General features: G+C 41.0%; 2 protein-coding genes across 3 annotated transcripts; one reads left to right on the forward strand and one right to left on the reverse strand.

Annotated features, from left to right (window-relative positions):
* Positions 1 to 5,126: 5,126 nt before the first annotated feature.
* LOC134568236 (histone-lysine N-methyltransferase SETMAR) lies at positions 5,127 to 15,625 on the forward strand. 2 transcript variants are annotated; one of them, XM_063426660.1, is made up of 3 exons: positions 5,127 to 5,218; positions 8,142 to 8,827; positions 15,553 to 15,625. In XM_063426660.1, the coding sequence occupies exons 1-3, from the start codon at positions 5,135 to 5,137 to the stop codon at positions 15,557 to 15,559; spliced, it is 777 nt and encodes a 258-aa protein (XP_063282730.1). In that variant the 5' UTR covers positions 5,127 to 5,134; the 3' UTR covers positions 15,560 to 15,625. The 2 variants fall into 2 exon arrangements, with proteins under 2 accessions (XP_063282730.1, XP_063282729.1); XM_063426659.1 differs by lacking the exon at positions 15,553 to 15,625 and having other exon boundaries at positions 8,142 to 9,416.
* Positions 11,745 to 55,371, reverse strand: SUMF1 (sulfatase modifying factor 1). Its single transcript, XM_063426658.1, has 9 exons — positions 55,121 to 55,371; positions 52,253 to 52,426; positions 46,886 to 46,960; positions 41,188 to 41,270; positions 40,370 to 40,492; positions 33,870 to 33,984; positions 26,770 to 26,883; positions 23,457 to 23,516; positions 11,745 to 12,269 (listed from the first exon to the last, which is right to left on the reverse strand). Exons 1-9 carry the CDS (start codon positions 55,337 to 55,339, stop codon positions 12,174 to 12,176), a joined length of 1,059 nt encoding a protein of 352 aa, XP_063282728.1. The 5' UTR covers positions 55,340 to 55,371; the 3' UTR covers positions 11,745 to 12,173.
* Between the last annotated feature and the right edge of the window lie 16,718 nt (positions 55,372 to 72,089).

Genomic DNA, 72,089 nt, shown 5'->3' on the forward strand with positions numbered 1-72,089 from the left:
CGGAGGAGGTTAGACTTTCAGACGGCCGTCCTCTCAGGGGGGCTGACTCACCCGATCCTCACAGCTCTCCTGGCCGTTTACACGCCGGCCGCGATAGCTCCGCCTCCTTTTATGACACGGCGCTCAGGAGCCGACGTCATGACGGCAATCACGTCCCGACCTGTCAATCTAATCCCGAACAACGAATCAGGGCTCGTCAGGGGCGGAGTCATCAATTAAAGAGCCAAGGTATAAAATAGGGATGTGTGTAATGGTTCATTGCCCTGTCGTGGTTCTAGCTTGTCTGGTCACTCAGTGCTCTTATTACTGTTTGTCTTTTTGGTTCTGATTCGGCTTGTATTTTCGTTTCTGCTTACCTCTCGTATCCTTTGACCTCGGCTCGTCTCTCGCTTACCTGTTCTCTCGTTCCCTCGACCTCGGCTTGTCTCTGACCATTCTTTGCTTTCTCCTTACGTTAGTCCGGCCATTCTAAGGTCCGGTATACGTACCTAGCTCCTGTTTGTATTCTGCGTGTTGGATCCCTGTCCCGATCCTGACACACATATTATATAACCCCAACAAACACACACACACACACAGACACATATTATATATCCCCAACACACACACACACTTAGGAACAGTAGTAGAGGTTGCATAGTTACATAGTTGTGTAGGTTGAAAAAAACTGCCATTATGGGCTTTAGGGTTGATGGAATTAGATTTATCCTTGGATACACAGCCTGTTTACATACATATCAATTATATCCTCGAATATTCTGTTTATGCAAATAAAAACATTTAAGCATCTTTTTAAAATTATCTATAGAATCTGATAACACAACCTCTTCAGGCAGATAATTCCAAATCTTTATTGTTCTCTGTTATGTTTTTACCCTTTTCTCTGCTGTAAGCAAAAACACCTTTCTTACGGTCTCAATGGGTGATCTCTTGTCTATTTTATATTCCTGCTAATAAACAGGTTAGCACAAAATGGTTACTCTGTATATACCGTATTTGTATAGTGCTACCATATCCGCCTGTGACACCTTTTTTCTAACGAAAACAAATCCAGTTTTACAAATCCCTACTCATTGTGTAGCTCGCCTCTGCACTATTTCTAGTTCTGCAATATCGTTCTTTAAAACCTGTGTCCAAAATTGCACTGCATATTCAAGATGGAGTCTTACCATTGATTTGTAAAGAAGCTAAATTCTATTTTGATCACATGAATAAATACCCATTTTCTTATACACAAAAGCACCTTACTAGCTTCGACAAAAGCAAAATGGCATTGCATACAGTTGCCTAGTTTGTGGTCTATAATTGTTCCCAATTTAATGTTATCCCTAACTCAACCCCATTTAATTTATAGATGGCTTGTGGGTTCCAGGGGATGTGGAGGGAGAATAGGATCTGTAGTGTGGAGTTATTATTGGGGGTTAGGAGCTGTAGAGGGGGGGGGGCTAGGGGCAGTATTGGGAGTCAGGACATGTATTGAGGGGGCTAAAGGCAGTATTGGGGGGTTAGGTGTTGCATTAGAGGATTGTGAGCTTTAGGGGATTAGAGGATGGAGTAGGGTAGATACAGGGCGGATGGGAAAAGTAAAATCAAAATATAGTTTCTTCCCCCTCCCTTAGGCTTACCTAGTTCTTGGTAGGGGGGAATACAGTTCCCTGGTGGTCCAGATTGTCGGCACCCCTGGTTGATGCAGGAAAATGTATCAGAGTGTTGTCATGGTAAAGAGCAAATTGTCCCTCCTTCCCCTTGGCATCAGGGGCTGGCAGGGGACCATGGCCATTGCGGGCATGGCTTGGCTTCTCAGGGGTGGAGGGCACTTGCAGTGATGCTCCACCTGGAGCCATACCTGGGGGGCACTTGCTGTGGTGTCCCATGTGAGTAAAATCCCTGAGGATCTTGCTAACTTATTGTTTTTATCCATGCCATTAGCAAAGCTTAAGTAAACATAATTGATGGCTGAGAGTTATTGCAGACCTCACAACAGTTCCAATTTCGGTGGGACAGTATATATTTCAGAGTCCAGAAAGCATAGTGCAGGTGCATCATTAGACCTAAAGGCAATAGCATCATGCAGAAATATGGTCCACTCTCATACGACAGGCCTGTGTGATTGGCAGGCAGCCTGTCGTGCATGTAGTCCCAGGGAGATCTGCTTATTATTTGGATGGCACGAGTGATGTGATTCACGTCACAGGCCTGTCCCCAATTACCTCACCCACTGGTGTCCTGCTTAACATGGTATCAAGGTTATGAGGGTATGTTATCACTCTATGAAAACATTCTTCTACGCTTGTTTTAGCAGAGTCCTTATTAACCTCTTGTTCCTGTCAACATTTGTAATTGTGTGTCTCATTTACAGTTAAATCTCCCCTTTTTAAAACTGTAAAGCACTGCGTAATAAGTTGGTGCTATATAAAGCCAATAATAATAATCATAATCCGGTTATATGTTTATATTTTATATTTCACATTAACTGTTCCTGGCAAACAGAAAATAACATTTGATGTATTTAGCCCTTTGTGAGTTCTCTGTTCCAAAGTTATTTATAGTTAATTCTATTTTCCAGAGAAAAAATGAACACTCAGCAGAAAATACTTGCCTTGAAGGATGTGAGTGGGAGAGAAAAGGATGAAAGGAAGAGAGTCTGTGAATATGTCAAATGGTAAGATTTCAAGCAGGAGAGACAATACAGTATTAACATGAGAGAATCTTCCTACCCAGCATGATATTGGCAACATGAGTCTAATCATAGTCTGAAAACAATGTCCTTGCAATTAACTTTAAAGGGACACTATAAAGACGTGTAATGAATATTTTTAAAAAGTGTAAAGTGTATTTTAATTTGATGGCTATGCTGTACTCTTTATTTAGATAGGATTGTTTGTCTCCCATATTTCAAATGGACAAAGAGAGACAATTTAATTTTAGGGGTATAAGTGGGTGGCCAGGTGCGGGTTTATTACAATTTTTGAAACTAAAATGTAATCTAGAACAAAAACAATGTATCTTATTTATAGAGACTGATTCTTAAACATGTTTATTGTGGTTTAAAGGCACATAGAACACCAAGAAAAGAGGGACATTAGGGCAGAAAAGACGGGCAGAAGGATTTGGGCCCAAAATAGAGGCTGTCCTGCCTAAATAAGGACACCTGGGTGGTATTGGAGTGCTTGGCTAGTCTTTACTGTGAATACCAACAACTTTGGCCAGTTGCTTGTGATCTCAGTCCTCTGTACCAGAAGACGTATTAACTCCGATAGCAAAATGGCTCAAGTTAGTATTTTGTTCTTTTCAATACTCTCCTACAGTCCTACAGTCTCTGACTCTCTCTTTTTTTTTTTTCTTAAAAAAGCAAATGTGGAAAAAACAGAGCACTTATTATTATGCGCAAAAATTGCACATACTTTTTTGTATAAGGTCAAGGCCTCAGTGCTGGAACAGGGGCTTCCTGCATCTAGACTAGAAAAGGACAGTGGGCTTTATTATAAAATTGGAATTTGTGATTTTTTTGTTTAACTTTCTTCTGGATCCCCTTGAAAGAGAAATATGCCTATGTCTGCCTTTATCCCTGGGAGTGCCATCTTGTTAACTTTTATTTTGGCTTTGTCCTTTACTCTTAGTAAGGGTAGTAGCAGAAGTTGGAAAAAGTGGGACAAATGGCACAGAGTGATAAAGGCAGAAGCTGACACAAATGGACAAGATGCCAATCTCGTCCTCTTTCTCTTGCAATCTGTTACTGAGGTTGTGATCATTCTTCCACTTTCTATCAAAATAGATCAGTACTCACAAACCCAGGCCGCTATAGTGCTAGCTCACCCCACCACTATTTTAAAATGTTATGTATGCAGTAGTGTGTTTCTCCTTCTGAAACCTTGAACCTCCAGAAACCATGGAAAAGTTCCAGGAACCAATACCATTAAAGTGCCATTTCTCACAGGTCCCTCACTGCTTTACCTGCTGTGTAGGGTGGGCGGTGCTGGGCCCCTTTTTTTCTATGGCCCTGGTGCCAGTGAATCGGCATGCCGAGGGGGAAGGGTAAAATTAGGCAGGCAAGTGACACAGAATGTGTCATTGGTGCTGCAAAAGTGGAGCAGGAATAGGTGCGGGAATGCCTAAATCCTGCCAGGTCAACCAGGAGTGAATGCACGCCAGGCTGCCTGACAATCACTCAGACCGGCCCACCGAGGGAAGACCATGCAGTGAGCATTGTTTCAGTGCAAGCTCCCTGAGACGTCACTGTGGCGCATGCGTGTCTAATGATGAGCTTGCTCTACACTTTTTAGAGACAGTTACCTGTTGCCCGAAAAGCTGATTATTATTTTTTGGGTCCTGTGCCACCTAAATCCTAAAAATTCTGGTAGAAAGAGAAACAGCTAACAAAGAGGCCTGATTGTGGGACTGGTTCTGGGATCTGTTTTTGCCAGAACTAAAGCCAAAAACATGAGACTGTCCTGGGACAAATTAGACATATGGCAACTATACCCATAGACTTGTGATGTAGATAGCCCAGGTGGTGATCCTCGGGCAGAGATAAGCTCCTTCTATGTACATTTGACCAACGGCACATTTGGGGCCATCAACTTCTTATTCATGAAATGGATAAGATACAGATTAGCATCTTTGGAACTTTCGATGTAATGGACAGTGTTTCTTATAATTCGCAGTACTATTGTAAATGGTGCTCTATGGCACCACTTTATTTTGAAGCTTAACGCTGAGCAGGTCACTAACTAATGTGTGAATTGTCAGGAACTGAAAGTGAATTCAAAGAGCAGTAAAAAAACATAGGGCAAAATCGCAGAATTTGAAAACGATCTCTTAGTCAGTGCTATTTTTAATTCAGCTATTTTGGCCTCATATTTGAAATTCACTTTGAATTCCTGACAATTGACACTAGTGAGCAACCCTGTAAGACATTTTCTAATCCAAATATTTACCCATCTAACTAAATAGTCATGCTTCCTATTAAAACTACATTGTAGGAAGGCATATGTTTGCTCAGGTCAATTAGTAATTTATTCATCAGATTGGTCACTAGAGGGCAGCAGACACCGTGTTCTGAGGCGGCACCGCCCCCTTTTCATTGATTGATTTGCTCAATAGCCAATCAGAAGCGGTGGCGGCTCTGCCTGTCATGGCGGCGGTAGATGTGACCCATGGTCTGGAGACGCTCCCGGTCCCGGTTTGTGGCCCGTGGGAGGAGCTGACTGCGTTTCAGGTTAGACCTTAATTCCCCGTAGTAGTAAGAAGCGAAATCACTTAGCTAGAGGACACGATTGTTGGACACACGTATCATTGAAGGCCTTGTAGGCGGATGTTTAGTATTGGCCCGCAATGCATTCCGGGAGTTGTAGTCACATGGCATGTACAAGCTCAGTATTGGTATGGTTTCATTTGCACACACTTCCTGTGTTTGTGATGCTGAGCATTGCATGAAGAGTGCTGCCCATGCTGAATGGAGCATTCACATGACTCAGGGAGGGCAATCAGTTAAATGGAGCCACATTGATTATTTCCCTTTTACAACTTGTCAATACTATATTGTGCAGGGCAACACTTTTTATGTAAGGCCTTTCAATATAAACAATTATTTTGTGCTCAGGAAAGCAAGCTGGTGCATGTACTAATATTTTGTGTGATACAAGCTCCGTATTAGGATACATGTCTCATAGCACACAAAATCATTTTTCAGGTATGATGGCACACAGGGATGCTATCAGAAATTCTGGGGCGAATGTGGGGCCCAGAGTCAGGGCCCTGTACATCCATATCTGCTTTACCCACTGATGGCACATACAGGTTTTGGGTTAGTTGTAGTTATGGAGCAAGTCTTGTAAGGTTCATGTAGTAATTATAGCATATATTCTGTGGCTTGCCATACCGTTAAATTTCTTAGTGACCTATAGCAATTATTTTGCCTATAGTATTTATGTAGAATTCAAATGGTTTAGCGTGAAAAAAATCATGGGTGGTGTGCCAAAGAAACCACTTTAACTATTTAATTTCATATCAGGACTCTAGCATATTAATTCTACATTCTGGCTCCCAACACTGCCACTTTTAAAAAATTTTTTTTTTTTAAGAGTTACTCTTTATGAAAACCTTATACTGACTGCCTTCGATGTTCACTGAAATTCCAGTACAATTAGATGATAGAAGACAAAGATGGAACTACTTTATCTTCTGGACGCAACACTTTTTGACAAAATGTGGCAAAAGAGAGCTTCAAGCAGCTTTCACCTCCACATCTCGCCATTTTCCATCCGCTCTTGCGTATGACATTAACCTGGCTCCTGGGAGTTACGGCTCCAGGGGACGAAGACCAGACTGAAGACGTTGATGCCTCTTGCTTCTGTAAAGGACCACCATGTAAGCAGCCATGCCCTCAAATGGAGTGGATGCCACGTTTATGGTTGGGCAGGCATATATGTAATCTATCCACTGTGCTGGTGACAACTTCAGCAAATGTAGGAGTTGGAAGTGGGCTAGTCATAAAAAGATTGCCAGCACTTGTGTGAAGATGTGTTTACCTGTAGGTAATTTTTTTTTTTTACCTGCAGTGTAACACCTAAGAATAAATATACAGCTGCTACACGCTAAGTAAAGAGGACCCAGCCCAACAGTCTTGCATCCCACAATTCTTAGAGTGAGAATATTTGCTAGAAGTTGTGGGATGCCGCTGCTTCATTTGGGGATGTGAATCTGCACACCTGCTTTTGTCCTTCATGTTTGTAATCTTTACCACTATACTGAAGGAAAGCAGATCAAAATTGATTATATACGTTTCTGTCCTGAAATTTAAAGAACCACTACAGGAATACGAACGTGTATTCAGCATATGCAAAATACTTAATTGCCGCAATGGATTTATTTGAAATAATAGGAAATCTCAGACTCTAAATCCATGTCTCTCTCTGCACAAAACCTAGATAATGAATCCTATTTTTAATTGTTATTTAGGTGCCTGACTGCATTTATGTGATCGGATTAGGAAGACGTCCACCAGCTGCTAGTTTAGGAGGCAATCCTAGACGGGGATCTATGCAATGTGTTTTCCTGAATGTCTCCATTTCCCAGATATGGTGATGTTTTCGGGATGGAATGCAGATCCTTGCTCCTTCAGGCAGAACGTTATAATCACCATTGTTTCGTGTAGCACAGAACGTGTTGCAGCTCTTATGTAGTTTGTGATTGCGCAATATGTGAACTCCAAGAAATACCTTGGCACCAAACTGCACGTATTGCTCTCATTTTAGATATGAGTTACACCGGAGTACTTAAAGCAATACTACACCAACCCAAAGCACTTTAGCTTGCTGCAGTGCATGAGTTAATATTGTCTTTTTTTTTTATTTTTCTTACAAAAAGTGTAGATTTCAATAGAAATTAGAACTTTTATATATTAACCTTCTAACGTCCCTTAGTTGCCAATCAGACAGGTCCTGTTACTTCCTGGTTTGGTTAGCTCTGTGGAGCTGAACTCAAGAGACGGCAATTGCTCATAGCACCTGCCTTGCAAAGACTTATCATTGAGCAGCTTTGGGAAGTCTGTGATTGGACAGCCACAGAAAATCTGGTTGAGGTTAGAAGAGGAGGGCTTGCAAAGACTGCAGACAAGAGATCTGCTGCTCTTGCAAGCTGTTTTTAGATATACCCCCATGAAAAAAATGCATAATTAAATGCAAGCAAGTTTGAATTTGGGATATATCTACTAAATAGTGATGTGTGTGTGTGTGTGTATATATATATATATATATATCATGTGTGTGTGTTTATATCTGAACATGCACATATCTGGGGCCAATAAAATACACAATCCAGCGCACTCGATCATTCACTAAACAGCGATTTTAAGTCACACAGATTGGAAGAGTTTTATTAAAAAAAATAAAAAAAAAACACCTCACCTAGGAAAAAAATAATGGGGGTTTAGTTACAGTATATGATCATACATTGCATAAACCTGCCACAACATCAATGTGATGTGGATTTTGTAAGTTGTTTTTGTATGTGGCTTAGCGTGCTCCTATAATAATAATTAAAAAAAAAACCACACTAATCCAGAATAATTTTCTATTAAATAACCTACATATTGGTTCTTAATGTTTTCAACATTAAAAATGTTATCTTTATCATTTCAGTACACGCCAGACCTGGTTGCTGGACCCGGCGCTAAAGAAGATCCAAGTGAAGTTACTATTCTAGGCTGTGATTGTAAAGAGACTACCTGTGCGCCACAGACCTGCGCTTGTTTGCCATTTGGTGCCAATTATGTCAGCCGTGCTATTTTGAGCAGCCAGAGGCCCATTTTAGAATGCAACGTTATGTGTAAATGTGGGGAATCCTGTACAAACCAGGAGACCCAAAAGGGACTGCAGTTTCAGTTGCAGGTGTGTAGGATAACTGGTAAGGGCTGGGGACTCTTTACAAAGGAGGACATCCCCAGTGGTAGGTTTGTGTGTGAATATGTTGGAGAGGTGCTAGGCTACGATGAGGCCTGTAGAAGGATCCATTCTCAGGAGTCCACTACAAACAATTATATCATTGCTGTACGTGAGCATCTTCATGGTGGAAAGATTCTACAGACAATTGTGGACCCTACCCAGAAAGGTAACGTGGGTAGGTTTTTGAACCACTCGTGTCAACCCAATCTCTTCATGCTGCCAGTCCGTACCCACTCTATGGTTCCCAGGCTTTCACTCTTTGCTGCTCGTGATATCTTGGCTGGAGAGGAGTTATGTTACGATTACTCTGGAAAAGCCTTCAACGCTGGTGAAATGTCTGCAAATCGAGAATGTGAACAGAGGACATTAAGCTCACACAAAAGGTGTTTATGTGGAACACCATCCTGCTCTGGTTACCTGCCATTTGATGAGTGGTTGTGCGAATAAGAAACACTTTAACATAAAATATTATTTCTAGTCTCACATGACTACCAACGCTTTTATCCTTTTCTAGTTCAGGAACTGGGATAGCTTAAATGGGAACTGTCACTTAGAAAATTAATGTGTTTATCCACACTTCTCTAGCGGCAGGTCCAGCAACTAGGTCTGGTGTGTACTGAAATGATAAGCACACTTTTTTATCTTCCAAATGGCTTCTGCCATCTTAGTTCCCTGTCAATCATTCTTATAAGCTCTGTTGACTTGTTAACCCCAAAAGTCTTCAAGCTGGTGACTGATTGCTCTGTCCCTGCACTTCCGCTTAATGTCCAAGGCTTCAATGAGGAAAACTTGGAGTGGACACTGATAGTGTCAACTGAAACTGGTATATATCCTTTGCACTCTCTTTTCTCAGTGGAGAGCAGTGCTTCCTAACTGAAGCCTCAGCCACCATGCAAGTGAATAGAGTTAGACTGAGCGGGCAATGGCTTGAGGACTTTAATGTTAAGCAGTTTAGTCCCTATAGATAAGTCAGTGCCTTGGACCTCCTCGCACCATAATTTTGTGTTGGTATGGTGTCCCTTTTTATAAAATTAATTTTATGTTTTTATAGAAGAATCTCCTTTTAGTTTTTGGAACTTGACAAGAGTGGTGTTATTTGTATTACGTTTTAATCAACAAAACTTTGTTTTCGTGTGTGCACCAAAAAAAAAAAAGGCTCTACAGTGATTTATAATGTGGGCTTACCCAACTCTGTCAATCTTACCTTTTTTTTTTATTTTTCCATCCACCGTCCAGTTATTCTAGTAGACCCACCGACTTTTAAAAAGTGAAATTCCAAATCTATCTATAACTGTGTACACACTGCAACAATTCTTAATTTAAAGGAAAACTATAGGGTCAGGAACACAAAGATGTATTCCTGACCCCATACTTCAAAACCCACCATTTAGGTGGCTTGTCCACCGTTAGCCCCCTTAACCCCTTAAGGACACATGACATGTGTGACACGTCATGATTTCCTTTTATTCCAGAAGTTTGGTCCTTAAGGGGTTAAAAGTTAATAAAACTCTGCTTATTTCATGCGCTGTGGTGGTCTGCCAGCGCGGAAGCATTGGATTGGCAAAAATCTGCAAGGGGGTGGGGACAAATGCCATTTTGGCCAATCAGCACCTCCTCTATGAGGAAAATTCAGCATCCCCATGAAGAGCGTGGAGACACTGTACGGCACTGCTGCCTACTGTGGAGTGGCCACTTGGAGATGTCCCTAGGGGCAATGTAAATGCCTGAAGGCAATGATTATACTTAACTTTTAATGGGGCTTAGGGTGGACAAGCCACCTAAATGGTGGGGTTTGCACTATAGGGTCAGGGATACATGTTTGTGTTCCTGACCCTATATTGTTCCTTTAAGTCAAGAATGGTTGCTGTATGTACACAGTGATAGATTCGGAATTTCCCTAGAGTTTTTAAAAGTGGGTGGGTCTACTAGATAAGTATCTGCATCATGTAATAAAGAGTTTTTATTAAAGAGTTAATTATGTAATAAAGAGTTTTAAAGAAATGCACATATGAATGCCCTGTATTTTGTGCAAACCAACAAGCTTTAGCGCTTCATCAGTGTCTTCTCACCAAACCAGGAAGTCAATTGTGAGGATCACTTGACTTTCTGTAGTGCCGCTGCCCTTATCCCATTCACAGTGCTTTATCAGCACAACAAGGTTTTCTTGCATTGCAGATCAATTGTCAGCTTTCTACCGTAGATGGCTAATATCTAAATTGCAGTTGATATCATGGGCAACAGTATTTTTGGAGAAACTACAGGTGAGAGGGAGGACATGGGTGATGATGGGGGATTACAAAGCAAAATAATGTGTGTGTGTGTGTATATATATATATATATATATATATATATATATATATATATATACACACATACACACACTAAAGTGAGAATATAAAGTTAATGTTCAAGTTATTAATTGCTGCAGGAAATCTGATGGCAGCTTGATATTGGCTATGCATTACCAATTTCAATGATCGTATATCTTATAAGTTGCTAGTTTATGACAGTGAGCAGGCACTGCTTGATCATTGTTTAGTAGACATGAGACAGGTTTAAAACCTCCCTTGTACTAATGTGGGGGTTATAGAGACCCTCATAAGCTTTTATTTAAATTTATTTTTTAATGACCAAGTTTACCAGGATTTGTTTCTTGAGCTGCCAACACACTTATCTGCATTGGCTCCTTGAATTTCGACTGTCATTAAATTCAACTAAAGTGGAAAAGATAGTCTCGAAAAAAGTGAATAATTAGACTGTTTAAGGTCAAGAAAATTTAAATCTCCCAGAGCTTTCTAATATTCTCAGAGATGTGTAATGTCCTGAATTTAAAGTGAATTCCAAATTTTAGTCCAAGACAGCAAACTGGGAAATTCCCAAAGTTTCCCCACCACCACACGTGAGTTAGGCAGCCTGTGACTAATATCAGTTCTGTGCAAAAAAAATAAAAATGAATGTCATCAGTGCGCTGGCAACAGACACAATGAGCGTTACTTGTGAGGTGAAGAGTATATCTCCCCTCCCTTGCTTAATTTCAGGGCACCTGCTTTTGATTTTCTTTGGACATGTTGGACAAACAGCACAATCCAGGATTTTAAAGAAGTCGCCTTACTTGATAAACAGTTCTCAATATATCATCCATCTGATGCTTAAGAAAAATAGAAATGATTATCTAAAAGCCTGAAGAGTGGGGAGACACACAATGAAACATTTGTATGAATTAGAGATCAATTTTAATTACAAAAACAATTATCGACTTACAAAAAATAATTTATCCGTGTCAAATACTGGAGATTCTTTTTCTATATATGAACTTTGTAAGTGGGGGAGGGGGGAAGAAAGGCCCATTTTGGGCCCACAGTTGGCAGCACTATTTAAAACATCTTGCAGAGGGCTGCTTCTTAATATAGATTAGAAAGTAGAAACAATGATAACAAGCCCACAAAAGATTTCTTCAATCTAACCGCTCTGAATGCAATTACTGTACAGCACACATTTTGAGATTAGAAAAAAAAATAAAATAAAAAAAAAAACAAAATATTTTGGCTTTTCTCCACGGTCTTTCTATAAAGGAAATTGTGATGGATGCAGATCTGATTGCTGGTGCAACCGTGTGCTCTCCCATTATGTAAGAGTACCAACTTTAAAGCTTTTACAGCAGTCTTTGAGGACGTGTGAACATTCAAACCATTCTTTCCTGTTCCCCATCACAGCATCCCCCCCAGGTCACTAGACACTTGCTGCACACCGGAATCCCAGATTGGAGGATGAGCTGTCAGGTGTATTTTGGCTACGAGCAGCACATCGATATCTATAGCAGTAGGACTGAAATACAATTTGAAACAGAATGAATAAAAGGAATAAACCGAGAAAAGGAGATCAAAGCAGAATCATGTTACAGTCAAACATAAACCACTGCCAAGATAGGAAACTAATCTTCGGATATATGTAAACAAAGCACATTATTTGCACCCTATTGGGAGACTTGGACAATAGTCACCCTTTTTACATTTATAGTGAAATTCCTTTTTTTTTTATTTAAAGTTTTGTTTTTAAACAAATGCATGGTCATTAAAGGACTTGGATTATTTTTTTTTCTGTGATGTGTGAGCCAAATTGTCAGCAAACATATTTTTTTGCTTTGGCAAGTGCAAGCTCTGCTGAAATGAGGAGAGTTACATAGTAATTGTATTTTTGCCATCAGCAGATTTTTAGTAGTTTCTCTCACCCTAGTACAGAGCTGTTCATCAGTCTCTCCAGCGAATAATAATAAAATACTCTGCAAGGTCCCAGAATCTATTTCATCCAAACTTTTGATACCACAGCCATTATCAACCTCTGCCACTGTAGCTATTGTCCTGGAAGGGGTTTATTCATAGTCATGACTGTTTCACGTTAACATAATTCCCCATCACATGCATTTAATACACTATACATCGCAGAGATACATGTATATTGAGGTATTCAATGTAGATATAAACAGGGACGGACTGACAACCATCAGGGCCCCCGGAAAAAAATTGTTCCTGGACCCCCTTGTCACACATACACACGTACAAGTATAAATAGTTGCTTCTTCACTAAATATGGAATATTGGAAAATTTAAATATCACAACGGATACACACACATGGACACAAAAAATCTCCCCTGTGTATAAGCCTACTAACCTCTATGTATGAGAAAAACAAGTAGCAAGAGAGGTGAGAACGGGCAACCGTTCAATTAGACGGCTCTTCGGTGGGTCCCCGCTCAGATCTCAAGCTGGTTTTAGCTCATCTAGTGCCATTACAGAGAGAACAAATCTGAAGCATATCAGACTGATCCCACCCTTATGGACAGTCCAGATCCAAAATGACAGCAAGTTCCCTCTGCACGAGAGATACGGCAACCCCAGACGATCGAAAACAAGTAGCAAGAGAGGTGATTTGTACTTACTTTTCTCTCCTTAAGTTTAAAGGGCAATCCAGACGTGGACCCCTTGCTCACGGTGCCTAGAGGGATATTGGCTATATCTCACTGATCATACCTCACAAGGTTGAAATGATTGTCTGGGGTTGCTGTATCTCTCGTGCAGAAGGAACTTGCTGGCATTTCGGATCTGCCCATATGGGTGGGACCAGTCTGATATGATTCAGATATGGTCTCTATAAAATGGCACTAGATGAGCTAAAACCAGCTTGAGATCTGAGCAGGGACCCACCAAAGCACAGGCTAATTGAGTTGTTGTTCTCACCTCTCTTGCTACTTGTTTTTCTTACCTCTATATATGCCAAGCATTTACACCATTTTGACCTAACATTTGCAGTACTCCGCTTAGTAAAGAGTGCTAAGTGTAGTCTATTTGTGAAGTTTAATTTATCAAGAAAAAAATCACTGACAGTTGCTATCTCCATGACTTTTCTTCTATCCCATTTCATGAAGATTCCCATGCAGTGCAAGTCATTAATCTTACATATTTGACATAAATATAGCCGTTAACATCTACAAAGTTTAAAAGGTTATGACACACTGCTCTGAATCACTCAAAGCTAAAAAAATTTTTTTTTACGGTTGTGGAGTTTTTCTTGGTTTGGACTTTTGGATGATGTATTTGTAAGTAGTGATATTTCCCCTTTATAATGTCAACAGCTCAGACGGCCTTTGTTTGCTTAATGTATGGTAAGGGAAGTATTTCATTTATTTTGAGACATAAAAGGGACGTGACCTTCACTTTTGCTATTCTATTTAAAGGAAAAGGCACAAGACACACAAAACATGTGGAAGACAATAAATAAAAATCAAAAAGCACATTTATTACTGCATATAATTAAGCATCCACCATAACTAACTGTGCACAGCAGACTTAAAGTATTCAAATTGCATTTATCTCACAATGTGATGGAAATTCTGTAGAATAAACCCTATCTTAATGTAATGACTATTCCTCTTTAATAACCATTACATTGTTTGTAATTATCTATTACAGAAAAAAAAAAGTTACTGTTTCACCAACTCTATTAAAATATAACAACATTCCTTTTAATCTTAAATGCACCATTCCTGCCGAGTAATGAATTTTAACAAAGTAGATTTTTGCCGCCTCAAGTGTTTTAATGTAAACGTTTGAAGCATACAGTGCCCAATTCGGGTTTATGTGAATTTTTTTTTTTTTTTTTTTTTTTTTAAGTATATTTCGATTTTACAAGAAAAGCTCAAATTTATCCAAACTGAATGTGTGTGAGATTAAAAGATACACTCACAAAACTGATTAAACATAAAACAAAATGCACCTAAAAGGGACACTATAGTCACCAAAACAATTTCAGCTTAATAAAGCAGTTTTGGTGTATAGATCATACCACTGCAGTCTCGCTGAATTCCCACTATTTTCCCACTATTTTGGTTTAAATTTTGCAGTCCACTTTTCAATTCACAACAATGCAGTGTTTAGTGAAAAACACCCCATAATGTCTAAACTATTGTAGTAGAATTATTAAAAACAAAAGATGCCGGAGAAAAACAAACTACTGCATATGCTTGTACATTGTGTCGGCAGTTGGACTAATTTTTGTCTCTTTTTTATTTCTTGTGTAACTCGCAGTTGTAGGAGTTAATGTATGAGCAGCGTTAACAGACATGCAAAGTTTCACATTTGAAGTTCACTGTTAAATATGTTGTAACATGCGTCAAACATTCACTGTGAAATTTAACACTTCAAAATCTACCTAAATTACATAATCTTATTTCACACCTCCATGGTCAGGTTTATTTATAATATGCCTCTAGGAGGTGAAACTGTTCCTATGTTGAAACTCACATTTCAATGCAGTATCAATTGATCCGGTCTGTGACTTAACACAAGTTACTTAGGAGTCTACTCACAAAAATAAGCAATTTACAAACTGTATCTCAATGTTTGTCTGCTGTAGCTTCCAAACCATTTACCGCTTGCCAGCTGAGCATTGTGGGATATTTGACAATAACCCGAGTGCCAAACGTTAGCCATCATTGCCTTAGGTGCTTGTCCAGTAATAGGTTCTGCTCTGCATACATTCACTCTAAACCTAACTAATAATTTATTTCTGCCTTGTGAAAAAAGTAAAAACAATGTGTTTGTTTATTTATAGGTTCTGAATTTTTTATTTTCTTGCATGCCTGGAGAGACGAGACTGAACTTGAAGACCTACGGTACTACTCCCCACTTGAAGTGGTAAAATCACTTTAATTTTCTGCATTTTTTAAGGTACATTTCAGAATGTGTGAAAGCTTTTAGAGCATCCATTTTGGAGGTAGAAAAATATGCCTGTAGAACAATTTTAGCATTAGTTTTTAATCTGTTCTCTCTTTATTTTAATATTCTCCCCAGTGTTATCATGCTGGTAACTAACATGGCTTTCTGGGTTGAGCAGGGGTTTGCACGTATTCCCTGGGTAATGATAGTGTCATGTAGTTCAGTCAACATAGCAAACAAATTAAAAAAAACTGTGCTAGAATTAAGACTTTTCTTATCTGCTGACCTGGTCACTTCTGAACAAGGTTCCCATTTCTCTCCCCTTGGAGGAGATCTCCAGGCAAAAAAAAATTGAGAAGTTCCCAAATGTGGTCACACTTTCCATATGTAGATGTTAATCTACTCTGCTTTTGCACAGGTTACATGTCTCGCTAGAGCTTTTGTTGCAAAGCATTCACTCTCCTGGTAACAGGCTGCACTTTGTTTAATTTATTTTTCACACCAGTCTTCTACTTGACCTTATTCATTCTGTAACCTGAGAATTCTCTTTCCAGCTACAGTATCCTAGATGATGATTAAGCTTGGCCCATCCAGGTTAATTTTTATTCTTCCTGTGTGTATCTATGCAAACGAGTCCAAACGAGTCCGAACAGGTGACTCAAGTCATCATGAAACATCTGTTGTCATCAGATTTTCTATCAAAATACAGAAGAAAACGGGGGCGGGGCTGGACCGCCGACGGGATCAGACGTGTTCAGTCTGAGCTCCCGCTTTGGAGCCCGAAAATCGGCACAAACTGGAGGCTAAAACTCCCCAACCACCCGTAACACAGACCACAATGTTCCCCAGATCCTGGGCTACAAGGCGATACCCTTCCAGACTCTGCCCGGCGCCTACAGTGACCCGATGAAGGCCAGAGGCGTGCAGGAGCTTGAGCCGAGATGAGACGGCTGCTCTCCCGGGTCTTCGGCCGGCGTCTGGCGCCCCCCCCCCCCCCCCTCTGGACCGGGGGGTCATCCCGGTCTACACAAGCAACTACTATCATGCCAAGCTGGGCTGTAAGCTACCACTCTGCTGCAGCACACTCTCCGGCGGCAGCCCTCCAAAATGGCTGCCACACGCCAGCCACATGTGCGACCTGCCAGCAAGATGGTGCCTGCTGCAGAGGCAGCCATCCAATGCCATCTGACCACCACAGAAACCTGCCCCAGAGAAGTATCAGCTGACCACGTTGAGCTGACCAAAGGGATGCCTACACCATATATTTTGGGTTTAAAAAAAAAAAAAAAGGAATACCTCTGTACCTGTGGAGGACATCATCATCCTACTGGGGCCCACCTTATACGCCCGGAAAACAACAGCAACGGCTGCACCTATATCCAGGATTCTCCTGTGAGGTGCAACGCACCCATCTGAGCAAGCAGCCTGCCAACATCGGACACGGACTACACCCACCCACGCTGGACCCCTAATGCATAATCCAACTTGAATATGTTCCATAATCTTGAACACTCGGGACTTTATATGATTCCATCCACAGGAATGACCCAGTGGCTATCCTAGCCCACCTTGCAAAAATCATTTTTATGTCTTGATTTAATGCACATTAAATGGATTAACAATGGATTAAGCTCACATAACATATACCTAGCTTGAGAGGAATATCTACTGTAACACAAGGCAGAACCGCTTGAATTCACATCTCATCAAGTTATGTGTCCTGTCAATCTTGTAGGCAGATTACTATCTACCTATATGCTACCTAATACATACCTATTCTACTTTTATTATTTTTCTCACACTTAATTAGCCTAGCTAAGGGTATTTTCTTGTTATCAAATCTTGCAACTAGTGGTTACTCCTCATGCCTATGCTTGGTTGGTCTGCCGTGTTTAAGCTTTATAATTCATCTATGTACGCTGTATCACGTTACTCATCAGACGACTACTCATGCATATCCAACCTAAACCTTTGCTCCCTGATGCATTGTTATTGTTATCATTCTTGTGATCTCTTACAATGTTTATTTTTCCTTTCACGCCAAAAATAAAATAAAAAATTGTGCAGATTGACATACCAACTACTTTTGGCTCCCTACTGTTCAGAGCTATACTATATGTCAACGCATACCTGTGTTATTACCACTGCACAAGAAAAATAAAGAATAAAAAAAATAAATAAAAAAAAAAATACAGAAGAAAACAACTCAAGTTGTAATGAGTATACTTTCTAACATAAAATTGTAAGAAGCACCAAGGTGATGCAAGTAAGATTAGGTCCATACAGAACAGGAGATATTTTGTGCATATTAAAAGGTTTATAAAAAACAAAAAGTCGGTGAAACATTACCTTTTAACAATTTCCTTAATAGTATTTAAGATTTACTAATGTGTGCACGTGGCTTCTAAAACCAAATATTATGCGAGGATGTCACAAAGCTCACAAGCATAATTGAGCAGAATTTACAGAGCACCATAACAACTTCACTGGAATTAAGTTGTTATGGTGCCAGGAGGTCCCTGGCACCAGCTTAACTTTAGGCTATAAACTGTTCACAAATGGTTTAACCCATAAAACCTGAATTCAGCACTACTCTGCCCCTGCTAATTAGTAGCTCTCTATTCACAAAACTGCTTGAGAAACATACGTATTTTTCACGAAGCCTTTTTTATGAATGGTGAGCTGCTAATTAGCTTTGAGTGTCAGCTGATGCTCTCAGCAATTCAGCGACGTCCCTGTCCAAGGCTTCATGTTTAAAGAATCAGAGAGCAAGCAGAAGGGCGTGGCAGAGCTCAACAGTTCTGGATTCAAGAGTTGACTTTGGGCTTAATCCGTTCGTGAATGGTTTAATCCCTAAAGGTAAGTAGGATTAGGGACCTCCTGGCACCATAACAACTTCAGTCCTATGAAGTTGTTATGGTGACTGGAGTTTTCTTTTAAGATATTTCTGGATTATTGAAAGTAGAAAGGTCACAACAGACAAGACCCAGTGGAGCGCTAATAAAATAAATTAACTCACCCTTATATTAAGGGATATAAATCTGAGAGAATCTGGAGGGAAAGAAATATAATAGAAACAATGGTGTAGTATATATGGACTTGATGGTCTTAGAGAGAAGAATTGTGTTATAACAAACTCACATGGTACAGAGCCTGAAAGGGATAGGCTCAAATCATAAGTGCAGGGGTATACAGGTGCAGGTGAGAATACAGGAGCACGTCAGAAATGTGAAAAATGGATTCATAAAGCACAATGTATCACTTCATTTCAAAAACACACATAACAGTGACCCAAAAGGTATACAATTTATGGGCATTCAGAAAGTAGTCAAAGACTGGAGAGGTGATGAAATGGATTTTTGATTTGACACTATACACCCTAGAGGTCTCAATCAAGATTTTGAACTTTGTCATTTTTTATAGTTTATTTATTTTTTTTTCTTCCTTTCATCTCAGCCTTCCCATGATCTCCACTATGATGAGTTATTAAGCTTGTAATTTAATTCACTTTTTTCTAATAAATAATTAATAGTGTATCTCTTTAAGACAATGTCACTACTGAAGATGTTTGTAAATATTTGAATATTCTACATATATGACTACTAAACAGGTTAATCCATGTGAATGAAGTGTGCCTGTAATTTATATCCATATCTCGTTAACAACGAATTGATTTTGTATTCCTTTAAGGTAGCAATGTCATTGGAGATTTACTTATGCATTTAAATGCAAAAGGTTAAAATGACAATTCATCTACACAGCTAATATAGGCTGTTGTTTAACAAAAGGAATCAATCTTATTCCTTTTTATTTACAATCTTCATTGGTCTTATTGTCTTATTGAATATACTTATGGAGTCAAGATGCAAAACTGATCTCCTTTCTCTTTTTCCTCTATGTTCGTTTATATAATGTTGAACACACTAATGTAATGAGAACGAGTTCGATGCCTGCCAATGACAAATATGGCGGCTACGATCGAAACGGAAGTGACGTTGCGGCAAGTGCGATACGTCACTTCTGGTATTACGAACTTTCACAACAGCTGATCGGAACACCTCTTGCCATATTTGGCAAACCGGAAGACATCAGGAACCAATAGGAAAGGACTCTCTGGGTATTTAATCAGCAGGAAATACAAGCAGGACACCGATTGAAAAAGCCTTTGCACAAGGTGAAACGCGTCTCAGAAGAGGACTCATTTCTGCACCATCAATTTATGGGAGCTTTTTATTTTGCATTTTATGTAAGTGTTTTATAATAAATTAGTTTTTTTTATTTGAGTCCACGACCTGCATCTATTTTCCTGCTAAAAAGAAGAGTAGTGCCCTCTTAAAGGCACACTATCTATTATACTGAGAGCCCAGTTTGGATTGGCTCTCTTAAAGGTGAGCAAGCATTTGTATTTGTTCTGGCACCATTTTGGGTTGAGGATAATACACTAGGACTCCGGTCCATTGTCCTTCTTTCTCCCTTTCTTTGAGGATTGCCATACAGTCATTGAAGAAGCTTGGTATTTGCTTTAAAATACCCCTGCGCTTATGATTTGAGCCTATCCCTTTCAGGCTCTGTACCATGTGAGTTTGTTATAACACAATTCTTCTCTCTAAGACCATCAAGTCCATATATACTACACCATTGTTTCTATAAAATCTCTTTCCCTCCAGATTCTCTCAGATTTATATCCCTTAATATAAGGGTGAGTTAATTTATTTTATTGGCGCTCCACTGGGTCTTGTCTGTTGTGACCTTTCTACTTTCATCACCCCATTGTTCCGCATGTTATTATGTTAAGGTTTGGAGGTACCTTCACGTGTGTTTAGCTGCTTAGTGGAACCAGGTTCTTCATTACATTATTATTTGAGCGCCTATACAGCACGGTTTTTTTGTTATTAATTTCTGGATTATTGAAACTGGAAATTGTAGATAATTATTTTTCACTGCAGCTCTTTTGGTCCTAAGTGTACATCTTCCCGGTCAATTCTCTACAATTCCCCTGAAATAAATAGTGAGTGCTCCTGTCCATTTTATGAGGAGATGGACTTTCTCCATCTATATATCGTACAACAATACAAACACTGAGGGGACCTATTCTGTAAACGGAGAACCACACACAATCCACAAACTAATTACATATTGTTGGGAAAAAATAGCTGAATTGTAAACCTTATAAAAACACAGCTTTCTTCGACTTTGACCAATTCAGCCTAAAATTAGCAATTCCCCTGCCAATACTTTACAATTTCTGGTTTCTTGAGGCCTGTCTTCCAGCAGAGTCCCATATGTCTCTGGCAAATCCATTCATCAACCATCTAAGTGGCAGGGAAGGATTAGCAAACATTAAAAGGAACAATGGGAGGTCCAAGTTAAAAATAATACCGTGCCACTATAGGACAAAATGTCCTAATGATGAAATTAAAAACAATGAAATTCATGCTGGTCTCCACATTACCCATAAGCATGCTAAGAGAGAATATATTAATAATAGCTGTATTTAACATTGTATTACTATATTAATACCCAATATGCTAATAGAAAATAGCCAAATGTTTATTCTGTTTATACAAAGACCGTATAAACCCCACGTACGCAATTCTTCGATGGCTTTTAGAACAAGTGACCCACAAGTAAAGAATTTTCTAAAGTGAGAGAATGCACTTGAACATTTTAGTAAGTATTAAAAAGAATGTTGGGCATCTTGTATTATTTTTCTATTTGTTTTCAAGTGGACCTAACACACAGAATTTATGTTACATCTAATTTCATCGAATTATAATGGAGTGTAATCTGGTTTCAAAGTTTGCATGTTGTGCATCAAAGTTTCAATTGAACCGGCTATGGCAGCTTTATTGGGACCAGTTCCATCTTCCAATAGCATTCCCTGGACCTGAAATTGTGCCAGTGGTGCTTTTTATTTCAGTTTTTTTCAGGAATTGCAAGTTGCAATCTTTAAAAGGTTGAATAAAAACATGTTGGCAGGTCTTACCTTTACCTATTTTAAGATAAGGCAGAAACAATCATTACTATATGCCTGTTTTGGCAAAGTATTTTACTGCCAAAAGCTCATCTTGGCACTGTGCTGACGATGCAGCCTTTAATAGCTGGGTATCAGCAAGATTTTACTGGAACCCATTCAAAATGTTTTTGAATGTGCTGCAGGCCACAATCTGAAAACAAAACAACAACTTGAACAAAAAGGATCCTTGTATAAAAACTATACACATAACAGATATACCCTTTATTTAGTAAGGTGTTAATAAGGTCACAATTTTTTATTTTGTGGGCACCCAGGTAGAATTAGGTTGGCAATCCTTGTCTTGATGCAAATGAAAATGAAAATGAAAATCCATAGTGTACCCACTTTTGCCTTCACAAAGTTTAGAAACATGGGCCAGCTACCTGGAGCACCTTGAGGAGATGTATTTTTTTAATCCTAATCTATCTGAATTTCACAAAGAATCAACATTAGATACTATTTTTGAGAGTTAAACATCTCAGCAAATCTGGACTGAAATTGGGTTATGTTTGACTTGTTTATATAATATTAAAAAAAAATATCCCTAAAGAGTAAAACAACTTTGCATTTTCATCATTATGATTATTCTGGAAGCCAAAATAGCATATTATTACAATTCATCTACCCATCTATATACAGATTCATTGCTTTATTTCACACTAAATGACTAAAACATTGAAGTAAATAAACTTTTTGTAATTGTTTCCACTAACTAGCCACCTACCAACCTTTAAAAACACAACACAAATTTAAATAAAATATACAGCTTAGCTGCATTTGATCACTGCAAACTACATTAATGATGAGAGAGAAACTATTTACTTTGCAGACTTGTAAGCTTTGTATAAAATCTCTCAGATCAGACCGAGGCAGAGAGGAACCCATAAAGTGTGTTTATTCACATTATCATCAGCCAATCAGATATCATCTCATGGTGGTACAGACACTGAATGCCTGACACAGGAAGCGGTTAGCTACAGTGTTTTCACAGAGATCCTGGAATTCCACTGTAATAAAATGATGTTTAATATGTCAAATAGATTTCTTTCCTTTCCCTTCTCTGTATTTCTTCTTGCCTTGCTATAATGAGTACATAAGGTCCATATATATATATATATATATATATATATATATATATATATATATATATATATATATATATTGCTTTACATTTTACTTAACCATTGTATTTCCTGTCCGTTGTCATTACATATTATGAGGTTCATTACACTGTTTGTTAGAAGTCTTGAAAATCTTAAACATAGACTGTTTCAAATATATAAATAAATACCATTGTCACCAATGCCTCATCACTAACCATGAAACAGACAAAGCTGTGTTAAAGTGATTGCCCAACAGAAATGTCCTGCATCCGTCCGGCGGTGCTGAAACAACCTACGCCCCATATGCAGCAATCAGAATAACAAGGTAGAATACATTCATAGTGAAACCGGATTGTGAGGGTTTTGCCTGTAAGGGAGAGGACTATATGGTTGCTTTGCCAACACCCATAAAAAGAAGGGGAACATTCTCTTTAATTATACAAACTGTGTAACAAGTGTATAGATAACTGCATTCAAACATGGTCGTCTGATAAACAAATCGTCAGTAACTCTTAGTCATTGGATCGTAACATCAGTTTCTTAAGTTCAAATGCAAGCAGCGGTGATGGCAATTATGAAATCATTTATTATTGGAGTCACCATTACTTCTTTAGGGCTTTCTTTTAAACTATGAACAATCAGGTAAGTATTCTTTGGATTGGGTTTAAATACATTGCTCACCTTGTGACACATGTAGGACCCTCCTTTCTTTACCCGGTCTGTTCCCGAAGGTGGTCCGTTCTGCAAAGACAAATACTCTATTAACACTGCTTTTTATTAAAATAAACTACATTCTGCTTCCAGTATCTACAGAATCATTTGATTCCCTACATACACTTTTTATTTTTGTATTTTTGCAGTGCAGAAGAATATAACAGGCGAGCATGAGGTACCCCAACGGCATTCCTCATGCGTAATGTCATGCTTTACAATAGGGGTATCTGATAGTACATGCACCATTTTATATTTTATAACAAAGAAGGAAATAAGTCACAGGTTAGGTAGATAAACATTTCAGGATATGAACAGGCATATAATATGATTCTATTCTAACATATATGCGGGATCATAAACATATATGCGTTGGTTATCAGGTTTCATTGTTTGATTATTTAGACTGTAGGTACTCCGTACTCGCGCTGGTCATATGAGATTACAGGCTGGAGTGGAGACCTAGGTACTGGTCGTATTTACCCAGTGAGATTAGGGGCACTATGCCCATGAGTGGTGTAGCGGGTTTAACCCCTGGGTCGCTGCAGGTTTGTAGGTTATGTGAGATTTTAGTAAGATATGTTTCCAGATGGGGAGACCCTGCTAGACCTCTATTGTTAACCGAACTTGCGTGGCATGTTTGCTGGGTGTAAGTAACTGGCTAGGTATGTGATAACAGGCTAGTAGTGGGTTTTACCCCTGGAGCGCCTCTGATTTGTGTTACAGGTGTAGGGCTAATGCAAGCAGCCGAAAATCGTCCAAACATAAAATTAACTATGACACATTTTTCACATTATCGTCTGTCTTGGTACCGGCGGGCTGGAGTTTAGCAGCAAGTCCTGAGGGGGACACGGGTACCTTGCTCGAGGGCATAGGGCACTGTCAGCCGATGCCTCGGCTTGGTAGAGCCGTACCGTCCATGGGAACTCACGGGTTGGCCTAGATGCGTCTCTGAGGCAGTTCAAGGCGTGGGTTGTGCCCGACATCTCGCCCGTCCTCTGCCTCCCTGGAGGTTAGCATCGCTTTTCCCCGGATCTGTGTCCTCTGTGGAGTAAGTGTGAGTCCCTCTTCGCTGAGGAGCGGCTGAGGTTCTGGGTGGTCGTCTGCCTCCCAGGGGGTTTGTGCTTCTGCTTCTGTAGGGGGCGTCTGTGGTGTGTGACCTTGCCTGTTCTCTGCCTTGGTGGGCTATGTATGTGCGGCTGGGGTGTTTGGCGGGTGGTTGTGCCCAATGGGTCCTGCGCACCTCCTCGCTTATTCGCTCCTGTTTGATCGCCTGACCTCCAGCTGCTGCTTTTTGCTCGTACCTTAAGTCGCCACCAGAAACTAGCAAATATCTCTTCAAGATGTTGTAACTTGCAGTCTACCGCTGCACACCCGCTGCCTCTTGCCTCGTAGATATGGTACGTCCGCCATTTTGGGTGGCAGTGTCGTCGTTCAGGTCTGTGCGGTATCAGCTGCCCGCTAACCACATGGTGAGTGAGGCCGCTTTGTGTGGACCGGGATGACCCACCAGGTTATCAGTCCCTGCTTCTGTGTCCGGAGAGCGGCCGTCTCTCCTTACTCAGCCTCGCGTAGGCCGCAAGCCTCGGTATGGCAGATTGGCTGAGCTGATGCTCAAGAGATGCACCGTTCGATGCCGCAGCCTCTCCCTGTTGTGGGTATGGTGGTCTGCGGTCTGTATTTGTCTTTGGCTGGGTATAATCCCCCGTTTATTGTCAGCTCGTGTTGAGCACGTCAGGGCTGCTTGGCTGCCAGGCTCCGCCATCCCCTACATACACTTTTAATCAAACATTCCACAATCTATTTAAGGCTATGAATCAAGACTACCCCAGGAGGAACTTATGTTACAGGCATACGTTTCTACAGACGAAAGTGTTAAAGAACTTTAAAGCCAAGCAAAAGTGTGAGGATAACATGCATTTATTATCAGACCCCTTGCTGAACACAGAGTGCATATCTTTTAATCCAACACTAGAATTGTGCTTTAGGTTAACAAATGAACCTGTTAAATGGAACCTTCACCATAAATAAGTGGAATATAGCTCTGCTCCATATTTAATATATATGTTGTGCTCACACATATTAGACAGATGTTAAAGTGCTCTTTTGAGTATGCAAAGTTACCCATAATGCAATGAACAAAAATAATACGCACACACATTCAAGAATGGAGTCACTGGCTAAGTATGCATTTACATGTGTGTCAATAATATGCAGTTGAACTGGAACATGTTGCAAAAAAAAAAAAAATGTTTACACCAGGTTATCATCATTTTGATTGTATTTTATCCTGTCAATCAAGTTGTATTGGATTCAATATACAATTCACAATTCACAATTTATTACAAGGTCACATTCCTGTGTGTTTAGAATCATTGGAGCTTCCTTTCTTTATATGTTCCATACAATTTGGCACTTCATAAAACAGCTTTATATCTACCATGAATCTACTCCAGTCTCCCGATCTCTACCCAATAAGACACATCTTTCCATTACCGTTGTTTACATTTTTCTTTCATTATTACTGAATGAACAGCACTACTTGTGTATGTCCTTGGAAGTAATGACGCGTGCATATTGTGAAAAATCTTTTGTAATTCCTTTATTATTGTTACATTTCAAGTGACCACAAAATTAAACATAGGAATACATTTACGTTCAATAAAACGTTTTATTTTTTTTGTTTTATTTTAAATGCATACCCATAATTCCATTCTGCCAGCCATTAACGGATCCTCAATCAGCCTGTATCTGTTCTGACATACAACAGATCTCCAAGCAGATATCTGGACATCATGGAGGCGAAAAACATGCACTCCCCTTGCTGCCTGGCACACAGTTTAGACTGCCAATTGCAGAGCCACCCTCCCCCAATGTAATAAAAGTGCATTTTGTATTGGAGAGGAAGGTGTCTCAGACAAACACCTGCAGGCAGCTGCCTTTTTGTCAACTGGGCCCTGATCCAGTAGACTATCCAGGTTTAATGGAAGTGTATAAAGCTTGCAAATCTAAAGAGCTAAACTAAAAACGCAAAGCAATTATATAAGCACTGTCAATATTAAGGGGGTGTGCTAAGACGACACTTAAAGGGTTATCACATTGGCAAGTACAGACAATAGACATGACACTGTAAGAGGAAATGAGGGGGCAGAGAGGCTTCGAAGCAATAATTAGTGATTCAGACACATACCTCCCACAGCTCCTACACAGAAGATATGTTCCTCCGCTGCAAAAGCTCTAATAATCATCATATACCATAGAGCAATGAATAAGGTTCACTCACTGGGTTATAGGCATCATCTGCTGTGTGACTTGTATCCCACCAGTCCGAGGTCCACTCCCAAGCATTTCCCACCATATTATACAGCCCATAGCCATTCGCAGGGAACATGGTTACCTGTAAAGAGGAATTATACATTTATATTGGATCAGGTTAAGACAATCAGGGTAGCGCAGCTGATCCTCAACTACAATTCATAGCTGGTGGTGACTCATGGGAGCTGTAGTGATCTCTACTCCCCAATATCTTCCATGCAGAGAGATGCAGTGCTCCACAGCCTTGCTATCAGCGTGTTTTTGATTTATACCTTAGGAGACTTTCTTGAACAATTACAATTATTTTATATAGTGCCAACGTAATCTGCAGCGCTGTATAAAAGGTAAACAAGACAAAAATGTTATTCTATACCGTATGATTTACGGGAACAGTAAGCGGAGGGGACCCTGCCCAAATGTGCTTACAATCTAGAGCACAGCTCATTCATTGTCCACTAAATGTAATATGTCAACTGCTGAGCTGCTTATATTTCTATCCAAATTATTCCCTTCACCTCACATTTGCAGAACTATGGTTTGCCCCGTGGCAACAGCACACTAATAAGGCTGTACGTAACATATATTTCCTTCATTACTTATAATAAAGAACTGTGAGGGAAATAGAACATAGCATATGTTTATTCATTTATCTTTTGGTCTAGAAAAATATATATATTTTAAACCAAACAGTAATTCGTGAAAATTGCTAATTTTAGGCCCTAAATAGCCATGTTTCAGGAATTCCCAGTCAGCCCAGAATAATCAAACCACTGTACAAACAAACACTCAGAATAAGACCGTACAAATCAAACCTTGGGTACCCACTCAAACGTTGGTATGGCATCAACAGCAATAGAAACCGATCATATGCAAAGTCACACTCCAAATCAGTCATGAGCTAGATATTAAATTCTACAGTCTTATATCTGTAGCATGTTAGCAAAACATACACACAGCACCATAGCCTTAAACAATTTTCATCTTGTGAAAATCAGTGACCCCCCCATAGTGTATACATAAAAAGTGAATTGAGATGTGTGCACACCATTTTAGGCTCATTTACTTAACATTTGACTTGCGTAAATAACGTATACTTTAGAAAATGTAAGTACAATAAAAAAAATATCATAGCTGCATATAAATTAAACGATGCAAACAAATTCTAAGTACATGCATTGCAAATCCCACCAGAGTTAACAAAAATAGATATACTTCCCATTCAAAATTGAATACCCCCTCGGGAACCTAAATAGCTCAAATAAAAATCCTCAAGACTTTTTCGTCTGGAAGGAGCGCTTGCCCTAAATCCAGTGTAATTTCCTCTTGTTACTGGAAATGTTTAATCTCAAAAGGCCTGTCAACTGTAGTTTTACCAGCTGAAATTGCTGATATGCATAACAATCACTATAGTAGGCAAGAAAAAAAATAAAGTTCTCTAATTTAACATGCTGTACAATGGAAATGGTATAGTATGTTAAATCAGAGAAAGAGTCTGCAATAAATACATGTGGAAGGCACATGAACCTTCTTCAACATACAAAATAATATTTTCTGGCCAACAAGTTTCTCTATCAAGCATGATAGATGATGCTGTAACTTGACATCTTCAATCTTTAGTGGTGGGTACAGACATTTAGCTAGACCTCCTACACACTGTCATGCCAAACAAATCACTAATAATCAATACATCTAAAAATAAAACAAATATAAAAAAGGACAACTTATAATGTCATTTCTTGGGAGTTACCCTCTCCAAAGATGTGGAAGGCCTCCCACACAAATATCAGGTTGTTCTATGAAGGGGCAAATTTAGCACCCATAGCTGCATCTCTGGAATCAGTAATTGAATAGAATTTAATAAATCAAGACAAGTAGATAAGTGCACTAGAGAGGTTTGAATAATGTAAGATAATATATATTCCATGAAGAATGCTCGAATATAATGGGCCCACATTAATAAGGCCAAGTTAGAGATTATTGCTTTTTTTTTTTAAATGTGACTATTTAGGCTTAAAAGTCACAAGTTCATGGTCATTTCTCCAGGATAAAGAAAAGCTTTATGGAATAACCTCTCCTCCAGAACCACTGTAGCTTCTTATGTATCTATCAGATTGCTACAGTTTTGCTGAAACCTTCAGACAAAATAGTCTTGCTTGTAAAAAAAAAAAAAAAAAATTTTTATAACTGACAGCACTTACCACTATAATACGTTACACATTACTTTCTATATCCTCATTCTAACCATCAAGGTAAAATCCTCCACATCTTTAAAGTATTTGTATAGGTAAAAAAAATAAATGCAGACCCTTCACCCCCCCCCCCCTCCAACACTAAACCTACGGTCACTAAATGCTCCCCCCCCCCCCCTAAAATAGTGTCAAAATGAGCCTTAGAAGTACTGGTTTTAATCTTTAACCATCCACCAATGGCCATGCTCCATGAACTCTCTATGAGAATCAGTAATGACACACCCACAATGTCCATCCACCAGGGATTCTCTATGAGAAGACATAACGACACACCTTCTTGGGAATGCCTGAGCATTACTCAGCTCGACACAAGCCCACAATGCCTGCCAAGTTTTCAGCATTCAGACATTAGAACTTACATATCATAACACACACAATATAAAGAGACAAACTCATAAATACCTAGAGAGCTTTCTCTCTATATCTCTCTTAGAGATAGATGTGTGTGTATGTATGTATATATATATATATATATATATATATATATATATATATATATATATCTATATATATATATATCTAGGGGTTAACAGTGGGTAAACAGGTTGGCTTACAGGGACTTACAGGGTAGAGGTTAACAGTGGTTGGTGAGGTTGGCTGGCAGGGGAGGGGTTAACAGTGAGTAGTGAGGTTGCATGACAGGAACTGGCTGGAGAGGGGTTAATTGTGTGTAGTAAGGTTGGCTGACAGGGACTGTCTGGGCAGGAGTTAACTGTGGGTAGGGAGGTTGGCTGATTGGGAAGGGGTAAACAGTGAGTAGTGAGGTTGGCTAACAGCGGCTGGAAGAGAACTTATTACTTGCATTACAGGGGGAGGGAGAGGAGCACATATTGGGCTGTAGCCGTGTCTCAGCAGTTCAGTCTGTGCTGTGAGCATTCCTTACACTAGATAAGACATGCCTCTATTTTCATTGGCTGTAAAGGGTACATTTCTTTCAGAGACTGGGAATCAGGAACATGTTACATAGTTACATAGCTGAAAAGAGACTTGCATCCATCAAGTTCAGCCTTCCTCACATGCTTTTGCTGTTGATCCAAAAGAAGGCAAAAACACCAGTCTGAAGCGCTTCCAATTTTGCAACAAACTAGGAAAAAATTCCTTCTTGACCCCAAAATAGCAGTCAGATGTCTCCTTGGATCAAGCAGCTATTACCCCACTAATTAGAAATGATATCCCTGTATGTTATGTTTTTGCAAGTATTTATACAATTGCAGTTTAAACATCTGTATAGACTCTGACAAAACCACCTCTTCAGGCAATTAATTCCATATCCTTATTGCTCTTACTGTAAAAAAACCTTTTCTTTGCCTTAGATTAAATCTCCTTTCTTCAAGCCTAAATGTGTGACCTCGTGTCCTATGTATAGCCCTGTTTATGAATAGATTTACAGATAATGGTTTGTACTGGCCCCGAATATATTTGTATAATGTTATCATATCCCCTCTCAGGCGCCGTTTTTCCAAACTGAAGAGATTTAAGTTTTTTAACCTTTCTTCATAACTAAAATGTTCCATTCCTTTTATCAATTTTGTAGCTCGTCTCTGCACTTTTTCTAGTGCCATGATATTTTTCTTTAGAACAGGTGCCCAAAATTGCACAGCATATTCAAGGTGTGGTCTTACCAGCGATTTATGAAAAGGCAAAATTATATTTTCATCTCGAGAATTTATGCCCCTATTTATACATGACAAAACCGTACTGGCCTTAGCAACGGCAGATTGACATTGCATATTGCTACCCAATTTGTTGTCTATAACAATTCCCAAATCCTTCTCGTGTGTGGTTATCCCTAGTTCACTACCATTTAGGGTGTAAATTGCTTGTGCATTCTTAACCCCGAAGTGCATAACTTTGCATTTTTCTACGTTAAATTTCATCTGCCATTTTAGTGCCCAGTCCCCCAATCTATCCAAATCCCTCTGCAGCAAGGCAATATCCTGCTCACATTGTATTACTTTACAAAGTTTTGTGTCATCTACAAACACTGATACATGGCTTTCAATGCCCATTTCAAGATCATTTATAAATATGTTAAATAGAAGCGGTCCCAAAACAGAACCCTGAGGGACACCACTTACCACTTTTGTCCAGCTTGACAATTTACCATTTATGACACCTCGCTGTACTCTATCCTTAAGCCAATGTTCTACTCAAGAACAAGAGTATTCATGGAAACCAATTTATTTTAGTTTGAAGACTAACCTATTGTGAGGAACCGTATCAAATGCCTTGGCAAAATCCAAGTAGATCACATCCACTGCAACACCCTGATCTATATTTCTACTTCCTTCTTCGTAGAATGCAATTAGGTTAGTTTATCATGACCTATGTTTCATAAAACCATGCTGATTATTGCTAATAACACAGTTCTTCCCAATGAATTCCTGAATATTATCCCTTAGTAGCCGTTCAAATAATTTCCCAGTCACAGAAGTTAGGCTTACAGGTCTATAATTTCCAGGCAAGGATTTTGAACCCTTTTTAAATATAGGAACAACATCTGCCTTCCTCCAATCCTCTGGTACAATACCTGAAACAAAACAATCTTGAAAGATTAAATACAGAGGTTCACTTATCTCCCCACTTAGCTCCTTAAGTACTCGTGGGTGGATACCGTCAGGCCCCAGAGCTTTATTTACATTAAATTTTTTTAATAGCTGTAGCACCTTGTCTCGAGTTATCCAATCACAAGTTATCTGCAAGTTTGTTGCAGCAATCATAGGCATATCTCTTGCCCTAGGATCCTCATTAATATATACTGAAGAAAAATAGTTATTTAAAATGTCTGCCTTTTCCTGGTCTTCATCGACTAACAGACCCATCTCTGTTTTCAGTGTACCTACACTTTCATTTTTTGTTTTTTTAGAATTAATGTACTTGAAAAACTTTTTGGGGTTGGTTTTGCATTCTCTGGCTATCACTCATTTTCTAGTTTAGCCACTTTAATTGCCTTTTTGCAAGTATTATTGGCTTCCTTATATCTTATATAGAATGTCTCTGATTTGTCCGATTTAAATGCTTTAAAAGCCCTTTTCTTATTTTTAATCTCTTGTTTTACTTCTCTACTAAGCCACATTGGTTTTAATTTGTTTCTTTTATATGTATTACCCGATGGTACATACTGTGAAATGTACCTTTCTTATATTTGTTTGAATAGTTTCCATTTTTTCTCAGTGTTTTTATCACCAAGGAGTTTATGCCAGTCGATATGTTGTAGACCTGCCCTAATCTTATTAAAATTGGCTTTTTCAAAATTATAAGTTTTAATATACCCCACATGCTTTTGCTTTTTGGAGTTTATTTCAAAAGTTACCATATTGTGATCACTATTTCCCAAATGCTCCCCTACTTGAATGTAGGTTAAAAGATTAACGTTGTTTGTTATAATGAGATCCAGACAAGTATACTTTCTAGTTGGGGCTTGTACCAGTTGTGACATAAAGGTGTCATTTAACACATTCAAAAAACGTATTCCCCTAGCTGAAGTACTAGTCCCTCTATCCCAATTTATGTCTGGGTAATTAAAATCTCCCATAATTAATGTGTTAGCCCGATTTGCAGCTTTACCAATTTGCTCTAAAAGCAGTTCTTCCTCATTAATATTTACATTTGGTGGTTTATAACATATCCCAACCAATAACGTATTTCCCTTTGTTTGCCCCAAGCAGATATCTACCCATAAAGCTTCCACATTTTCCTTGTCACTCCACATGCCTAAGATTTGACTTGAACTCATGGCTGACATACAAACATACCCCACCACCCTTCTTGTTTATCCTATCCCTCCTAAATAACGTGTACCCATTTATGTTAACTGCCCAGTCATGTTGAAATGTGAGTGAGGGGTGGCTAAGGAGGCTGGATTACACTGCTGAAAACAGCAAAACATTTTACAGCGCTGCAGGAAACCTACACAGAATTGAAAGAAAAGAAACTAACCACAGGTATTTTGAGTTTATTAGCTTTAATTTAAGCTTAACTTGTTTACCTGCCTGGAGTGTCCATTGAATGACACATACTGGCACACCACTTACACAGTGTCAATTATATATTATGTGTTGCTGTATCTAGGCTAAGAGCTAGTAATTTCTTCCAGACTATGTGGAGTACACTAAGGAACTTTGCCAAGCTTCACCATCCACTACTTCAATTTCACATTAAAACAAAAGCTTTTAAAATAAGCATTATGTTAATAAACTAAATCAATTTGCATTGTCACGTTGTCAACTCCTGTTTCACATTATCCTAGCTCTATCTGTATGCTATCTGTTGTCAGTCCCTTCTATTATGGGTATAACTACTTTAGTTACTGCACCTGTAAAATGCCAAAAATACCTGATGAAAAAAAATGTAAATATCCATGCATACACATCGAGTGGTCTATCAATAATGCATGCATGGTGTATCAAACATGGGCATCTGCAGCAGAGGGTAAGAGTGGGCGAGAGCAGCCAAGTGCCCCCCCTTTCTCCAGAATATAACTTTCCTATTATTTAAACCGTCTCTAACCCTTCCAGATTTTTTTCTGCAGACACCTCTTGTACCATAGATGAATTGTAGGTACAGTTGGTAAATAAATTAATCATAATGTAACCAATAAATAAAATAAGAGAGTAAAACTGACTTTAACAATATAATTATTTATCAACTACCGCCAGTTTGGCATCTATAAGCTGTGTGCAAATCACTCTATTAAACAGACTATTATATCAATCTCAACATTTTATCTGTGTCTATAACAAGACTAGAGCAGGAGTTTTGGTTTATAAAGGCTGGGACAGTCATATCGTGCCTGATACAGATATGTTTAGCTACTCACAGGTGATGTCTGCACATATCCGTCCTCTCCTGAGTTGTTGGTTGGGAAAAACCCTTGCCAGACATTTGCAAAATGTTCCCCTTTGGGCTGCAACTTGTTTCCCCATGGAAATAGCCTTTATATTTGCAGAATAAAAATCTGGTTAGCATACATATTGAGATTAAAAGGGAAAAATTACAAAGGATATTAGAGATAGGTGTAAACATGATTTTCTCAGTTCTACTGGAAATAAAGATGGCTTAAGTTTAAACTTTACGATTGCGTTTTTCATATTTTATTTTTAATAGACAATATATACATTTTTTTTAGCTGTTATTGTGCATAAACAGATATTTGATTATCGCACTGTTAAAAATAGTAATGTATACAAAATATACAAAAAGGAGTAAACACATACAATGTGCAATATTAAATCCTTATAGTTTACATACAATGTCTGTCTCAAGTACAAACTAGAGGGTTTTGGTTAGACCACAAGGCCACACCGTGTTAAAGGGTCACTAAATGCATCATCACAACTTTGCATGATTCCAAAATGTGATGATGCATTGAGCCTGCTCTCTGAGACTAGAACTATTGTTATTTGTAAAGATCTCTGCAGGTTTTAGACAATCCCTCAGAGCGGCCAACTAGGCAGTTAACATTTTCAGTTTTGACCATCAGTACACCAGTCACACAACTAGGTCTAAACTAACCCCCGAGGAGAGAGAGCACCAAGCCTCTGCTCATGATCCTGCTGAGCGGCACACTGTTTACTAAATAGTGAAAAAAGATGTGTGCAAACGGATAGCAGTCGCAATTTCGGCTACTATCAGTAGAGAGAACAAGTGGGCGTTTTCTCAATGATGAGTAGAAATGCTCATGAGGGCAAAAATGTATGGAATTTAAGTCTCATCATGGTTAAGGTGCTGTCTACCTGCACCCGAGGGCATGTGTCATTTTACATTTTTTGATGTATTATTAAATAGGGGGTTTACCCATTTTAACCCACAGTTTCGCTTAAAGCACATACTTTCAAATTACCTCAATACTGGTCCCTAATCTAATTTTAATCTGGAGGATAAAAAACACCCACTGCATCCCCTAATTTAGGCTTAAATTGAAAAAGGATTAAAGTGGCACTGTCATGCCGAACTTACCTTTCCCCCAATCGATTCTTCTTCTATCCCTCTGTCAGGATCTGTTCTTCATTTCTTCCTGTCTGCACTTGTTTTCTTTAAAATTATAAGACAAAGTAGGGACTATTTGTCTTATGGAGGTTTTCCTACGCCTGACCAGATATGACCTGTGGAGGAGGAAAGTGTGCTTCATTTCCGGTGTTCAGAGCAATTCTCACCTTTCCTCTGTTTTCCCACAAAGCCTCCTTTCACATTTCCCTAACGTCTTGTCATTTCAGACAGAACGTCGGCGAAACTACCAAATTGCGTCCTAACAGAATGAAAACAGTTTCTCAATTAGTGTTAGGACGCAATTCAGGACTTTGTTCGTATCGGAATTTCATTAGAATGAATGAAACTCCGATCCTATTGGTGCCGCGCGGCTGCATCTTGCCACAGTATCAGGTAGCTATCTACCAAAAGGTTGAAAGACCTAAATTGGTCTTTCAGCCAAATTTACTAACTTACTGCTCACAAAAAAAACCAAAAAACACCCTAGTATCTCTCCTCCCGAGTCTCACCCTTGCCTCGTGAGTGGGGGCTATTACACTAAATGGTGGACCTATTACCCCCCCCAGCCCCCACCCCTGAGCGGCAGGTGGGGGCCCTAAATGACAATGGGGGGGGACCTATTGTCCTCCCCCTGGCCCCTACCCCTGAGCGGCGGGTGGGGGCACTACATGAAAATGTGGGGGGGGGGGACTTATTATATGTCCTCCCCCCACCCCTGAGTGGCAGGCTGGGGCCCTAAATAAGAATAAGGGGTGGACCTATTGCCCTCCCCCCAGCGACGGGTGGGGGCCCTAAATGAAAATGTGGGGAGGGGAACTATTGTCCTCCCCCTGGTCCCCACTCCTGAGCAGGGGGGTGGTGGCCCTAAATAAAACTGTGGGGAGGGAAACCCTTTTGTCCTCCCTCCTTACCCCCACCCCTGCGTTGCGGATGGGGGCACAATTGTCTTCCCCCCCCCCGGTGGGCCCTAAATGAAAATGTTAACCCCCCCCCAGGTGACAAGGGGTCCCCAAGCCCCTAGTCACACCCAACCAAAAAAAAAATGATTAAACCCCTACCTACCCCCTTCCCCCTAAAAATAGTTGGGGGGAACAAGAGAACTAAATGCCTGTAAAAAATAAATATAACTTACCATTTGATGTCTTCTTTTTTCAGCCCCCAAAAAGGCCAAATAAAAAACCATAATACCCGTCGCACTTTGAAAATAAAATAAAAAAACCTGAGCGTAATTTTTTTTATTTTTTTTAAATAAATGTAGAGACTTTCCATGTCAGTCTCTTCATTTACCTGTGAGAGCACTAATTGGTTGGCTTAAACCAACCAGTCAGAGCGCTCTTAGCTACATTGCAGGGAGTGGGAAGGCTTTATGAGCCTTTCTCCACCCTGCGGAGCTCAGTCTGCTCCGTGCCCCCCCAGATGGATTACTTTTTTACCGTTGGGATTTTTTTTTTCGTTTTTTTTTGTGCTTAGGTTTATTTTATTTTCAAAGTTCTGTCGGTATTATGGATTTTTATTTGGTCTTTTTTGGGGCTGAAAAATGATTTTAGAAAAAAGAAGACATCAAATGGTAAGTTTTATTTATTTTTTACAGTTATTTAGTTCTCTTGTTCCCCCTCACTATTTTTAGGGTGAGGGGGATAGGTAGGGGATTATTATTTTTTGGGGGGGATCATTTTCATTTAGGGCCCCCACCCACCGCTCAAGGGAGGGGACAAGGGGGAGGACAATAGGTCCCCGCCTCTTACAATAGGTCATCCCCCCACATTTTCATTTGGGGGGGACAATAGGTTGCTCACTGTTTAATAGACATGCCCCTACTCACGGTATAGCGAGTAGGGGCAGATTATTTACTAATACTAAGTAATCTTTACTTAGTATTAGTACATTTGGCTGCAAAACCAATGTAGGTCTTTCAGCCTTTTGGTAGATAGCTCCCTGATACCGTGGGAATTAGGGAGCCATCTACTAAGCACGAATAGGATCAGAGTTTCATTTATTTGAATGAAATTACAATACGAACAAAGTCCTGAATCGCGTCCTAACACGTATGGAGAAACAGTTCTCATTCTGTTAAGACGCAATTCGGTAGTTTTTCCGGCTTCTGTCTAAAATGACAGGACATTCGGGAAAAGTGAAAGGAGGCTTCGCAGGAACATGGAGGAAAGGTGAGAATTGTGGGAAAATTTCTCTAACCGTCGGAAACGAAGCACACTTTGCTCCTCCACTGGTCATAGCTGGTCAGGCGTAGGAAACCTCCATATGACAAATAGTCCCTACTTTACCTTATGAGTTTAAAGAAAACTAGAGCAGACATAAAGAAATGAAGAACAGATCCTGACAGAAAGAGAGAAGAGGAATCGATTGGGGAAAGGTAAGTTCAGCATGACAGTGCCGCTTTAAATGAGACAGGTGCTTTTAATTAAACTTGAGCAATTTTAAAAAAAATTGCAAATTTGTGTGTGCAGAATTTCTTTTGTTTTTCCAGTTATAGACAGTTGCCAATTTCATAGAGTATTAAAGATATAAAAGACAAATCCTTTGATACTTTATATTACTACATTTGCTGATAGGTCTTAACAGTAATGTTTTTAATAGATGTTCTGCTTTTACAAAGAGGCAGAATTTGTAAACCTTAAAATTCTATGTAATATTATGGAATGTGCAGAATACTTAGTGAATGAATAGATCTAAAAATAAAAGTTATGTATGTGTGTTGTGTATAAAGGAGTCGTGTTCTGAAAAGTGGTGGAATTACCATTGGAATGCATCAGCTGGTTGCACTGGTTTCCATGGTGATTGCTCAGGTTTAGTACTTTAGACCACTTTTCTGAACACATAATTTTTTATACATATTGTAATACACTTGTATCTGAGGTGTCTACCATAAGTTGCACCACTACCATTAGCATATGTGTAGACGAAGAAGCACAATTTGAAATATACATATTTTCTGTAACTCCCTGCCTTATTTATGATATCTTTTCTCTGAAATGCAGGACTTGTTGAAGCAGAAGAAAGTACAAGACCATAACACATAAGACATCCTTTTTTGAAAACAAAAATGCGCGAGCTACAGCCTTAAGTTTTTTTTACCGTCTTATCACAAACACAATCTGTAAGTAAGCACACATAGGATGCCTTCTGCTATTATGGAAATAACAAGCAGCTCTTTCTGGCTTGTTTGAGAATTAAAGATTTCTATTTTAGGCATTCTAATCGCATAATCACAATTCTGTGCAGTCGGAGCATAACACTCCTTTCTCAGAGAAAAATAAGGTTTCTGTGATTTTATCTTCTTACGAGACACGTGAATGCTTCTAATACCAAATATATTAATGCTGATAAAGAATCTTATTACATTTGAATAGACAGATTTTACAGTTACGCAGTGTAAGATGACGTTTTTTTATGCTGTACAATGGTTGCATTAATGGTATCAAACAAAACATTACTCTCTGCATGAAATAAAACGGAAAGGTCTACGCATATAATTTACAAAACACAGCATGGGCCCAAGATAGGATTTCATTAATGTACTCTGAGCACAGATGGGCAAGCCTTGAAAAAGGGTTGTTTTTCCACAGGCTTTGTTTCAATGTTTCGTTTTGAGGGGGCAATCTAGGACGGCTTGGCTTCTAAACCCGTTCTCTTTTTTTCCCTCCAGAAGAAAGAAACATGGAAAGTGCAGATTTCTCAGTCAATCCTGACCATCTCATTGTTCTGTGGGAAGAATATCCCCACAAACCCATGACCAACATGGATTTATAAGATAAATAATTAAATGTAAATTAATCTAAATAAAGTTGTTTTGGGGCCAAGAGGGCCTGGCGCGCTCTTACCTTGAGGAGTTAAACCATTTTTGAATGGTTTAACCCCAATGTTGCGCTCCCCCTCTCAGATGGCATCTGGCGTTTGAAATTACATTTTCAGGAAGTACAGAGAGCCTCCAAGCAGGGGCACTGCTGATTGGCTGAGAACGGTCAGCTGACGCGGTCAATCAGTGACTCCACATTTCCAAAACCTGCATGGAATGAAACGTACCATTTAAAAGCCAGTTTTGCAAAAGGGGAGTCACTGATTGGCTGAGTGTGTCAACTGACTGCACTCAAAAAATTAGCGGCAGCCCTGCCTGGCAGCATTCCATACTTCCTGAAACAGAAAAAAAAAAGAAAAGAAAACGGATCCCGCTTTGGGGGGGCAAGCCAAGATCGACATTGGAGGCAACTTTGGGGTTAAACCATTCATAAATGTTTTAACTCCTTGAGGTTAGCGTGAGCCTAGTGTCATCCTTACGTCATAAAAACGTAATTTAGATGAAGTTGCTATGGTGCTTAGACTGTCCCTTTGAGCACTCACTTGTAAATGTATTCACAAAAAGAGACAAATTAAACTAGTGTGTAAGCTAATTTGTCAGCTATTATCTTGCCAAAGCTTTATTTGCATATTTTATGAATATGATAGACTGCAGATGTTAGTTAGAACTATGAATGAGTAGGAGATTATAGCAAATTGTGGGAACTATAAGGAATATTCATCCAGAAGCAGGATAAATGGCAATGTTCGCCTTGTGTCAGCCTAGCATTGGATGAACATGTGAATAAGGTTCCTGACATCCTTTCTACCCTTCAAGGTCAATACAATGACTACCAATGGGTTGAGTCATAACATTTAGGTCACAAATATACCTGAAAATGACATTTATCCTTTTTAATCATCTTGATATTATAGTTATTATTGTTCCTTAAAGGGAAACTCCAGTGCCAGGAAAAGGATTCATTTTCCTGGCACTGGAGGGTCCCTCTCCCTCCCACCCCACAATCCCCAGTTACTGAAGGGGTGAAAACCCCTTCAGTCACTTACCTGAGGCAGCGGCGATGTCCTCCTCTATATTGCGTTGGCCGAGGAGACCTAATGCCGTGCATGCGCATTAGCGCTCCCCATAGGAAAGCATTGAAAAATAATTTCAATGCTTTCCTATGGGGAAATGAGCGACGCTGGAGGTCCTCACACAGCGTGAGGACGTCCAGCGACGCTCTAGCACAGGTTTCCTGTGCTATGAAGGAGGAAGTTCCCTCTAGTGGCTGTCTAGTAGACAGCCACTAGAGGTGGAGTTAACCCTGTAAGGTAATTATTGCAGTTGATAAAAAAACTGCAATAATTACACTTGCAGGGTTAGGAGTAGTGGGAGTTGGCACCCAGACCACTCCAATGGGCAGAAGTGGTCTGGGTGCCTGGAGTGTCCCTTTAAGAGTGGTCAAATACAAAACAACCCTGTTGTTTTTTTTTTTTTTTATACTAGACCGGTTAGTACATATAGGAAGTCCTACGCACCTGTTCTCCAATCCTCCACGGCAGGCATACTCCCATTCAGCTTCTGTTGGAAGGCGTTTTCCTACCCAGGCGCAGTAGGCCGAGGCATCGTTCCAGGATACATGCAAAACAGGATGATCCAGCCTGTGCAGGAGCAGAAGTGATCCGTCAGGAATGTAATAAAATCATTTTATGTATTATCTTGTCTCTGGGTTATATAATGGCCCACCACGCTTTCCTTTTTCCCCTGCTATTGCCATTTGCTAAACGTGACGTGAAGGAGTCATGAAGGCCAATGCGGTTTGTTACACTGGCAGCTCAGTTTGCAATGAAACAAAATTATCAGGACCCCATGAATAGAGCAGCGCAAGTTTAAATACACCCGACACTTTATTTGCAGCCATCAATGGGAGCTAGTGAGAGAACAGAAAGGTGGGTGGGTTAGCTACTCTGCATGATTTAATGCCAAAATGTGCCCGTGACGATTTATGTCTCAGTCTGGCCGCAGCGTCAGTAATTAAACAGGGAATTTGACATTTTAGGACAAATATGCACAAGCTCGAAAAGTAGCAATTTTTGCCCGTTTGACAACACTAAACTGAAATTTTACATTTCCTGGTAAAAATTAACAGACTGCTAAATAAAAAACCTGAAGTTCTATTAAAAACAGTGCTCAAATATTTAAATTATAAATGCTTCTATACACCTTATTTGAGAGATATTAGTTTTCTTTCTAGGAAAAGGAAAATGAGCCAGTGTTAAAGCCGTAAGTGTTTATGTAAAATACCCCGCTAATTTGTGCTATATGACCAAGTATCCTTTTCCAGTGAATGCATTACCTGTCAGAGATATTCGAGTCTGGACCTTCTGGGTGTCTCCAGTCAGCACCTTTCACAGGGAGCCACCAGGGTGCAGCAGCTACCTGAAAAGAAGACACATTGTCATAAAACATGTCACTGTAAATTTTCCCTTTATCTCAGGAATGAAAAGGACACGCGTCATGTGCATTCTTTATTCTCGCCAGCAAATGGAGCGCAAATTTCCCTTCAGCAGAAAAACACAGTTTTAAACAATCTTGAGGAGAAAGAAATCTGATTCACCATTTCCCGGTTAGAGACATTTCAAGCACAGAAATCTGATTCTAGAGTTCTCGGCTTTCACACAAACACACATCTCAAGGACATTAATAAAAGCATTTACCAAATGCTGGCGTGATCCAAAATTAAAGACAAATTAGGGCAACAATTCAAAAGATATATACTTTGGTAAAATGGATAAAAAAAAAAAATATTTTTTGTCTTGTGGAAAAAATCAGCAAAAATTAATTTTTGCCAATTTTTAACAGATGTTTTGGTCAATAACCATTTACAATTGTGTCCTCTGCACGTTTAACCTTTCCCTTGCATGACTGGCAAACCTTTGTTGGGTACCAGAAATTAATGCGTTAACTGTGCAGACTAATGCAGATTTCAGCAATTCCCGGCAGAATACAAGGATTATAATTGCTCTCCACCTAATTAGCACAAATGATAATTAGCTGGGAGATGTGGGCCCCCTATGTACGCTACATTTAATCCAAGTTTTTTGGAGTGCCACTCAAGTGCAGCAAACAGAAATGTGAAGTGTCGAAATTCTAGCCAGAGGACAGGAACCGATCTGTTAGACATAAAACATCACAAAATCAGATGGAAGTAAATGTGTATGTGTGTGTAGACACTCGTATATAAATATCTGTCAATAGCAGCCATCTCAAACAGTTAGAACAAAGGGCATTATTTGCTTAAACAAAAGAATTCAATATTAACTGTGAGGGCTGTAAAGCTCCAGAAACTATGCAATACATGTAATACACTTGCCAGTTTCACTATATTTTCGTGCACACATTAGTGCTATGGCAGTGAAGAAAGGAACAAACAAGGAGGGATCCAATAGGAACTGCCTTGATTAACGGATTTGCCTCTTGCAGCACAAGAAAGCTACGTACTACAGGGCAGCACTTTTCATGCACTTTCCATTAGCCGCACAATGGGTATGTGCCTAGGAAAACATGATGATCTGGCAGCCCATGATAAGACACCCGGATATCATTTTGCAAAAAAGGATGGCATTGCCATTAAAAAGATTTAAAGGCTGACACAATGTTATCTTTAGAATTATTTTTCTTTAGGTAATATGGTTTGTAGCTTTTACAGAAGGGAGTGTTCATTATAGCACAAGAATATCTTGCACAAGGTGAATTTCCACGTTCTTCATCCTCATTTAAAATGCAACTATATTTCAAAGTACTGTTGCTTGATATCAATATGAGAATGGTGGTTGAATAGACTAAAACAAGGTGATAGAGCCTTATGGTGAATTTCATCATTTGACTTTATAATGCTCTGAGAATTGTGAGTTTTCCGATTTACTGGAATTTTTTAAAATGTATTTTTATATATTACACCATGATGGTTTCTTATGTCTTGTATATAGTTGTGTGCTATAAAGAATTGTTATGCTACTTAACGCACCACCAGAGGTAAATAAATAGCACCTTGTTTTGTTCTATTAAGTGGTATCTACAATAGGTGTGCAAGTGACAGTGCACTCTTTTTTTTTTTTTTTAGCTGCACCGGACTTCTTATATTGTTTATTATATTTGCTTTATTAATGGTGTTTGAATGTATGTGTACATAGATTTATCTTATCTTTGTTATGCTTCGTAGATCATGCTGAATAGACGTGAATGTCAGCAATCTATGGTGGCCTAAGGAAGCATTATTGGCTGAATTTGTTTTCAAGTTGTCAGCCTCAATGAGCATCTTCTTAAGTAAATAACAGTAGTTTGGGGCTGTTATCTTTTGCATTCTTCAGATTCTGATCTTTTGGGAACGCAGGAAGCGATCGCATTGTGCTACTGCACCACTGGATTGCATATTAGTGTTCATTCATGTAGTCAGAACATTACAATGTCAGAATGTAACTAGCCTCGAAACATTGAATATATAACAGTATGGAGTATATAAAAAAATAATTATATATGTTTCTATTAATATACATTTTTGCCAAAGGTTAGGCATCAGACATATACAATATATTCCAATCACTATGACAGTAAATTGTGTTTTTTTTTCTTCTAATCTAAAGAAGATAGTCACTTCTCTTCCTAAAAAAATAAAGGCAGCAGCACAATTGCAGTTCTTAATGCATCAACTGAATTACTATGTTTATCCTGGCATTTATTTTTGTCACTGGCTAGGAGCTCTGGTCATTGCTGATAATGGTCAGCTATTGTAAGGAAATCTCAGATCTCTACATTATCTAGGACATATACACAAAGGGCAGATGTCTAACATCCTACACTCCTGTCTTTTGATCAGTTTCCATGGACACAGAATATAAATAACAGGTTTAAAAACAGCTTGTGGTGCTATAGACACTTATTACAAGACATGTACATGCTCCAGACAATACTGCTGTAATAAACAGATTTCTATATAATTCAAGCAGACAATAGAAAAGCTACTGATAAAAAGATGGTATGCACAGAAGACCCCACGGGGTTGCTATGTTACAACTAAAGATAGATCAGCCAGTACCACATACATATCTGCGTAATATAGATATAAAAGCATGTACCCTAGATTGTTACCATATGTAATTAAACTGACACCTCGCTCATCGCACAATATTTGAAAATAATATATATATTTTTTTTTAAAGCAGGCCTTCAAATCTTGCTGCTGTCATGGCAGCCATAGTGTAGCATATCTGTTCACCCACTCCAAAGAGCAGACAGACAATCAGTAAATTAACCATTATATAAACGCGCAAAAACACCTGCAGCTTGCAGCCACTCAAACAAAAACACGCTTTTCCATTCACTCTTGTAATCCGCTTCTAGATGTGAATGTTGCCCAGAATTCTGTGCTATCCTCCATTTTTGTTTCTTCTGCTAAAGATCCATTTACCTAGAATAGGGGGTAAGCAACCTTTGGCACTCCAGATGCTATGGACTACATCTCCCATAATTCTCTTACAGTCATGATGCTGGCAACGCACCAGGGAAGATGTGAAAGTGTTGTTAATGGAAAATATACAATGTAAAAACATAGAGGCGGTAGGGGAGGCAATCTTGAGGTGTTCATCTGATATAAATAGAAGAGTAGTGGTCTCAATATGTGTCCAAACAACTTTTTATATATAATGTATGAGAGCAACCTCAGAGATTGAACGCCCGGTACCTAGGAGTGCAACTCCCAACACAGAAAACAACCCACATCAAAGTCCGGTCATAAAGTAGGAACAAATCTATAGCTAATCACCACACATAGTATACGTGCAACGATGTATCCATGAAGTCTTTGGTGATTAGTTATAGATTTGTCCTTCATTTATGGTGTTGAATTGTGTGATAATTTTCATCTCAAATGTCTTGTTCGTGAGTCTTTAAAATTCCCTTTAAGAACTTTAATCTTGATGTTTTGGATGGAGTGATCAGTCTTGGTTAAGTGATGACCAACAAGAGTACAAGATTTGTTTTCCTTGTGGTTCTTGATTGAGTGTTTGTGTTACATAGTTACATAGTTACATAGCTGAAAAGAGACTTGCGTCCATCTAGTTCAGCCTTCCTCACATTAGTTTTTTGCTGTTGATCCAAAAGAAGGCAAAAAAAAAAATAAAAAACAGTTTGAAGCACAATTTTGCAACGAGCTAGGAAAAAAAAAATCCTTCTTGACCCCAGAATGGCAGTCAGATTTATCCTTGGATCAAGCAGTTATTACCCTACATTGAAAGATTATATCCTTGAATATTCTGTTTTTGCAAGTATGCATCCAGTAGCTGTTTGAACATCTGTAATGACTCTGATAAAACAACCTCTTCAGGCAGAGAATTCCACATCCTGATTGTTCTTACAGTAAAAAAAACCTTTCCTTTGCCTTAGTGTTGTTTCATTGGGAAATGCAGCTTAAGGCCAGATTATCCAATGTAACAACCTTTGTCACACACTGTACACTGTATCATGTTCACCACATTTGCAGATGTGCACAAATATGATCCCTTAGTATTGTATGTTTTGTTATGGTCTGGCTGTGTTATTGCCACATAAATGTTGACACAGTTTGCAGAGTGATTTGTTGCATTTTACAGTGCCATTCTGTGTGAGCTCCTGTTCTAGGGTCAATTTGCTGCGGACCAATCTTTGTCTCAGGTTACACAGGTGATTGAATGCTAGAATGGTTGGCTCAGGAATTGGGTTCTCTGAGATTAACAGCTGTGGCTCTTTAATAATTTAATGCACTCCTTTTAGAGTTGGGTTGTAGGTAACTACCAGTGGGATTCTTGTTTTGCTTTCCTTTTCTTTCTGTTGAAGGAGCCTTTCCCCATGGTGTTTTAAAGCGGCACTGTCATGCCGAACTTACCTTTCTTTAATCAATTCCTCTTCTCTCCCTCTCTCAGGATCTGCTATTCATTTCTTCCTGTCTGCTCTAGTTTTCTTTAAAACATAAGACAAAGTAGGGACTACTTGTCTTATGGAGGTTTTTCTACGCCTGACCAGCTATGACCAGCGGAGGGGCAAAGTGTGCTTCATTTCCGATGGTCAGAGCAATTTTCCCACAATTCTCACCTTTCCTCCATGTTCCTGCGAAGCCTCCTTTCACTTTTCCCGAACGTCCTGTCATATAGACAGAACGCCGGCAAAACTACCGAATTGCGTCCTAACAGAATGAGAACAGTTTCGAATTAGAATGAATGAAACTCCGATCCTATTCGTGCCGCGGCTGCATCTTGCAGCAGCTTAGTAGATAACTCCCTAATTCCCATGGTATCAGGGAGCTATCTACCAAAAGGCTGAAAGACCTACATTGGTCTTTCAACCAAATTCACTAATACTGAGTAAAGATTACTTAGTATTAGTAAATTATGCCCCTACTCGCTATACCACCCAAAAAAAAAAACGCGTTTCTCCTGCAAAGAGGCTTTATCAAAGTGTTTTATGTTCCTGATTTTTTTTTGTCTCCAATAAAGATAGCCCATTTATGCTATTGGAGCCTCTAAGGCTATTCTTTTATTATATTTTATTTATTTATTTTAAATACAGTTCCCTTCAACTCTCTCCAACACCCCCACTGGAGGACTCGAGGAGTGACATCCTTGATGGGGATCATACCACCTACGCCTACATATATTGAGCAATATCCAATTTTCTCTTCACTTGTGAGTATACCTCCATCTTTTATCATTTTATTCTGTATCATCCAGAGAGCACTATTTTGTGTTTCTTTCCTCTTTTTTATATATCACCAACTATTCCAATACCGGCCCACTGCTATTGGAAAGGAAAAGTACCCTACTACTACCTTTGGAGACCCCCTTGTGAGGACATCCAAGGACCATCTACATATCCATGGACGGGGATTAGACCTTATTGTAAGGTAAGCTGTTTCTCTGTGAAACACCCCTAAACAGCTTAGAGCAGCACAATTAAATGTTTTGTTTAGCTTTTTTATTATTATTATTTTATTTTAATATAAAAGAAAATTTGTTTTTACTTACGGCCTTATCAATGCCACTCTTGACCTCTTCACTTAGCAAACCTTCAAACACAAACGAGTCTCCAAATTTCTCTGCCTAGAAACAGCAAACATGATTTTTAAAATAATGAAACTCTCAAGGCATGTTAAAGATCAAAGTGAACATTTAAATGCAAGCATGTACAATAATAAAAAAGCTGATATTACTACAACATTCTAAGTTATCTTTTAAAGCATTTGTAAAATTCATAGGTATATCGAATATGAATTTGGCATAATTTTACACGATTTACAAGCAGTTTTTCAATAAACCATGACATTGTAGTAAATTGTCAAAAGTAGTGTGCCGTCAAAATATATATATGTATGCAATATTGTTCTTGAAACTTCAACCCAATGATTATGACACATTAAACCCAAGTGCCATTTTAGCAAAAGTTTGTAGAGAAGCCACCATGGAAATCAGCTCTGGAATTGCACAGGTCTTCATGACCCAAGACATAGCATTAGCTCTGATGGAATGAGCTGTACATCCTAAAGGAGGAGATTTACGCCATGGAATAATAAGTGAATGTGATTTTCTTCTTGATCCACCTTGCCAAAGATTTAAATGAAGATATCTCTTTGAATACCAATCCAAAGTTACCTCCTTTTATGGAGGAATGTGTGTAACAAAGTGCTTAAAGAGTAAGAGTGATTTACAGGCAGCTCTATACACTTGTGTGGAAATATCCTCTTTTCCACTAAACAATCATATAAAATACAGTGCAGTATAAGTGACAAAGACCTAGACCTATAGGCTCAGGACCAGGTGAGCACCACATTTATTACTCTACATCCGTGTTTTTATTACTACAGTCTGCACATTGGTTCGTTCTCCTTTTATGTATAATTCATGAGAACTACTCCAAGCCGAAGTGGAAGGGTGGTGCTACCATAATAAGCACACAAGCCTCAATACGGAGCCAGTTTTTCTATTAACAGGCTCCTTGAAATGTGAGTGTACAGTTCACTACGATATTATTATTCCTGTATTGTCATTTTAAATACCATCTTCACTACCGTATATACTCGAGTATAAGCCGAGTTTTTCAGCACATTTTTTGTGCTGAAAAACCCCAACTCGGCTTATACTCGCGTCAATAGTCTGTATTATGGCAATTTGCATTGCCATAATACAGACAGGGGCTGTGGGGGCTGCAGAGAGCGTTACTTACCTGTCCTGCAGCTCCTGTCAGCTCTCTCCTCCTCCGCGCCGTCCGTTCAGCACCTCGGTCAGCTCCCAGTGTAAGTCTCGCGAGAGCCGCGGCTCTCGCGAGACTTACAGTGTGAGCTGATAGAGGTGCTGAACGGACCGGCACAGAGGAGGAGAGAGCTGACAGGAGCTGCAGGAGAGGTAAGTAACATCTCTGACAGCCCCCTCTCCCCCCCACTTAACTACCAATGCCACTAGACCACCAGGGAAGGAGCCCCCCTCCCTGCTATGTATAAAGCAGGGAGGGGGGACGAAAAAAAAATAACATAATAAATATTACAAATAAAATAATAAAAAATAAATATTAAAATAAAAAAATAATAATTAAATTAAATAAAATAAAATAATAAAAATTAATCATAAAAAAATATTAAAATAATAAATAAAAAAAAATTGCCCACTCCCCACCAAGGCTCTGCAACACACACACACTGCATACATACTCATACACACATACACACACACACTGCACACATACATACACACACACACACACGCTGCACTCATACACACACTGTAAATAAATATTCAATTAATATAATTTTTTTAGGATCAAATTTTATTTAGAAATTTACCAGTAGCTGCTGCATTTCCCACCCTAGTCTTATACTCGAGTCAATAAGTTTTCCCAGTTTTTTGGGGTAAAACTAGGGGCCTCGGCTTATATGCGGGTCGGCTTATACTCGAGTATATACGGTATATTGTATCTTTTTGTATTTTTTTGGCATGTACTTCATATTGCACTATTGAACGAAATTACGTTTTGGTAAGTTTTATATGTGTTTGAGAGCTCCACTTATAGGTGGCCAGGGCAGTGTTTGGCTTGTGCTGGCACTGCCCCTGATCTGTCTCCTTGACAGTCTCAGCCAATCCAATGCTTTCCTATGTGAAAAGCCACCACTTCTGATGATATCAACCAAGCAGGAAGATCAGGGGCAGAGTCAGCAGCAGCAAACTGGAATAAAAGTAAGATTTTGGGGGGGCGTGGTTTCGGCTCCGTCTAAGATGGCCGCGTGAGGAGAGAGCTCCGCTCCGCCGAACCCCCGTTACAGCAATTATAAGCGGCACACTAGCATTAATGGGGCGCACAAAACGCTCGGAACACCCCCAGACCCCGGGGAACCCCCAGCACGGACCTATAGACGGCTTCTTTCAGCCGCAGCCCGGAGCAAGCGGCGAACCCGCAAGCCCCAAGATGGCATCGGAGCCACCTCAGGCCACAGCACACAGCGCACTGGAGAGGATTGAGGGCACCCTCAAGGAACTAACTGTGGCTATGGCAACGAAAACTGACTTGCAAACCGTCGCAGCTAGGATACAGGAAAACCTGCGGGCGGAGGTAGCAGGGCTCCGCGCTGATCTTACCACACATGCAGGCCGCATTACCGCGCTAGAGGAGGCGGATGCGGCCCGCATGGCGTCTACCGACACTGCAGTGGCCAGGCAGGGCGAGATGCTGCTGAACATGCGTCGCCACCTCGAGGATGTGGATAATAGAGGTAGGCGATGCAATATTCGTGTGCGAGGTGTGCCTGAGGCAGAAGGGCAGAAGATGTGACAGACACCCTTAAAGAGCTCTTCCGTTCCATCATGCTGCCGGCACTGCTACCACAAATTGAATTCGACAGAGCCCATAGGGTCCTGCGTCCTAGGAATGCGGAAGATGGCCCGAGGGACCTTATCTGCTGCCTGAGCTCCTTCCCGGTGAAGAACAACATTATGGTAAAGGCCCGGGAAAGGTCCTCCTGGCCCTTTCGGGGAGCCCAGGTGTCGCTCTACAACGACCTATCCCCTATCACCCCAGACGCCAGGCGAGCCCTCCGCCCTGTGACAGCAACGCTGAGGGACCATAATGTGGTCTACAAATGGGGCTTTCCCTTCGCTCTGATGGCACGGCACCAGAACCGATGGATTACCCTGAGATGGCCGGAGGAGGTGCCGAGATTCCTGGGGGAACTGGGCCTCCCATTACAGACAGTCCCCAACTGGATCCCGAGCACGCTGGATCCGCCCCCGAGACCACGGAGAGAACCACGTCAACGGGCCGCAGGTGCTCCCGCTGCCTCTCAACCTGGACGGTATGGGAGGCCGACATCTCCGGAGGAGTAACTGCTGCTCCCTCCATCCTCTGCAGGTGACCACATGGAACTCCTCACCACGTCTTCCCTGGCGGTTCCAGCTCATATCTCGAGATACCACTGACGCAGCAACAGGTACCCCTCTTTTTGATTGGGATCAGGGTCCCCACATCTGCCACAACCACTTCATGAGGAACAAGACACACCTACAGTGAGCTCTAAGGTACTTTGGGACATTTTATTGAAGGCTGGGGTGGGGGATACCGGGGTGGATGGGCTCCTAGATGGGTATGCCATGATTATGCATACAGCGCTCCGCTCACATGGCGAGACACTTGAACTCCAGATCGATGATATTGCTCACTGTGGAGTGGGTTAACGGATCCTTGGGTGGGGGGTTATGGGGGGAGGGGTGGGTTTATGAAGCAGCTTTCCACTCCGCACCACTTTCCTTGCTAACGCATTGGGACTCACCGCTAATGAGACTCTGGGAAAATTTTGGGCCTGTTCTTGGGGTGTGGGCCGGGGGGAGTTCTGTGGGGGCGTGGGGGGGGACCGTAGGAGGAGGTCTAGTGGTACTCATTTTTATCGTATGTCTTTACTTGATGTCATGTATTGATCTGCACATTACGTTAAATGCAATTGACCGTTGCAACTGTTTGTTACTGTAGGTGCACCTATAGCTACCAGTAAATACATCCACCTGACATCTGTAACTCACACTCTTGACAATTGTACTCACGGAAGCACACCATGAAGGGCCCATTCTCTACTGCTAACTAGCGCCAGTCTCCATGCTATATTCATTACCCAATTTTTACCACTTATTACCTTCTGCAGTTCATCTCTCCCTCGTCTCCTTATTTCACCTCCATCTCCTTTTGTGGATTATTTTCTCTTTTCATCCTAACTCACTTACCCCTTTATCTCTTCTCCTATTTGACATAGATTTCCCATATCCATTATATGCATCCTGCGGTGTTTTCTCAGTACTTGTGAAGTGTCTCGCACCATCATTAGTTGCGGTGTGGCTCCAAATCATGAAGCCACCAGCAATATATTCCTCCCATCAACTGTGGTATTGGAGTAGGGTCAGTGAAAATGTTGTATTTGCACAGCCTACCATTGCTGCTTACAAATATATCATGGACGAACTTAGGACATGGAGCTGCACCACAACTACTGACAATTTAACAAGACAAAGAAAGAAAAGAAAAGAAAGAACAGGCTAACAGTTGTAGTACAAAAATAAGTGCCTGGTTGGCTTTCAGTTCAACTAAGCTCCTGTATATAAAAGGGAATCATTGGAAAAGCTGTGTTAACATTTATATCTATGAAATTTTATCTAACTGGTCATACAAACAATTCAACAATTGCAGCCTATATGTAAGATGCAATTCAATGACATCCACAGCAAAGACCATAGAAAATGTGTATCCCCATAGCGAAACTATTAAAAACTGTTTTTTAATGACGACAATTGTCTCCACAAAACATCTTTACCATGGTACCACTTATTTTGCTAGTATGTCAACAATTCGCAGAATAACATTTTGCCATTTAGACTCTCCAAGAAATCTATTCAAAAATCTACCATTAGAATGTTTGGCTTATTTTCTGCTTTAGATATCAGTGTCCTCAATATGATAATGGAGGATACATGTAAAGATTATTGTGCCCGAATTATCATTCAAGGTGATGTATTAGGGGACCAGTCTTGCATTTTGATTCCATGCTGCACTTGAGGGTGGGTTCAATCTGATTTGCTAATGTGTAAAAGCCTCACCAAATGCACAATTAATCTTAAAAAAAAAAAAAAGAAAAAAAAAAGGGGTTTGGAATCAGTTTGCTCATTTTTGCCTGCTTACATATAAAACTGTTTTTATTATATTCTTTATTGGCTCATATTTAGATCAAGAAATTATTGTAGAACATTTGAAATGTGAAGCAGTCACCAAAGAAACCATTAGGATGCTCTGTCAATTGCTACATTTTTAGAACTCTTTCACAGACGCGCACTTAAGCATTTGGCCCTTGTTGCCTACCAATGTCTCACCTCTGTTACGTGTTTTGTCACTATCACAAACTTGTCAAACTCCAAGTTGCTGACTTCATACATGTCCATATAGAAGGAGTCCAACTGAACTCTACGGGCTGGGCTTTCTCCATCTTGGGGAATGCCAGGTTTATCAGTGCCCATGGTGAATATTCCAGCAGGTAGCAGTATCATCTATGGGATTGAGGAAGAGGGAAAAGAGATGGTAAGAGAGAGGAAATACGGCATGCATATAAAATACTGCTTGAGAACATGCATTTTAAGTGTATTTGTATATATTAGATGCAGTTGCTCAGTATTATTACTGGAATTGATAAAATATAGCTGATAAAATATATTGTGCAGTGCTGTCTAAGTGGGGAAACAGACAGTATAATATACACAGACCAATACCAAAAGGTAAAGGTAAAGAGAGCCGGTCTATGAGCTGAGATCTAGCCACGTGCATTAACCAATAAGATAGGTGTAATAATAGTTTTCCTAAAATATATCATGACTGATATATCGCCTTTTCTTTCTGAAATATCATGCATCACTACAGTTTAGCATCAGAACCAAATGGTTCACTTTGTTTGTCATTCAAGAGAACTGTACTAAGAAAGATGACAGTTGCACTAAGAAGTATAACATACAAGAAATGGTTCAGGCACTCCAAGGTTCAGAATGGCAAATTTATTGGAGCCCAAAGCAACGTTTCGACCTTACGATCTTTGTCAAGCTTGAGAAATGCTCCAATAAACTTGCCATCCTGAACCTTGGAGTGCGTGAACCATTTCCTGTATGTTATACTATTGCCACTGAAACCTTGTGCTTGGCCGTGGTTTAGTTGCACCCTGGCTCAGATTGATGGGATTGAGTGCAGTTCCTTATGTTTGTTGATAAGCTGCACTAAAAAGTCTTTTAATAAATATGCTTTCCAAATGATTTAGTACAGTTAGAAAAACATGACAAATCTACAGGATTTTTTTGTACATAAACCGTATGGACTAAGTTTTTCTAACAGTATTGAATCGATGCCTTAAACTGCGACAAAATTCTTCATATTTTGTTTCAGTATTGTCCATGTTTAGGGATGTAAAGTTATTGCATACTGTAAATGAGCATACATTTTCTCACATTTAAATGTACAGGAAATTAAATTTTCCTCACCTTTTGATGGAGTTCATGGTATGCTTACCATTTTCTTACGAGCTGCCTTGTGCACACATCATTCACCTACCTAGTAAATTATTTGCCACATTACCCTGTGTTTATTAACAAAATCTTGTCTTGTGCACAAGACCATTAAAATATTTACCAATACTAAAAAGAAAAATAGAATACTAAGCGAACGCGATTGTTGAGCAGTGATATATCTGCACTTCATGTTTAAAATGGTGATAACTATCCACTATCACACCATAGGAAACAACAAATAAACATGATAAACAGACACATTGAGGATGTCTTGTCTAATTAAGTCTTTAAAGCCAGAGATATGCAAATCATCTCTTACAAATGTGGTGATAAGACACTAAAGGACGAGCAGCATCACTAAGAGGCACGAGAGGTAGCTGAACAGGAACATCACTGCTCCCTCACCGCCTGCACGGCAGCCGCTCAGCCCAGCAGCCCCACTGGACCCCAGGGACTGCACGCCAGCCGCCCCACTGGACTCCAGGGACTGCACGCCAGCCGCTCTGCCCAGCAGCCCCACTGGACCCCAGGGAAAAAGAGACTCCATGCCAGCACTCCTGAAGGTAGGGAGGCTGGGTGGAGTGAAATAAAAAAAATGGTGTGTCAATTAAGGAGTTTGTATGTGTGTTTGTCAGTGAGAGTGTGTGTGTGTGTGTGTGTATGTGTGCTTGTCAGTGAGAGTGCATGTGTGCTTGCCAGTGAGAGTGTATGTGTGTCAAGGTTTGTGAATGTGTCACTGTGTGTATATGTCAGTATATGTGTATTGGGGTGTGTGTGTGTGTTTGTATGTGCCAGTGTATATCAGTGTGTTTGTATGTCAGCGTGTGTGTATGACACTGTGTGTATGTGCCAGTGTGTGTATGTGTTACTGTCTTCATCTGAGTGTGTGTATCAGTGTGTCAAGGTGTGTGTCTGTATCTGTGTGCGTATCTGTGTGTCAGACACACACACACATTGTATTGGGGTGTGTGTGTGTTTGTATGTGCCAGTGTATATCAGTGTGTTTGTATGTCAGTGTGTGTGTATGTGTTAATGTGTGTATCTGTGGGTGCAAGTGTGTGTATGTGTGTATTTAAGAGTCAAGATGTGTGTGCATCTGAGTGTGTGTATCAGTGTGTCAAGGTGTGTGTCTGTATGTCAGACACACACACCGCCGCATTTTTTTATTTATTTTTTTACAGGGGGAGGGGTGGGGAGAGAGGAGGTTTAACGATGTTGATACACTATGTCAAAGGGTTCCACGGGAGAAATTATTGGGAACCCCTGTTCTAGAGGATTAAAAGACTAAAATAATCAAGCTGTGGCTATAGCGGATTTGTTGAATTTTTCCATTTTAAGACTCAATTTCACTATTCAGATTTTAAGTATCTGAAATTTAAATATTAGCAAATAACCCAGTAAGCCTTAAAATTAATAATAATAAACATGGACCTAAAGCCAGAAAGTTAAATTTGATTCTGACTCTGTAACTAGAGGAATATTTTCTCTTAATTTCCAAAAGAAACACTGTGCAACTTATAAATCTCACATTTGTACACTAAGTGGACCTTTTTGCATTATGACTACATTTATAGTACTCAAATAGTAGCATATCAGACTGTGCCAAATCAAATGGTAATGTCTGCATGTTTATCAGACTTAACCCCAATCTCTAACTGTACCATACCCACCCCCCAGCTCTGAATAACCCACCTTGTTCCTGTCTTTAGTTTCTCCGGGTCCTGATACTTTCTCACTTGCCTCCTGTGAGTATTTGAAGGCCGCTCCATGACGGTGTTTTTCGGTCCCTTGGCCATCTCTGTTTGCAGCGTTACAGCCGCAGTCTGCCCTCACCAGCCCTATTCCGACTATTAGAGTTAGCCACAAGCAGACCTGTAGAAGCCGCAAAGCTTCCGAACAGGGCGCAGCCATGTTTGCTGGGTCATGTGACAGGTCATGTGATCCTTTTGGTGCACGCAAATACCAGAGCTTGTCAACTTGGAATGTGAGGTGGGAAACAGGCAGTATATAGGAACATGTTTTTGTGTGGGATTTTTTTTTTTTTTGTGCTTCTTATTTTTTTAACTTAAGTGACTTTACTGTGACTTTCATTGGGGCTGACAGAGTATGATAGGATATGTGATTCAGTAAAAATGGGGAATGTTGTGTGTGGCCAATCTCTGCTTTCTCATATGGATGAAAAGGAGAGGGCTGGTTAAGGGGCAGTGGACCTGACCACCACACATGTTCTTGGCATACAGGGGTTTGGGGCTGCACTTTTACAGCATCATTTTTCTGTGTATTAAAATAGCAGGATGTAAATTGGGCTGTTACTTGGTAAAGTTAACAAGGAATGAGGAATCATATGTAAGATCTGTGCAGGGATTTTGGTTCTGTTTTCCCTCAGTCTTAAAGAAACACTCCAGGCACAAAAACAACTTCATCTAAATTAAGTTGTTACGGTGCCGGGAGGAGTTTAAACACAAAGTTGCCTCCAGCAGCGATCACAGCTCCCCCACTACGGCTTCAGAAAATTCACTATTAGGATACGGACAGCCGTGCTGATGCTTTCAGCCAATCAGTAACTCCCCATTCACAAAACTGTCTTGCAAAGAAACGTACCTTTACATTCAATTATCCTACCCCTCCCCTCCTCCAATATGCCCCCAGCTGACTGCTTTCAGCCTACCACAGCAGATATGAATTGGTGTGACTAAGGAAATATGTAATCTCTGCTTTTTCTATGCCTCTAGTGGTGCCGGACTACAGCCATGTGTTAAACTGGTCGAAAAATATTTAACACTAAATATAGAGACACTAGTAGGGGACTACAGGCACTGTAACCAATCAATGAGAAAATGTTTTTTTGACCTTTTGCATCCTCGACTATTCTTTGTTTGACCCTTTTTGTACTGCGAACCTGGTCCATCTACTTTCAGCACTCATCTGCATTGCAGGCTTCATCTACTAAACAATGACCCCGACATTACCATTGGATTGGTAACAATCATGTTTTACTTACTCCAGTGAATATTTCATGAACAACATGTTTAAATTCCTTAATTTCATAATAAACCCAAACTTCAGAAGGTAGTGTAGCTTATTGCTTGGGGTATTAAATATTTTTCCAATGATTGCAGGTATCCAGTGCTTAGCTCTGGATTATCTGTTTGATATCAATTACTAATATTATTTTAGATATATTAAAAAATAGATATACTATTATATATACTAATAGATGATTCACATACTGGAAATCACGACTATAGTTAATGGAATACGGAATGTATGCCGGTTTTTGTCAAGGATATTGAATCACAGGTATGTGAGAATTTTGTTAATCAATTTTATTTGTCTCGTTTTTAATCAAATGGAGTCCTTCTATGGGGTGACATTGAATGTCTGTCCTTTCATTGGATTGCATCCAGTTCAGAACCGATTGTGCATTAATTCTTGGCAAGAACAACAGTGAAGTACTTGGGCATAAAACAAATAATTACACAGTTTTTCCAAAAAATTGCAAAGAGCCAGGCTCAATGCAAACAAAAATAAAGTTAATGAATTGATAAATATAATGAATACAAACATCATCAGTGCATACTTGACCTATTTGCTTTTAAAATGTGTAAAATCTTAAAGAAGAAGCTTTAATCGCCAGGTTAAATAGACATCTGCTTAGTGCCCACCGTCCAGGGGATACAATGGTCGGGTAACCGGCAAGAGGGGAGCGCACAGTGCTCTCCCTCTTGCCTGTCACTGCATGGGTAGCATGGCCGAGTCGCGGACCACAGGAGAGGATCTTCCGGGAGCAAAGAACTACTGCCTGTCAGACTGGGTAGAAAAAACAGAAGATCCTCTACTGTGGTCCACTCGGCGAGAGGTGAGCAGCAGGCACAGGAGGGGAGAGTGGGGAAAAAACACAAAGGGGAGCACAGAGGCACAAAAAGGCTTGGGGGGTGACAAAGAGGCAAACCTAAGGGCTGGTTGTCACAAAGAGGTGCACACATGGGCTGGGGCACAAAGAGACACACAAAGGGGCTGTGTGGAGACATAGAGACACACAGAGGAGCTAGGGGGGCAAAGAGATGCATAGAGGAGCTGAGGGAACAAAGAGACACACAAAGGGACTGAGGTAAGAGAAACAGAGGTACGGGGAGTATAAATAAGCCCACAAAGGGACATAGAGACACATGAAGGGCTGAGGGGGACAAAGAGACACACAGAGGGGCTAGGAGGATAAAGAGACACACAAAGGGGTTAGGGGAGAAAAAGTGTCACAAAGGTGTTGAGGGCGAGCACAGAGGTGTTGGCTGGAGGAAAAGAGACACACAGAGTGGCTGGGAAGGGGGTAAAAAAACATACAAAGGGGCTTGGGGGAAGAAATAGACACAAAAAGTTGCAATTTTATTTTGAATGGGAGTGCAAGTAGCTAGGATGCCTAGGGTGCAAAATAGTTCCTGCCTAGATCCTTGGACATATTTCCTGCCTATGCCCGTTGAGGAGCTCACTCAACTCACTAATTTTTTCCTAAAAGCAGAGATTACCTATATTTGGATGTAAGATTAGACATTTATCACAAGGAAATTACGTTTATTCGTATAAATTGTTTCAGTTAATTGTACTCTAATTTGTAAAAGCTGAGGCTGTTAAGCCCTACTTCATGCTATTACGATGATTGTGTTGCTTCTTTGTCTAAATATAGAATTTAAAAAAAGAGTAACTACCAAAGAGGAGAAGGAAATGCTAATCCAGTGATGGCTAACTCCAGATCTCTATGAACTGCATTCCCCATGATGTTTACCAAACCATCTTGGGAAATGTGATTCACAAATATCTATGTTTCAATGGTGAGTGATAACTGATGTGGAGTATGTGTGCTTTTGTCAATGCTGTGACCTATGTTCTCATATGCATGCTTCTACATTGTACCAAGTGACAGAATAATGACGCAGATATGTTCGAGCTGTTAGTAACGTACTAGTGTCCTTGACAATCCTTATCTGACTTTTTTTCCCCCCCAATTATATTTTCATTAACTGGGTCTAATATATCCAGCATACGGAAAAATGCATAATATTGGCAACAATAACATGGCATACAGCCTGTTGGTGTTTCTATTTTATAATAATGAAACATCAAGGGATTTGTGGTGCACCAAAAACTACCAAAATGCAGTTTATAAGGAAAAAACATGCCCATCATTAAAAAAAACTGCATTTATAATAGTAATAATAAGTGATTTAACAAATGAATAAGATAAGGCTCATATTATTTAATTGGAAGTAAATGACACATCAGGGAAGTTTCTATAGGACTACACTATAAATATTAATGTTAACCAACAGAATACAGTATACAAACTCTTCGTGTGGCAAGTCTGGAGCATCATAAGGAAACCCCATTGGTACTCAAGCCTTAAAAGCAACAATATTGTTAATGTCCCAGCTGAGTTTTGGGCCATGACTGTTTAGATTGTTTGTGTGGCGGTCTTATCTCTAAATAACCCATTTTCCTGCTTTTTTGGGGGGGGGGGGGCACAAGCTCCTTTTCATGAACCAGTTGCTTAAAGGAACACTATAGTGTTAGGAATACAATTATGTATTCGTAACGCTGTAATGTATCCTCACTCTTTAGACATGAAGACATGGGCCAATGACATGATTGCGTGTCCACCCGAGTTAAAGGGATTCTATAGTGCCAGGAAAACAATGCCGTTTTTCTGGCACTATAGGCTCCAGGCGTGCTCACCTCCCTCGTACCACCCCTCCCCCCCTCCTGCAGTGCTAAAGTTGTTAAAACCCCTTCAGTCACTTACCCGAGTCCAGCGCCGATGTCCAATGTCATCCGGCGGGGGAGACCTAATGCGCATACGCGGCAATGGCCGCGCTCACATTAGGATTTCCCCATAGCAAAACGTTGAATAATCTGCATAGCATGAGGATGTCCAACGTCAGATAACGGTCCGTTTCGATTCTGGAAGTCCCTCTAGTGACGCTCTGGTTGACAGCCACTAGAGGAGTTAACTCTCAGAGGTAATTGTTGCACTTTTTCAGAAACTGCAATAATTGTCACTGTAATGTTAAGGGACATGGGACATTGCATCAGACCACTTCAATAAGCTGAAGTGGTCTGGGTGCCTACAGTGTCCCTTTAATGGCAGGTCAGCCTGGTGTGAATGCACGCCAAGCTGCCTGTCCATCATGCAGTTTAGCCCACTGAGGACAGACCCAATAGGGAGCTCAGTTTCAGTGCTCCCCGCAGGGTCCTAGTGCCCTAATTATAGCGCAAGCATGTCTATTGATGTGCTTGTGCTATGAATGTTAGGGACAGTTTACTGGTCCCAAAAAGCAAAACACCAAGGAACTACGGTGGGACAGGACACAGAAAAATCTGGACTGTCCTGCTGAATTCAGGATGGTTAAGAGATATGATTTTTTTTTCCCTTACCTTTTTTTCCAGCATTGTGATTCCCCAATCCTCCCCCGTGATGTCATCTGGCATCACTTCATTGCCATCTCAGGACAACATCAACTTGAGATGCTAAAACGCCAGGGACACTGAACCCAGACCACTTGATTGAGAATAAGTGGTCTGGTTGTCTATAGTGTACCTTTAAAATGAACAGTGTTTCAGACTCCAAAGTTTGTATCTAGTGTAACGGTTTCAATCTTTATTTGGAACAAGGAAAACCTCAGTGAGAGAAAAATTTCCAGTTCCAAAATGCACCACTTGGTAAAGCACCACTTGGTTCCAAGTGGAGGGGGAGCGATACTCCTGGGACAAGGTATTACTCTATAGGAACTCAGAGAGGATAGTGTCTGGGTCCGTACCGATGACCATGAAACAGTTAGTAGTTCCCCAGAAGTATAGACAGGAGTTACTCCGGATAGCACATGATATCCACTATGCGTACATTTAGGAGTCAGCCGGACTAAATACCGACTGACGCAAAACTTTTACTGGCCAGGGATTTCAAGGGATATTCGCCAGTATTGTCAGACCTGTGACAAGAGGGGGGGCCACCTTCAACAGGGTGGCCGTAGACTTTGTTGGGCCCTTAGCTAGACCCAGTCCTTCAGGCAAGAAATACATCTTGACCAAGTAGCCTATGACACTAGTTACCTAGAGGCGGTGGCTCTGACCAATGTCCACACTGAGACAGTCGCGGATGCCCTGATGCAGATTTTCTCTCGCATGGGATTTCCCCAAGAGATTATTTCGGATTGGGGTACCCAATTTACTGCAGAGGTCACCCACCAACTCTGGAGACTATGAAGCCCATAGTGAACTCTGCATACCACCTGCAGTCGAATGGTCTCTGCGAACGATTTAACGGAACGCTGAAATGGATACTCCGTATGTTCGTACACCCTAACAGAGACTGGGAGAGATTTTTACCGCACCTCCTATTCGCGTACCGGGAGGTCCCCCAGGAATCCACCGGATTCTCCCCATTTGAGCTACTGTTTGCGAGGAGAGTGAGGGGGCCCCTAGACTTAATTAGAGAGCATTGGGAGGGACAGGCTAGCGCAGATGGTACCACTATTGTCCCATAGTGGTGGGAGTTTAGGGACCACCTGGAGAAGTTAACCCAGACTGTGCGAACCAACCTCCAGGCGGCCCAACAATGCCAGCGCCGGTGGCACGATAGGGGGGCCAGGGACTGCAGCTTCCAAGTGGGACAGAAAGTGTTGATTTTGAAACCCGTCTGCAATGATAAGCTGCTGGCCGCCTGGCAGGGCCCATACTGGTTGGTAGAGCAAAAATGTGATACCACATATGTGATTGGCCCTTGCTCAGGGGTAGGGAGGAGACGCATGCTCCATGTGAATATGCTCAAGCCCTATCCTCAAGCTATTTGTGCCCCAGCCTCCGAAGAACATTCCCCTACCAGACCTCCTCGAGGAAAGAAATCAGACAGGTGCCCTTTGAGGGGAACAGTTAGGGGAGCGGCTGAACCCTCAGGAGCGTACCCAAGCCCAGGAGTTGATTACTGCTAAGGGGGCCACATTCGCCAACCTACCTGGGTACACTCCTCTGGCCACTCACCGCGTAGAAACCCCAGGTCAGTTGCCGTTACGCCAGCCACATTCCTGAATCTGTAAAGGAGAGTATGCGCAAGGAGATTCAGGAGATGATTCAACTAGGGGATATTGAGCATTCAGATAGTCCCTGGGCATCCCTGGTAGTGCTAGTACCGAAGCGGGACGGAACTACCCGCTTCTGTGTAGACTATCGGAGGCTAAACGACAAAACTGTGTCCGATGCCTATCCTATGCCCAGGATAGACGAGCTCCTAGATAAGATGGCCAGGGGCCAGTAACTCACTAAAATAGATCTTTGTAAAGGGTACTGGCAAATCCCACTAGCCAAAAAGGCCATACCGAAGTCAGCCCGTTTGGCCTGTACCAATTTCGGGTCTTGCCATTCAGATAAAAAAAAGCTCCGGCAACTTTTCAGCGGATGGTAGATCGGCTATTGGACGGGTTCCAGGAGTACGCTTGCGCATACCTGGACGATATTGCTATCTATATCAACACCTGGTCAGAACATCTGACCCATGTAGGAGCGGTGTTAGAACGTATCAGAGAAGCAGGCTTGACACTTAAACCTAGCAATGATTACCCCAAGAAATAAGCTACGCCGCCATTGAAAAAGTATGCCTGGCCGTGGTGTGGACCCTCAAGAAGTTACAACCTTACCTGTATGGCCAACCCTTTTCATTACTCATAGATCACAACCCTTTAGTGTGGCTCAACAGGGCGGCAGGAGACAATGCCAGACTGCTTTGCTGGAGTTCATCACTACAGCCCTTTGACTTTACAATCCACTACTACAATGGAAAGCAGAATAGTAACACTGACGGGTTATCCAGTCAAACTGAACTAGAAAAGTGATCTGTGAGTACTCCTCTGCACATCCCCAAGCCGATCCGTTGAGATCAGACTGTGTATGCCAGCTTGTGGTTACGGGGGAGCTTTGTGGCGGAACCAACCACCTATTTGTATAATAGACTGTTCTGTTTACGTCAAAGACTTATCTGGTTCAACAATTGGGGTTCCCTGAACAGACAGGAGCTATATTGTTTGTATACTGAACCATTTACCGAAGAGTTGGACCTCCCAGGGGAGTCGTGTGCCTCCAGTTGACCCTATTAACCTTTTTCATAAGTCGCTGACCCAGTGGCGGGTCCGGGGAGGAGGGGGGAACCACCAGGGTTTCCCCACGGATCACCAGGGATGGAGAAATGTCCCCCCTCCTTCCTCAGTAAAGGTAAGAAGGGAGGGGGGACATAAATGTATTAATTTTATTAATTAAAAAAAAGAAAACATTATTAAAAGGCCTCCCTAGCCTCCTCCCCCCCATACACTGCCCCACACACAGACACACTGCCCCACAAAACACTGCCACCCATACACACACTGAACACCCATAGACACATTGCCCCCCCCCCCCCCCCACACACACACGGCCCCCAGACACACATTGTCCCACAGACACATACAGTGCCCCACACACACTGCTGCCCCCCATACACACACGACCCCCCCATACATACAGTGCCACACACACTGCCCCATACACACATACAGTGCTCCCCATACACACACTTCCCCAAACATATACAGTGCCCCCCCCCCCATACATACACTGCCCCACACACACACAGTGGCCCCCATACACACACTGCCTAACACACACACACAGTGCCTCCCATACACACACAGCCCCAAACACACATACACTGCAAGCCTCACACACATTGCACTGCTCACACACACACTGCCTCCTAACACACACTGCAGCCCTCACGCACTCACACACACTTCACCCCTCACCCATACCACTGCTCCTATGACCTATATCCCAGCAGACCCCAGGTAAGTTGTCAAACTGTTCTTAAACGGTTTGACTACTTACTCTGGGATGGGATCCTGGCACTACTGGCACCATAACTACTACACTGAGCTGTAGTGGTTATTGTGCCTGGATTATTTCTTTAAATAATCTACAAGTGCCCCTCCCTAGATCAGGCTCTGGATCCGCCACTGCGCTGACCTGGCCCATAGTTGGTTGGCAGGAGGCCAGCTTCCACACTCTTCCAGGAGTCTGAAGCAAACGTCTGTGGAAAGCAGCATTTGTCAAAAATCTTCCCCCTTCTGGGGAGACTAACCAGACCCCAGACCTCCAATCGGTCTGGGTCTGTGTTAGTCTGGTGACCCTTCCCAAAAGGGTCAGCTGTAAAGAGGGCCTCCTGCCACAAGCTTCCGTTTGTAAATCCAAGGTCCTGCTTGGGAGGAAAATTGCTGCACTCCACTCCATGTAGACCAAGTTATCACTGGGAATGAAGGGTGCAATTCTCCTCTCTAGGTGATAACTCCTGCCGCTGGGGAGTGGGACCAGCTGTCCCCACTCCCAGTAACTTGCACTGCCGCTGGGGAGAGAAACCGGTTGTCTCCTCTCCCTGTAAAAGGCCCTGGTCCAGTCGCACTCAGGACTTTAGGTCCAGTCGCACTCAGGACCTTAGTGACCCCTATTATTCTGCCATTGACTTTAAGGGTTACTTCATAGCACTGGAATAACCAGGTTTACACTGGAACTATTGTAAGTTGGTAACTGTATGTGGAATTAGCCTTTATCCTTTCTTCAGAAAGTTCCTATATGATCATCAATGAATGACTTTAGCACAAATGCATTCTCCTTGGCAGTATTGGTTCTTTCATTGAAGAGTATTGTACTCCATGAGTGCTTTTCCTGATCACTTTGTGCTTTAGCACAAAGTGGAAAGCAATGCTTATCAGAGAACCAACACACTGGGTAATTATACAAACAATGACAATGCACTAAAGTGAAGCCCAGAGCGACTCTAAAGATAGTTTGGCTTCAAACCTATATCAGGTAGTATTTTTCTTTGTAGTAGCCAAGCACAACCTAGCCAGTGCCTTCCAACATTCAGGATGACTGGCAAAAAGTATTAGAAGCATGGTTCTTGCAGGCCATGTCAATCATAGACACAAGCAGACTTGTTATACATTTTATCAACCTTAAAAAAGATGTAAAACCTAGTGAGATTTGAACCTGTGACCTTTAGATTATACAAAGACCCATTAAGCAGGTACAGCCCCGAATGGGCAATATATGCCACATCAGACTGCCGAAATACTGCTAGTGAGCTTTTTATATGGGTATAACTCTGATCTTTGAGAGAAGCAAAGCAAAGCGTTGAGTCGGTGTTATTGCCCTTACTCTTCTGGCACTGCTTTTTGTGGTGGTGATACCGGAGAAACGGACGGAAGCCAAGCACAGAGAGATGGACACAGGTTTCTTCAGGAAGGAAGAGATCTTTATTCGATTCACCGACCGGGACTCAGAGGGACTAATGTCACCAAAAACAGCTAAAATCTGAGTCCTGATCGTACAGTGTAGGCACCTTATATAGACATATAGCTCCTCCTATAATCAGTTCCACCTACACGTACTCTTACCCAATCAACAGAATAGAGACTAAATTCCTGTTTGACGGGGGGCGGAGCCTGGCTTCCTAGCAGAGTGGACGTGCTACACGACAGCTCCTGCAAACTAGCCACAATAACGGGGAATACACCTCGAATTATTGCACACACACAGCTGGGAAGGTGACTACAGAGTGGGGGAGACCCAGGCAAACGTATTGATACCACTCACGACCCCGCGACTCACCGGGTCCCCTCGAATCCAGCTTGAGGCCTACCTGCAAACGAGCCAGGGAGAGGCGGCCGCTCTCCTCGTTGGTAACCCTGCAGATGGCGACCTCGACGTACTCACCTCTAACCCCCCCCCCTCTGGACCGGCGGGGGTCATCCCGGTCCTCGCTGGGGACGATCACCCCCAAGCCACGACCAGCACAGGTGACAAGACCTCATGCGAGCAGAAGCGACCCAGGCACAAACAAAATGGCGGCACAGACACGGTCCACAAAGAACCGCACACTCAGCAAGCCCCCCATGTGCACGAGAGAATTCTATAACCGGCTATGTGCCAATCTGTGGACCAAGCTTCACGCCCGGGGACAGGCATTCAAGCGGGCAATAAAAATGGTAACGGCATGGATCCGCCCGGCGACACGACGCCAAATAGGCGGGAATCCCCCCCATACCTCCACAGCAGTCCCTCGACGAAGCAGAACCCACAAACCGGCACGGAGGGCCAGCAACCATACCCTCATGCCCCAGCAGGCGACTTACCGACGAGCAAGTTCTGCTCGCACCTCATCGACTCCAATACCTCTCGGCACGAAGTACACGGCTCCACACACGAGCACCCACAGCGCCGGCCACGATATTGACCAGGCAACAGCACAACACCATACCAGCAGGACACATAGACGGAGATCCCCCCCACAGCCCGCAAGAGAAAAAGCATGGAAGATTGGGAGAGGGGTGCCAATAATGAGACCTTCACAGCGGGACTTTGTGCAGAGGCATCACCTACCGCAGGGAATACTCACCCAACTCCGTCAAGGCATCGGCTGACTCCACAGGGACTGACACTCTAACTCAGGCATAATACCATCAGACACTTGCATTTCTTTACCCTTATGGAACTCACACGAATGTCTGCTGACATATACCATTTATTTTTTGACTTTTACTATGTTCAGCCTTGCTTTCCTACATACTGTAGCTAGGGGGTTTTACTTATGACTTTTACTTTACTTTTCAAATCGAGGTTTTCAACCCATGTCCCATACAGTTTACCCTCTAGTACTGCTCTTGTCTAGCTTGTTTATTTTCCATACAACGCGCAGATTAAGCTACTGAGTTCATCTATAATTTGTAGTCAATAGACGTCTATGCTTTGTTTGCATGCATAATTTAAAATGACTTGCGCTCGCCAATGAGACTAAGCATTATGAAGCCTGTTTACTTTGAACAATGCCATTTCTAGCCTGGCACTCCTATAGTCATAGATGAGACAACTCGTTATAACACTATAGCCCACTATATAAAAAAAATTTGTGCATAGTTACTTTCACTATACCTAACGACTTGTACCACAATATGGTATTTTTACTGCAAAGTATGCAAAGTCTTTTATTGTTATGCCTATATTATGTTGTGTTTATATGCCTGCCTACACCTGCTGTTATGGCGATGTAGGCATCTCTGTTCTTTCTAAGCACAAATAAAATAAAGATTTACAAAAAAAAAAAAGACACATAACCACTTTTAAAAATCCACATCAATTACTGATTAACCCCTGAATGTGATTTTCCAACAAAAGTCAAAGTAGTATACGGGTTTCCCCAATTGCCTAACTCTTGATAAATTCCTTCCACATCTATTATAGACTAAACAAAAGTAAACAAACCTCCCAAATGAAGCAAATTTACCCAACATGTTCATAGGTTATTATATGCGGAAACCACTGAAGAAACCAATGTATACTTGATTAATCTGTATATTTGTCACAACCATAATATGTATGTTAATTAATGTGTGTATTATAATCTTTTACCCCAATTTCTTTTTTCTGTATCCCTCCCCCTTAAAACAAGATCTCCAAAATAAAGAATTTATGTAAAAAAAATAAAATAAAATAAAAATAGACAAAATTCCTGTTTGACCACTTGGCTTGCCCAGCACAATGGAGGAGGGGAATACTCATATATCCTGTATTCCTGCACATGCTCCGTACACTACTGATTGTATCGTTGCCACGTGCAACCAACCGACCGATACATTAGCATATGCACGTGCACATACCACGTGGCAATATCGCCCTACTAAATTTATTTTTACCGAGATTCCACCACAGTGGTGGTAATTATCCTCTGACATTAAAATAATAGGGACAGTGCACTAAACATCATTAGCAGTAAGTAACCAAATCCATTGTTTTCAGTTCAATAGTTTTCATATGTATTCCACAAGTTTATAACAGGCTTTAGATCAAGGTATAGCAAACAAGCTTGCTACCTTTTGTGTCCATATAACACTTTGATTTAATATTGTTGGATAAGCTTTAGAGATGATTAAATATTTTTGGATAAACTTTGTATATTATTTATCCCTTTAAGACCGGAGGGCGTACTATTACGCCCTATTTTAAGCGGCTCTAAACGCCGACGGGCGTAATAGTGATACCGGAGAAACTGACGGAAGCCAAGCACAGAGAGATGGACACAGGTTTCTTCAGGAAGGAAGAGATTCTTTATTGGATCACCGATCGGGACTCAGAGGGACTAGCGTCACCAAAATACAGCAAATTCTGAGCCCCGGACAATAGTGCAGGCTCCTTATATAGGCATATAACTCCTCCCATATTAAGCTCCACCCGCACATTCTCTTAACCAATCAATACAAATAAGAATTAACTTCCTGTTTGACCGCATGGCTTGTCCAGCACAATGGAGGAGGGGGAATACTATATCCTGTATTCTTGCACATGCTCCGTACACTACTGATCGTATCTTGCCTCGTGCAACCAACTGATCGATACGTCAGCATATGCACGAACACATGCAACGTGGTAATCTCGGCCTACTAAATTTATTTTTACCGAGATTCCACCACATTCCCCCCTTTGATGCCTCTTGATATTTTACAATTACTTGAGGCATCACATAACCTTAGTTTGCTTACACCGCAAGTTACCTTGAACCAGACCAGACTTATCTTATGATGTGAATCTTCAACATTCATCTTCCTGCAGTGGTTCTCCCTGATCTAGAGCCCTATACTTATATATCGCCATTATCTGTGCAGCAGCCTTCCTCTCTGCTATACTTCCTATCAGGCTTTGCACAGACCTAACTACTAGGGGTATAAGACACGGTAGGAGTAGACACAACAGTAAAATCAGTAGGACTCCACCTACCACTGCCTTAAGCCCTCCAAACCACTCATACCAGCTACCAAACCAACTACTTGGATTGTACCCTTTCCATACCTGAGTAGGCACATGCGCTAGTTTAACCATATGGCTAGTAAGCTCAGCTATTGCTTGCCCTTCGTCATCTATTTGAAGACAGCAATTGCTTAGGTTAAACTTCCCACATACACCTCCCTCTACTGCCAAAAGGTAATCCAAGGCTAATCTATTCTGGTATACTGCTGTCCTCATCCTGGTATTATGTTTCACTAGGAGATTGAGCGCTTGTGATGTTTCATTAGTGATAATCTCAACCACCGCCTGTAATCTTATAATACGGTTGAGCATATAAATAGGGGTTCTATAACCAAAGGTACCATCCTCAGCCCACGTGGCTGGCCCATAATAATCTATGATACGCTGGGGAGGCCATTCATTATCTTCCCAGGTACCTATCTCTAAGGGTCCCCTTTTCTTCCTATGATTCACATCATACACTTTAACACCTAAAGTCTCACCTGTTTCAATCGGTAACAAGAAGAAGGATGGTTTGAGCATACCCAACACACATGCCCCTTCCCAGTCCTGTGGCAGCTCCGAATAGGCTTTCTTACCACAGATCCAGTACAAATTTGCTGGGGCTCTCCAGGTAGATGTGATGGATAAATCAAACCACACATCCTTTAAATTGGCGTATCTAGCAAACGGGTTAGATGGTTCTGAGACATTTGAAGCCGACCACCAAGTTGTATTCTTTGTATCATCATCATAAGCTTTTTGCCCTAGACAAGTTAATTCTCCTACAGAAGTATTATACATTATTCCTTTCCTTGCTATGCAAACATAACCTATGATGGAGGTCTTTAATCTCCACTCAGATTTACCTCTAACACTCAAATGATAATCGGCTGGTGCAGATATTAGTTGGTCAACTGCCTCAGAACCGGACATTACCTCCTTTGCTTCCCAAGGCCATTGGTCTCCCATGTTAGTACCTCCACACACATAGCAGTTGGTAACATTAAGACTACCGGCAATACTTTCAGCTAGGTCAATGAACAGGTTCTTAGCGCTATGGGGGATCTTATTATCTATACTCATCTCTTCATAAAAGGAGTGGTATACTTGATGAGTCTGGGAGGATACCGTATCAGTCTCTATCCCTATAAACAATAATGTCCCAGGATCTAAACCCGTCCCGTATATCTGAAACCCAAATAAATTGCCATACTTATCTAAGAACTTGTCGGGGTTATTAATAAGTATATGGACTGGGTTACATTCCATAGACTTACAATATGGGCTAGTCGGCAACTTAGTCACTATCATGTCTTTATCTACTGTCTGTCCCCAAGTCGCCCACCCCACACAAGACCAATATGGGCAAAAGTTATAGTCTTTATTTGGGCATCTAGGACTCACATACTTATTTTTACTACTGGGACAAATATATTTATCGTTAGATCCATACGTCCTCTCCCATCTAAGATCCCCACATACATTCCACGGCTTTCTACCACTTGATATCGCCTTACATGCATCAAATAGCAGAACACCCGAAGAATATACGGATTCTAACACCGTCTTATTAATTAGGGTCCCCTGAGGATCTCCATTCCTGAGAGTCAACCAAATTGTACGAGGCTGATACTCCGGACTGAAGCACTTAGGTTCTCCTACTCCTAAATGGCATACACTATAGTCTATATTTAAGTATCTACATCTTGATACATCTCCTTTACATTCGTATTGTGAATGCCAAATTAGGGTTTGGGAAATATGGTTACCTGTTCTCGTAGTCTTAATGCATACCTCACAGCTAGGAGTGTCGGTACCTCTACCTTCCTGAATATAAAAACACATATAAATAAACACAATCAAAAGCACATCTTTCGCCGTCATCCTCAGTCTTCGTCCGTGCGATGGAACCTCAGCTTCCAGGATGTGAGGGCTGCAGGGAATGGAGTTCTGCTCGTCTTCACAGGTGTCCCTTCGGGACTTTCCTGGCTTATACACTATGTGATGGTAAGAGGACAGGCTTTATTATGGCCTTCTCACTTACACCTGTAACAATAAAATTTGTAATCCACAATAATTCCTCGTTACTCCGACTGAGTAGTGCGTTTCAACCGGATCTTGCAGGGATTCTCTGGATCTGCTGTAACTTGCCAAGAATCGACTGCTGCTGGTTTAACCCTGGAGTGATGTATCCACGGAGTCACTTCTGCTACTTTTATCGCTGTAGGGGTAGACAAAAGAACAACATAAGGACCTCTCCACTTGGGCCCTAACGGTACATTATTCCACTCTTTAATCCACACTTGGTCTCCTGGATGATAATTATGAACAGGGGGATAAATATTCACAGGTAATCTATCTTGTACCCATTTCTGTACCTCCTCCATAGTCTTACCCAACTCTACAACCTGCTGCCGGGTAATTCCTTCTCCCAACTGACTCAAATCCCCCCTTAAGTTACCAAGTACGGGAGGTGGTCGCCCATACATAATTTCAAAAGGAGAGAGGCCCATCCTTCTGGTAGGGGTACTGCGGATTCGCAATAGAGCTATAGGTAAGAGAACGTTCCACTTAAGTTGGGTTTCCTGACACATTTTAGCCAACTGGTTCTTTATAGTTCTATTCATTCTCTCTACCTTACCAGAACTCTGGGGTCTATATGCAGTATGAAGCCTCCACTTTATACCAAGCATATGAGTCAGTTGTTGTAGGCACTGGTGAACAAAAGCTGGACCATTGTCCGATCCTATAGAACAGGGTAGTCCATATCGGGGTATTATTTCTCGTAGCAGGAATCTCACAACTTCTCCTGCTTTCTCGGTACGAGTAGGACATGCTTCTACCCAGCCTGAATAGGTGCACACAATTACCAGCAGGTAACGATGTCCACCCGATTTAGGCATCACTGTAAAGTCTATTTGTAGATCGGACATGGGGAGTCCCCCCATAAACTGGACTCCTGGTGGCTTTACTGGTCCTTGTCTTGCATTATTCTTAGCACACGTTACACATCTGCGTACAATGGCCTGAGTCAAGTTGGACAATCTTGGTATGTAGAAATGTTTCCGGAGAGATTCTTCAGTACTGTCTCTCCCAGAATGTGTCCCGTTATGATAATTTTGGACAATTTCTACCGCTAGCGATGCTGGTATAACTATTCTTCCATCTTCTAGCTGATACCACTTGTTCTCCAAATACTTTCCCGGTTCAGTCTTTAACCACTCCTCTTCTTGAGTTGTATAAACTGGAGTCCATTGAGACAGTGGGGTTGGTATTAGAGCAGCTATATGCCCCACATACTCCTGTCTTCCTGATTCAGCAGCACGCTTAGCTGCACTATCTGCCATCCGATTTCCCTTAGTTACATCACCATCTCCTCTCAGATGCGCTCGACAATGTATGATACCGACTTCTTTCGGCTCCCACACTGCTTCCAATAGTTGTAGGATTTCAGCTGCGTACTTGATTTCTTTGCCTTCTGAATTCAGTAGTCCTCTTTCTTTATACAGAGCTCCGTGGGCATGAGTGGTTAAAAACGCATACTTAGAGTCCGTATAGATATTTACTCTTAAACCTTCAGCCAATTGTAACGCTCGTGTTAGTGCTATTAATTCTGCCTTTTGTGCTGATGTTCCTTTCGCCAGTGGCCGGGCTTCTATCACCTTGTCTATTGTTGTTACTGCATATCCTGCATAGCGGATCCCTTCTTTCACATAACTACTGCCGTCGGTATAATATTGAACATCGGGGTTCTGGATGGGAAAATCACGAAGATCTGGTCTACTTGAGAATACTTCATCCATTACTTCCA

Source organism: Pelobates fuscus, chromosome 7, assembly GCF_036172605.1.
Source record: "Pelobates fuscus isolate aPelFus1 chromosome 7, aPelFus1.pri, whole genome shotgun sequence".
Taxonomy (NCBI): Eukaryota; Metazoa; Chordata; class Amphibia; order Anura; family Pelobatidae; genus Pelobates; species Pelobates fuscus.

What these genes read in the sequence shown, in the direction of transcription:
- SUMF1 (XM_063426658.1), bottom strand. Translation starts at nt 55,339, where the DNA reads ATGGCTGCGCCCTGTTCGGAAGCTTTGCGGCTTCTACAGGTCTGCTTG. An exon ending in CGTGGAGGATTGGAGAACAG is followed by an intron (nt 33,985 to 40,369) that starts GTGCGTAGGACT and finishes GCAAATATAAAG; the next exon opens with GCTATTTCCATGGGGAAACA. An exon ending in GATATGTGCAGACATCACCT is followed by an intron (nt 26,884 to 33,869) that starts GTGAGTAGCTAA and finishes TCCTCTTTACAG; the next exon opens with GTAACCATGTTCCCTGCGAA.
- LOC134568236 (XM_063426659.1), top strand. Translation starts at nt 5,135, where the DNA reads ATGGCGGCGGTAGATGTGACCCATGGTCTGGAGACGCTCCCGGTCCCG. An exon ending in AGGAGCTGACTGCGTTTCAG is followed by an intron (nt 5,219 to 8,141) that starts GTTAGACCTTAA and finishes TTATCATTTCAG; the next exon opens with TACACGCCAGACCTGGTTGC.